The sequence below is a fragment of the Panicum hallii genome, chromosome 4, assembly GCF_002211085.1.
Source record: "Panicum hallii strain FIL2 chromosome 4, PHallii_v3.1, whole genome shotgun sequence".
Taxonomy (NCBI): domain Eukaryota; kingdom Viridiplantae; phylum Streptophyta; class Magnoliopsida; order Poales; family Poaceae; genus Panicum; species Panicum hallii.
The window spans coordinates 43,773,983-43,846,071 of record NC_038045.1 but is presented as its reverse complement, the minus strand read 5'-3'; the positions used below and the strand labels follow the sequence as shown (position 1 = coordinate 43,846,071).

General features: G+C 47.5%; 2 protein-coding genes across 2 annotated transcripts; both read left to right on the top strand.

Annotated features, from left to right (window-relative positions):
- Positions 1–57,947: 57,947 nt before the first annotated feature.
- On the top strand, positions 57,948–59,070 carry LOC112890096 (sphinganine C4-monooxygenase 2-like). The gene is made up of 2 exons (XM_025956951.1): positions 57,948–58,291; positions 58,397–59,070. The coding sequence occupies exons 1-2, from the start codon at positions 58,070–58,072 to the stop codon at positions 58,988–58,990; spliced, it is 816 nt and encodes a 271-aa protein (XP_025812736.1). The 5' UTR covers positions 57,948–58,069; the 3' UTR covers positions 58,991–59,070.
- Positions 59,071–64,440: 5,370 nt separating this feature from the next.
- LOC112890514 lies at positions 64,441–65,043 on the top strand. Its single transcript, XM_025957395.1, has one exon. The coding sequence runs from the start codon at positions 64,441–64,443 to the stop codon at positions 65,041–65,043; it is 603 nt and encodes a 200-aa protein (XP_025813180.1).
- Positions 65,044–72,089: the final 7,046 nt, after the last annotated feature.

Here is a 72,089-nt window from a genome sequence, read left to right as displayed (position 1 = left end):
TCTTCAGTGTTTTTCCAACGAATGTTCAATCACCGTCAGCTCCGACGACTCGGCCTGATTTCCCTCTTTTATATTTTCACGTTCTCGAATAGCCCGTTCCTGTTTAACCAGTTCGGTCAGCGCATTTTCACGTTCGGCCCTTACCTAAACCTGTTTCGCCCCATAACCGAACTCGCTCGGCCATTCTCGTTTCCTCTTTCCGTTACCTCCTCTCTCCTCTCTTTGCTCGTTAAATTGTGGGACCTGCTGGTCAGCCCAATCTCGTCTCCCGTGGGTCATCCGGACTGAAGAACGAGTCCTAGCCCGATGCGCCACTGCGTCCTTATCCTCATCTGAGTTTGAGCCCAGCACGATATCCCCGAGTCTATTTAAACGTGCCCTGCACCTTTCCTTCCCCATAGCCCCTGCCGCATCTCCTCCTCGCATGGCCGGCCCTAGCTTTTCCCTCGCACCCCTTTTGCTGTAGCGAGTACCACCATCGCCGTAGCCCGGCACCCCCTGCCCGAGGCGCCCTTGGCCTTGCGTTTCCTGAGTCGCGCGTTGCCTCCAGGCGCCGTTCCCCGTGCGTTCTACTGCCGTCGCGCCCTTCTCCCCCTGAACCCGTGCGCTGCCGCTAGGATCAGCCACGTCCTCCCTGTTGCCTGCAGCACCGCCGCCACCAGAGCAGGCCGCCGCCAGGACCTTGCGCCGCCTACATCTCGTGCGTCCAGCCGTGCCCAACGCCGCCGCCTGCATCCCGTGTGCCCAGGCCTGCGTCGCCAGCCCGAGCTCCTCGACCTTCTACTCCCGCAGCACGGCCTCCTGCACGCGACCACCAGGAAACAGAAGCACAGACAGCCACCAGAATAGGAACCAGCGCAGGAACACAACAGACCCGCCGCCGCAAATTCCTCCGCGAAATTCGATCGCCATTATGCATCCCTATGGTAAGTAAGGTATGGAATGGAATCCCCCCGTTGTCCTCTTTCATTTGAGGAACAGTACCCACCGCCACCATTGCTGCCTGATTTGAAGCTTTTATGATTTAGTCCCTGAGGAATTTTGAATTATCGCGTAAATTTCTATCTCTTGCGAAATTTGCAGAAAACCCCCTAGATCTATTACATCTTCTCAATCCAGCCCCACTGTGAAAATTTTCAGATCTAACCCTAAACTTTTCTGTATTTGAAGCACTATTTCCTGTATCTTGTAATTCTTTCCTGCTAACCCCCGAAGTCTATAGTTAATTACATATAGATCCCTGCAAGCTTGTTTTATGCATAGTTTCCGCGTTTTAGATCCGTTTCGATCCGTTCTTTTTGCGTTAGTCTTCTAAAACCTTAATCTATCGTTTAGTAGTGTTGTTGTACCATAATTCCTACTTTTAAAATTAGATATCAATTTAATTTGAATAATATCCTCTCATCTAGTTTTCCGAAATAAAATCCAATTAAGTCTTTACTCCGGTTTTCATAATAAATGTTAATTTGATTAATGTCAACTTAAATGTGTTTGTAATTTAATCTATCTAGTTCAACTCGAATCATAAAGTTTGACATTTAGATGCTCTCACCGGTTTCTTTCTAATTAATTGTTTAATTCGGATAATTCGTACATAGACAATTATATATAAAATTTGATTAAGTTGTATCTCGTCTTTATAAATGCAAATATGATATGATTTAATTATAATTAGGTATATTTCTCTTTTATATCTTTTATATTAGTTTTCTAAATTAAAATAATGAAAGCCTATAGTTCTCTTATTTCTTTATAATGTAAATCTCCCGATAGCTATATCTTTTCAACCCTAGCTCTGTTTTTCGTGTTTCTTGCGTTCTTTTGACCATAGCAACGAGCCCTATCCTTTTGTACGCTCTTTTAAAACTTTCTTTTTGTTTGGCGTATCTGTTCTTAGTTGTTCTTGTTTGTTTGCTTGCTTGTATGATTTCAGCCCGATGCTTGTTTGACGTTAGAAGGAGCGTGATCGAAGAGTTTTGAAGATTTAGAGTTTCAAGAACAAGAATTGAAGACTCTGAGCAGCTATTCTCTAAAAGAAAGGCAAGTGTTTCCTTGATCATACTTTTGTCCTAATAATTATAATAAATATAACTTTTTCTTTATATGCATGCATGTGTCCTAATTTTGATGGATCCTAATTAAGGATATGCCTAGTCTTTATGATCATTCCTTGTCAACCTGGGTTTTACCTTTATTGTTGGGTAGCTATTGCTTAGTTGCTATAACAGGTTCTGGTTTGGGAATAATATATAACCATGATGACAACAATGATGATGTTACACTTGTTTTATCCATGTTCATGCTCGTTATGTTGTTAATTACAAGGCAATATGTCTTAATAGGAACATGGAGAACCATCCAGGAAAATAGTGCAACTACAATACTATATGGCTCTGGTAGCCCGGTCCTCTTGAGGTGTAGATATGTTCCTGGTTAAGGCGTCTTCCTCATTAGGGAGGGTTATGACCACTGTGGCCTGAAACCTTAGCGGATTGTCATAAGTTAGGGAATCTTTGTAAAGGCCTCGTAGTGAATCCCTTGCCACTCACCTCGGAAGTGTTTAAGAGGCTAGCTACCTTGGGCAAATCGGGAGACACGAATTGTGGGTAAAGTGTACGACCTCTGCAGAGTGAAAACTGATATATCAGCCGTGCTCACGGTTAAGAGCGGCTTGGACCCTCACATGATTAATTGAACTTGAAGATGAATTAAATTGTGGACCATGGTTATGGTTATGGTTATTGTGGACCGTGTTTATGGTTATTGTTATGTTTATGCTGTATCTCTTCCCTCTCTTTTAATGTGGGTTTTTGGTATGAACTTATACCTTAGTAATCAGGTGCTAATAAAACTTGACCCACTAAAATTGCTTATCGCAGTACGCCAGTCAGCCTTTCCTTACTTCTGTCCTTCATGTCATATAATTCCTAACACTTGCTGAGTACCAACCATAAGTGTACTCACGCTTGTTATAATCGCGGCTCAGAGGAGAAAGTGATGTGAAGTCTTTTGAAGATGATGCTGAGTTCTAGGCCTGCGCAACCCCAGGTCGATTACCTGTGAAGTTTGGAGTCTTCATTTTCAAGATAAGCTGTATAACTTTGATAATCTTTTATAGTCTTTTAATTCTCTTTTCGTGATACTGTTGCTGATTATTCACTAATGAAGTCACTATATGTATGGAACTTGATCCTGGCATACATATAGTTATGCATTCGGTTTTGTCCTTTAAAAACCGGGTGTGACACCACCGGAATGTTTAACCCGTTTGAAGGGCCTAATCATGCAAATATTAAGCTCAATCTTCAATGAACAAAGATTAACCATAACAGATTGGATCTACTAAATAAAAATAGAGCAAGGCGCTACCCTTACACACGAGATCGGGCACGAGGATAGCTAAACGTTTACAGATAACAAACGATGCATGAAAACAGCATGAAACAGCCGATGCTACTCTATAAACGCAAGGATAACTAGTGTTACTCGCCATCAACAACGCTTCAGTACGAGAAACACAAAGGTAGATAGGCAGGAACGATGCTGCCCCGCTACGCGAGGCGTGATCAGGGCTGCACGGCTATTATCGCCATAATTTAGACGGGCCAGAAAGGTGGGCCGCGAAGCAAGATGGGCTCAAAAGATAATCGTAGTGGGCTTGCGAATCGGCCCCTGCGCGGGTGTTTCAAGCCGGGGTTGGCCATGTATCTAGATAGGCATGTGTGTTTAAATAGTTTAGATAGAAATAGCCAAGATTCGGGTCGTGGTTAGTTAGGATTGGTTAGAAAAGGCAAGTCTCCGGACTATAAATATGTACCCTGGATTATGAATAAAAGAATCAATCATTCACCCACAATTCTCGGCGCATCGCCATCCCTGTTCTAGGGTTTCTCGGGTAAGTGCCGTGCAGCCCCGATCACGCCTCGCGTGATCGGGGTGGCATCATTCCTGCTTATCTACCTTTTGTGTTTCTCGTACTGAAACATTATTGATGGCGAGTAACACTAGTTATCTTGGTGTTTATAGAGTAGCATCGGCTCTTCCATGCTTTATTCGTGCATCGTTTGTTACCGGTAAACGTTTAGCTATCCTCGTGTCCGATCTCGGGTATAAGGACAGCACATTACTCTGTTCTTGTTTAGTAGATCTAATCTATTATGGTTAGTCTTCGTTCATCGAAGATTTAGTTTAATATCTGCATGATTAGGCTCTTCAAACGGGTTGAATGTCCCGGCAGTACGTTTGGTGCTTCATATCAACTTAAAGAGGGATTTTAGGCCTCTGTTTAGGTTGTTATTTTGTTACCTTCCATATCTGTTAGGCTCAATTACGTGTAGGATGTTTCAGCTATGTGGTGAAAGCTTTAACCGTCGTAGATTGGATTACCTTAATGGTTACAGAGCAAGTTTTAATTACCATCAGATATGCTTGCTTTATTCATATATATAGATCCGATCTGGTACTGAATAGAGCCGATATCGGGAATCACCCGATGAGCCGATCACGGCTTGGACTAATGTTTATATGTGTTTGTGCATGCAGAAAGCTAACATAGATCACTCCTATACCTTCCTAATCAGGTACAAGGTCAGGTGGCACGCCTAGCAACCCAGACGCCAGGTCGTGTGCCGGATCTCGGGCTGTTGACTGAGGGACCGGGGCCCACCAGTAGTCCCGGGAGCCTCCCGGCTCCTCGTGTTGCCTGTCGCTGCTCGCCAGTCGGTTTTGACCGACAACACATTCTGGCACGCCCGTTGGGACAATCTTCATCAACTACATCAACTTCTGCTGACGGGATGATGAGGGAGGATCTAATCACGTACGAGGAGCTGCCTGCTGAGCACAAGCAGAAATACAATGAGATCAAGGCTCTCTTCAAAGGCGATCTCATCGGCTCTTTCGAGAAGACCTACCATCACAGCGTTAGGTGGAAGGGGTTTTCACCTGAAGGCGCTCTTGACAATGTGGATCTATCCACCCCTTCAGAAGTTTGTACCAGAGCTCTGCACCAGGAAGTAAACTACATGGTGGCCCACTCATGGCACCGACACTCCGAGAGCTTGGTGAATGCCTTCGAGCGTGTTGCGCTGCGCGTGGTCCAGAAGATCATGAAGCATGAATACTCTCCAACGGGACCTACCCTGGGGAGTCATAACGGAGAATTGCCGTTCCAGGCTAAGTCAGATTTAGTGGACAAAGTCCATTACACCCAGAAAAGGAAGTCGTGCCCTCCCAAGAAAGAATGGCGTCCAAGACCAACGAAAGCCGATGTGAAGACATCGACTGATGCACATATGGTGTTTGTAGTCCCCGTGGAGTTCCACGCTCGAGGCCGTGAAGAGTTATCGGTTGCCCAGCTTGATTTGGGGCCGCGGCTAGTTATATTTGAGAAGCCTCAAGCAAAGAACTACAAGCATTTGAAGGCTTTATATCTGAAGGGTTACATAAACGGCCATCCTGTGAACAGGATGTTGGTTGACACAGGAGCGGCAGTTAACATAATGCTGTATTCGGTGCTGCGGCGGTTGGGGTGTTCCACTGGAGATCTGATCAAGACCAACATCACGCTGAGCGATTTCAACGGCCAAACATCAGAAGCACAAGGCGTCCTTGGTGTGGATCTGACCGTTGGAAACAAGACTGTCCCAACCTCTTTCTTCATCGTCAACAGCACGAGTACATATAATGTCCTACTTGACAGGGATTGGATCCATGCCAATTGCTGCATCCCTTCCACAATGCATCAATATCTAATTCAGTGGGATGGAGATGAGGTAGAGGTGGTTCATGTAGATGACTCAATCGAGATCTGGGATGTGAAAGACCAAGAGCTGATCTCAGGGATCAGTTTGGAAGGCTACGACCGCATTGAAGCTAAAAATAACGGGGTGAGGCTGGTCTTATCCAAAGTAGGCAAGTCACAAAGAATGAGCTGCTCTGATGCACTCGGCGAGGCCGATCCCAGCGATCGGCCCCAAAAAATAAAATGTAAACTTTTGTTGACGAGTGTTTTACATGATCATAGCAGTTACAGGGAGGCCCGCTCTAGCAGCCGGCCATACTTCAATTGTAATATTTCAAAGATCAATGAAGAATATAAAGTGGCCGATCTCAATGATCGGCGAAAATCCTTTTTATTATCTTCTCTATCCATCTACAGCGTTGACTTAACAGATAATAGAAAATTAGGATACGGGTTTACATCAGCTGACGAGCTCGAAGAAGTGGATATTGGTCCTGGGGATAAGCCACGACCAACATTTGTCAGCAGAAAGTTACACCCGTGTCTACGAGAGCTGATGATAGCTTTGCTAAAGGAGTACGCAGATTGCTTTGCCTGGGATTATACGAAGATGCCCGGGTTGGACAGGAGCATAGTCGAGCATCGGCTCCCTCTCAAGAAGGGATTTCGGCCATTTTAGCAGCGAGCGCGGCAAATGAAGGCTGAAGTCCTGGTGGAAGTCAAGAAAGAGGTGGAGAAAATGCTAGAAGCAGGATTCATCAGGCCCTGCAGGTATGCCGAGTGGATTTCAAGTGTCGTACGTTTGCAAAAGAAAGATGGCCGATGGTGAGTCTGTGTGGACTTCAGAGACCTCAACAGGGCTACTCCAAAGGATGAATACCCGATGCCTGTCGCAGAGACATTGATCAATGCAGCTGCTGGTCATAAGATCTTGAGTTTCATGGATGGCAACGCCGGCTATAACCAGATTTTCATGGCTTCGGAGGATAGAAACAAGACCGCGTTCAGAGTGCCTGGGGCAGTAGGACTGTTCGAATATGTGGTTATGACTTTCGGGTTGAAGAATGCTGGCGCTACTTATCAGCGAGCCATGAACTACATTTTCCATGACCTGATCGGCAAGTTGGTGGAGATTTATATTGACGACGTCGTGGTGAAGTCTGCGTCGGTCGAAGGGCACTTGGGGGACCTACGGCAAGTTCTGGAACGAACCAGAAAGTTCAGGCTTAGGATGAATCCGAAGAAATGCGCTTTCGACATATCGGCCGGTCAATTCCTGGGTTTCTTGGTTCATGAAAGAGGAATCGAGATCGGCCTAAAGAGTCAAGAAGCTATGAGAACAATGGTGCCACCTACTACGAAGAGCGAGCTCCAGCAGCTCATTGGTAAGATCAACTTTGTCAGGAGGTTTATTTCCAATCTCTCCGGGTGGATTGAGCCTTTTACGGAGTTGGTGAAAATTAAAGCCAATGATGAGTTTCGCTGGGGGGGGCAGAGCAGCAACGGGCGTTTGAAGAAATCAAGGAGTATCTGTCAAAACCACCCGTGTTAGTTCCACCCCAACAAGATAGACCATTCTACGTGTACTTATCAGTAGGTGACACCTCCATCGCTTCAGTAGTCATACAAGTGCATGACGACAAAGAAAGGGTTGTGTTCTACCTCAGCAGAAGAATGCTAGATGCGGAGACAAGGTACCCTGATATTGAAAAGTTATATCTTTGTTTGTTCTTTACATGTACAAAGCTTCGTCATATCCTGCTATCAGCTGAGACAATTGTCATCTGCAAATCGGATGTCATCAAGCATATGCTATCGGCTCTTGTGTTGAAAGGCCAACTTGGAAAGTGGATGTTTGCATTGTCAGAGTTCGATATCCGATACCAACCTGCAAAGGTGGTCAAAGGGCAAGCGTTGGCGGATCTCATTGCAGAAAGGATCAATACTGACATAGCAGCACTTTCCGTACGCGCATGGGCCATGTACTTCGACGGATCGGCTTATGGAGATGGATGTGGCATAGGTATCCTGCTTGTGTCACCTCGGGGGGCAACGTATTCTTTTTCAATCAGATTACCCACTGTTTGCACCAATAATCTCGCGGAATATGAAGCAGTGCATAAGGGTATGGAGTTGCTTCTTGAGGCCGGAGCTGAAGCAGTGGAAATTTTTAGGGATTCGAAATTGGTGATCTCTCAGCTCACAGAGGAATACAGGTGTGAGAGCGAGTCGCTCTTCCCATTATGGGTACAATGTCAAGAGCTGATGGCCCAATTTAGGCACATAAATTTCTATTGGATACCTAGGACACAAAATTCGGAGGCCAATGATTTGGCACAGATGGCTTCGGGATACAAGGCTGTGGCGGACAGAGCCGATCTTTAGGTACACCTACTGGACCAAGGAGATTGGAGAGCCGATATCTTCAATTACTTGAAGGATTCGGCTCGTGGGGCACCCAAGAGGATACGTTACAAGGCCATGAGGTACATCTTGATTGGAGATGACATGTTCTACAGGACTTTAGAAGGTTTGCTGCTCAAATGCTTGGGGCCGATTGAATCGAATCGGCTCTTACACGAAGTCCATGAAGGCACCTGTGGGACTCACCAATCGGCTCATTAGATGAAGTGGCTAATTAGGCGATCGGGGTATTACTGGCCCACCAGGCTTGAAGATTGCTTCAAATATTATAAAGGATGTCAGGCATGTTAGAGGTTTAGGAAGATTTAGATGGTACCAGCATCAGTAATGAATCCTATCGTCAAACCGTGGCCTTTCAGAGGCTGGGGCATGGACATGATCGGTAAAATTAATCCCCCATCCAACAAAGGCCACCAGTTTATTTTGGCCGTCACAGATTACTTTACCAAGTGGGTGGAGGCAGTTCCAATGAAGTTGGTAGCATCCAAGGACGTCATCAATTTTATCAAAGAGCATGTCATTCACAGGTTCGGGATTCCTCATACCATTACAAAAGATGGAGGTTTGGTCTTCATTTCAGAGGAGTTCAAGAAGTTCGCTACTGACATGGGCATCAAGCTGATTAGGTCATCTCCATATTATGCCCAAGCAAATGGACAAGCTAAAGCATCCAATCAGAGCCTTATCAAGTTGATCAAGAGAAAGATCAATGAACATCCTAGGCATTGGCATGAGGTCTTATAAGAGGCATTGTGGGCATACCGTATTTCTTGCCATGGAGCAACAAAAACTTCTCCTTATCACCTAGTGTATGGACAGGAGGCTGTATTACCATGGGAAATTACGGCCGGCTCAAGGCGCATACAGTTCCAAAATGACTTAACAGCGGAAGAGTATGCTACTTTGATGAATGATAATGTTGAGGACCTCATGGAGCATAGGCTTTGGTCATTTGAGAAGATCAAAGAAAATAAGGCCAAAGTAGCCCGCGCGTACAATAAGAATGTCAAGCCAAAAGAATTCCAAGTTGGAGGTCTGGTTTGGAAAGTGGTGCTACCATTGGGGACTAAAGATGCAGCGTATAACAAATGGTCTCCAAACTTGTACGGACCTTATAGGGTTGACCAAGTCCTATCTGGGAACGCATATATGCTTGAGGAGTTAGATGGCGTCAAGTTCCCGGTGGTGGTCAATAGTCAACATCTCAAGAAGTACTTCCCAAGTATGTGGGATGATGAGCAATAAAGCCGATGCTACGCATCAGGCTATGAACCGATATGATCAGTTGGCCCGTACAAGAGAAAGCCAACGCTACGCGGGAGGATATGAGCCGACAGAACCTAATGACTCGTACAGGTGAAAGCTGATGTTACGCGTCAGGCTGGGCATAAGGAAAGAGGGCCGATACATGCAGTCGGCCCATATATATATATATATAAAAGAGAAGTACTTTGTACCCAACGCTTTGAGTTGGTCGAATAGCTGATGTACAACCATCGACTTTAGAATCTTAATATAGATACATGCAGGTTTATCTTACAAAGGGTGACTACAAGAAAGTCTGCTGAAGGAACTCGTCGATGGCGGCGATGGCCTCAAGACGGACGCGATTAGCTTCAGCAATCACCGCTTCATCGTCCTTATCCTCTCCCGACACCACCTGCCTATTCAAAGCACTCAGCTCGGCGAGTTCAATCTTCAGTTGGGCGGTCAAGTTTTCTGCTTCTCGTTCGGAGCTGGCAGTAAGGTTCTTCTCTTCTTGGATGAGCTGCTCGGTTGCCCAGACCTTAGCCTTGAGGTCCTCTAATTCCTTCTCCAGAAGTTGAAGCCTTTGAGAGTGCACAGATGTATCGGCCTTAGCGTCCAGAGTCGCCTTCTTCTCGTTAAGCAATCGGCACCGCTCGGCAATGTTGGCCTTCAAGGGGGCTTGAGAGCGACGAGCTTCAATTTTGTGCCGAGCCTGTTCTACCCTTGCCCGGAAGAAAGGGAGGTGCCCGGTTGGCCAGAGCTTGATCTGAAAGACTTCCGGAAGTTGAGACTTGATCTCCTCAAGAATCTGCCTGAGTGCATCGGAATCCTAGACCAAGGCATCAATCGGAGCTGATAGAAGGCCCTTCACGCGGAGAAGTTGGCTAGAGATGCTGGTCGAATCTTGCTGATGATCATTGACTTCTAGTATGGCCGAGCCGACGGATGCAGGGTCAAATGAAAGTAACTCCGAGAGGTTCAGACCCTGAAAGAGGACATAAGATTAAAGTAGCATAGGGAAAAGAAGATGCAAATGACTCGGTGATAAGACACACCTGTTCTGGAGGAGGAACAATGACAGCTGATGAAGTGACGATCGGCTCCTGAGGACGCATCCTTTCTAGAGGAGGAGTGACAGCTGATGAAGCAATGATCGGCTCTTGCAGGTGCGCTCTTTCTAGAGAAGGACTGATAGCTGATGAGGCGACAATCGGCTCCTGCAGAGGATGACCAACATCCGACGCGGCAACGATCAGCTCCTGCATATCCTGAAGGCCGACCGAAGCATCGACTGGCGTTGTGGGGTTCTCTGGAGTCTTCGGGATGGGGTCCTGAAGGTTGACTAAGGCATTGACCATCGTCAAAGGATCCTCTGGGCCTCCAGAGTTGGGTTTTCTTGGCGTGCGGGCTCTTCCCCACTAGAAATATCTACAACATCGGCCTACAAGAAAGGAAAGAGCAATCAAGTCAAAATATACATGTTTAGAGGATTAATTATAAGAGGAGCGATCCAACCTGGCTAGCGATCGGAGCTTCTTGAGTGGTGGAAGATGGCCCGGCTTCCCTCCGAATTTTCCTGACAATCATCTTCCTCGCCTTAGTTTGGGCTCGGGGGGCAGCAATGTCAGAAGACCGCTTCCTCTTGGGAGTTGATTTTGCAGAGCCAGGTTGGATCCGCATAATGGCCTTTGACGGAGGAGGTGTGTTTCTACCGAAAAGGACCATCGCGGCAATCGGTGAAAAGGACCATCATCGTTCCTGGGCTCCGGACCATCTTCCTGCTGCAGAAAGAGCAAATGGAATCAGAGAAGGAATTAAGCGAAGTCAAGAGGAAAACATTGAATTGAAAGTAATACCTCTTCTTCAGGGGCTTCATACTCAGCGTGAATCTGCTGCAGCATCGGCCCTAGGGCTTTCCGGAAGACATGAGTCTTCCACATCGACCACCAGTTCTCGAAGTCGATGGATGAAGAGGTGAACGACAGGTCAACAGGGATTGGGATTAGAAGATCGGAAAATAGGCTGTAGTATCTTTGGGTGGTCATGACGTCGGGCGGATCGGCTCTGTTTGTTGTCAAATGATGAAGGAAAAATGAGGAGGAACTTGCCCGAGGCCAAACTGTCGAGCTGCTATGACCGGCTGATAGGATTCATATCCTAGCTTGATGATCCGGTTGGAGGTGCTCATGCCAACTGGAAGGAGGCAAGGGCGGATCATGATAGAATATAGATGCCGAGTGCTGTCATCATCGGCAAAATCAGCCAATCTGAAGGTGATTGGGTTCTCAAAAATTTCAGAATCAGTGTAGGGAAGGGAGATAGGGTTGTTCAGGCCCCTATAGGGGATTCTAAACCAGTTTGAAGCTTGTGAGGGATTCAACTTGCTGCCAGGAAGGCTATACAAAGCCTGGCCGAAGCTGGTACATCTGATCCGCCTCCCACTCTGATCTGGAAAAGAGTTATCGGCCAAAACAGGAAAGTTTGGGATAGAGTCCTGAAAGTATAGGTGAGCCCACAATTGGATGAACCACCAGGGACCACCGGTCCTAAGTTTCTTCTGGGAGAGTAGGCTCGAGGACATCAGGTGGAGGTATCTATAGACTTCCCCAAGGAACAACTTGCCAAGGCCAACAGTGTTAGCTTTGGCTAGATCGTATGCTGGAGGGAGATAATTCTTGGTTGGGGCAAGGGAAGGACCGCAAAATAAGAAGTGTTCCAACCAAAGATTCAGGAAGGCTGTGTGTTCCTTTTCAATCACAGGGCCTTTGGTTTTAAGGTGCTGGTTCAGGTATGCACCCCAGTTTGTGCACTCTGTTTTGGAGGACAACTTGAAGGGGACTTCGGATAGTCTGTAGGCAGAGGGGCCAGATGATGAGATGTCCAAACCAGTGATCATCACTACGTCTAGGAGGGTTGGAGTCATCGGTCCATGACCAAAAGTAGCCGATGGTTTTCAGGAGGTTCTCGTTCTTCTCAAGAGGGGATAGAGATAAAGACAGAGCATCAGCTATCCCCATGGTCTCCCATGTGGGCTGGTAGGTCTTTGCTACTCTGTTATACCAGGTCACCCAGCATTCGGGACGATTTGGCCAGGCACGTAGGCTGTCAGCCCAGGAATCTAAATCTATGTTTTGGCTCATGAATGGAATTCGATTGGCCTCGCAAGAAATCAGATCTACGGCTTTCTCGTAAGAACGAGGCCCGAGACAAAAAGAATTGGGGGAAGAAGGATGCGGCAAGAGAATATCTGAAGCCTGAAGAATCCATAAAAGCCAAATAACCGGAGAAGGTTCATTTAATGGTGCAAGGGATCTAGTAATTGTTGTATTAAATTAGCAAAGGTCGGAGTTTTACCTTCAGATCAAGGACACCCGCATCGGCATTCGAAGATCCCGCCATCGGAAACCCCAAAGATCAAGAACCTAGGAACTGGATCTAGGGTTGGAGGCGCAAGTTTGAGTTTGTGCTCTAAAGGCTTTGGTTCGGGTCTTTGTGGTTAGGGTTTATGAGCAAAAGGTTTTGGAGAATAACTTGGATTCGGGGAATCTTCGAAGATCTATTTTGGGAAGGTTCCGGATTTAAGCGAAAAATGAAATGGATTGGAGAATCGACTTAGATCCGGATTGGCACTCTAAGGAAAGGAACCAATGTGTTGCCATCGGCTCCCAAGAGATCGGTTTCTTAACGAATTGTGGTTAAAATAAAGAATTTTATTTATGATGGGGAGTGAGTACAAAAGGGGGAGCTGATTGCTCCTAGAGCCGATCTATTAGCTTAATCCTACAGTCTACCACCAGTAAGTGCTGGAGACTCTGCGGTGCTTGATCGGTGGAGCCGTGCTGGCGTCGCCGTCGTCGTCACCGCCATCGTCTCTGCCATTGTCACTGCTGAAGCCGCTACTTGCTTCGGCTTCTTCATCGTCGTCATCGTCATCGTCATCCTCCGACGATCCGCCAAGGAGGTAGCCTCCTGCCACCGAGTCCTCCTCGGTTGATGAGGAATCGGCTTCTTCTTCCGAGGAGAAGAAGAAGTTTTCTTCCCAGGATGCGTCGTCCTCGTCATCTTCCTCCAGCTTACCGCCGAGGAGGAGGTGGAGGTCTTCGCCATCGGTAAGGGACTCATCATCCTCAGACCAGGTTTGGAAGTGCCATTCCTCTGCATCCCAATGTAGAGGGGCACGGACCTCGTAAGCGGCTATAGGGTCGTACTCTGTAGTGGGTTCTCAGGTGGACTCGGACTCGAAGGAAATGGCGGAGGAAGCAGAGGAGGAAGAAGAAGCCATTATGAGAGAAGGAAAGTTGTATCAGGTGCGGTTGCTAATGGCTGAAGGCAGGGGATGAGAGAAAGAAAACTACCAGGAAAGTTTAATGTGGAGCAGTCACATCCCCTGGAAGTCGAAGAGGCACGCCTGTACGGTCAAAGAGCCGGGTCGATGAAAAAGAGAAATGGTTTCAGAATAATTATTGCTGAAACCAGGGGGGCAAGTGTTATCACCATAATTTAGATGGGCCAGAAAGGTGGGCCGCGAAGCAAGATGGTCTCGAAAGATAATCGTAGTGGGCTTGCGAATCGGCCCCTGCACGGGTGTTTGAGGCCGGGGTTGGCCATGTATCTAGATAGGCATGTGTGTTTAATTAGTTTAGATAGAGATAGCCAAGATTCGTGTCGTGGTTAGTTAGGATTGGTTAGGAAAGTCAAGTCTCCAGAGAATAAATATGTATCCTGGATTATGAATAAAAGAATCAATCATTCACCAACAATTCTCGGCGCATCGCCATCCCTGTTCTAGGGTTTCTCGGGTAAGCGCCGTGCAGCCCCGATCACGCCTCGCGTGATCGGGGTGGCATCGTTCCTGCTTATCTACTTTTTGTGTTTCTCGTACTGAAGCGTTGTTGATGGCGAGTAACACTAGTTATCTTGTCGTTTATAGAGTAGCATCGGCTCTTCCATGCTTTATTCGTGCATCATTTGTTACCTGTAAACGTTCAGCTGTCCTCGTGCCCGATCTCGGGTATAAGGACAGCACCTTGCTCTGTTCTTGTTTAGTAGATCCAATCTGTTATGGTTAGTCTTCGTTCATCGAAGATTTAGTTTAATATCTGCATGATTAGGCCCTTCAAACGGGTTGAATGTTCCGGAGGTACGTTTGGTGCTTCATATCAACTTAAAGAGGGATCGTTCCGGGGATTGGCTCTCTGTTGGTTTTTAGGCCTCTGTTTAGGTTTTTTATTTCGTTACCTTCCGTATCTGTTAGGCTCAATTATGTGTAGGATGTTCCGGCTATGCAGTGAAAGTTTTAACCATCGTAGATTGGATTAGCTTAATGGTTACACAGCAAGTTTTATATTACTATCGGATATGCTTGCCTTATTCATATATATAGATCCGATCTTGTCAGACCCGGGGCCACGGGGCTGTGTACATCAAGGAGTCCGTATTGGGCTAGGGGATAGGACGTGTCCTGTACCTTGTTTATGTTGTATTCTACCCGCATGCGGAGTAGAACTAGTCGATATAGAAGGAAACAACTCGAGTTGTACTTGAGTACGATTCCTAAGCTAGTATCAGGCTAGGATTCATGTAACCCTGTCCTCCCGGATATATAAGGGCGGGCAGGGACCCCCTCAAAACCAAGATTACCATATCAACATCAAGGCAATACAAACCATCATACAGGACGTAGGGCATTACGCATATTGCGGCCTGAACCTGTCTAAATCTTGTGTTGTCAGCACCTTCGAGTTCCTGATCTCGGCGCATCCTAACCCAAAACCTACCACCTTGGGTATACCCCTCGGTGGGCAGCCGGATAAAACCTGATAGCTGGCGCGCTAGGTAGGGGGGTGCCTCAGAGATCCGCTGGAGAACTCAATGGCTCTTTTCAAGTTCCCCAGTCCCGTGCTCCCTGAGGGCACAACCTTTGTTTTTGGCTCGTGGGTCTGCGTTGCCAACGGCGCAGGCGGTTTCCGTCGGCACATCGTCGATGACACCATCAATCTAAAAACACTCGCCTCAAGGTTCGATGACTTTGTCGATAATCTCGACGAGTTGCCGTTTTTTGATTCTACCAGGGAAATCGAGGCAGAGTCTGTACCTACTGTTCCTTTCTCTGCGTTGGAGAAGGACTTGGACTCTCTACTCCAGGCCGGGGGTTCCAATGCCACCACATGTCAGGGGGCGGAGGATCACCTGGCCACTTATGGGCTGATGATCACCACCACCTCCGAAGGACGAATCGTTCATTGGAAGGGGATGGATCTGTCCGATCTACTCGGGCATGAAGACCGCTTGGTAGCCCACCTCGAACCTTTGCCTTTTCAGGAGGGCAGGGCGTTTGCTACCATCACCGAGGGCTCAACTGAACTAGTTGAAGCCCCCTCTGAAGAACTCGCAACCCGCCAGGTGCTGATGGCGGAGGAGGGGGACGATAATGCCCTCATCCCCATCGGTGCGCTTGATGGGATATTAGAAGACGAAGACACTGCCGAGGCTGTAGATGAGAACGACGCCGAACGCGATGCGCGGCGTGCCAGGAATAGAGCTCGTGCGGTTCGTAGAAGGCGGGAAAATGAGTGCATACGTTCTGCACAGCGCGAACTCAATGCTGAATTCACTGCTGCAGATGAGCGAGGCTTCAGGACTCCTGTGGCCAACATCGCTCGGGTAACAGCACTACTCGAGCGAAGTAATGATCCCAACGTTCGACAAGCGCTCCGTTACGCCCAACGGGCATGGATCCAGCTGGACCAGCAGGCCCCGGCATCACTCGTCGGGGACGAGCGCGTCGGAGTCAGCCGGAGCCAGGCCCCAAGTCGAACAACAAGCGATCACCCACGACCCCAACGCAGCAATAACAATGATGGTGCGGGTGGGAGTCAGGCCACTGGAGGGAGGCGGCAGCCACCCCCGAGGCAGCCCAACCACCCACGCCAACAACCGGACCTTCGCCAGAAGATCAATGAGGGGCGCGACGTCCGGTCAGTCCTCGACTCGAGGTGACGGGAACGCGAGGTAGCCGAGCGGGACGATGCTGACTGCAGCGATCGCTTTCCTGCGTTCACTGCGAGATTCAACAGTTACAAGTACCCGGAGGGTTTCAAGCCGATCGGTATTACCAAGTATGATGGTAAGCAGGCCCCCCAACAATGGCTCCGCTGTTACTCCACTGCCATTGAGGTGGCTGGTGGCTCCAACACTACCAAAGTTGTCTACTTTCCGATGGCTTTGGAGCCTGCACCGCTGACCTGGCTGGAAAGCCTCCCCAACGACTCCATCTATTCTGGGGAAGGCCTCAAGAAGGTTTTCATCGACAACTTCCAGGGGGCGATAACCCGAGCAGGAACCTGGCACGACCTCGCCCAGTGCAAGCAAGAGCGTAATGAACTCCTCCGATCCTACACCCGCCGTTTCTTCGATGTGCGGGCCACCATCGCCAACATCTCGGAGGAGGACATCATCGACTGCTTCTACAATAGCCTAAGAGACCCAGGTATATATCGTGATTTTGGGCGTAATAGGCCGAAGACGGTTGCAGGACTACGCGACATGATGCACGACTGGTCCGAACAAGAGGAAAAGATGCGCGAGAGGTTTCCAAGACGCACCGACCTCAACCAGAAGCGCAACAATGACAACCGGGCTGACAAAGGCCAGCGGGACTTTCTGGGTTCTTCCCAGAAACGCAAGCCTGACGATCTCGACGCGGCTGTGGATCATCCTTCGCGGGGCAAGAAGTCGACTACGCAGGAGCAGTTTGAAAAACTTCCGCAGAAGAAATGCCCATGGTGCGTCAACTCCAAACACGCAGCGATCGACTGCTTTCAGCTCAAGCGCACTTTTGGCTCTCCTGGAAATGGCAAGAAGAACAAGTCAACGGGCAAAGAGCCCGAAGACGAGGATCAAGACGATAAATCTGAGACACCCAAGTTCCAGGATGCCTCCAAAACCGTCAATGTCATCTTTGGTGGTGATGAAGATTTTTGCTCCAAGCGGGAACAGAAGTTGCTGCTACGGGAAATTCTATCCATTGAGCCGGCGGTACCACGACCACTCCGATGGTCGGAGGTCCCCAAATCATTTTCCCGTGCTGACCAGTGGACCAGCTTTTCTGAGCCTGGGAAGTTTCCACTGGTGTTGGATCCCGTGGTCGCAGAAGTTAAGCTCACTCGGGTTCTTATCGATGGTGGGAGCAGACTTAATCTTATCTTCGCCGGTACGCTGAAGAAGATGGGTCTGGACCTGACCAACAAGCTTACACCGAGCAAGGCTCCTTTTTACAGTATTTTCCCTGGCAATGCCACGCACCCGCTTGGAACGGTCGTTCTCCCAGTCACTTTTGGGACAAGAGAGAATTACCGAACCGAGTTCATCAAGTTCGAGGTGGCCAACTTCGAATCTTCCTACCATGCTATACTGGGGAGGCCAGCGCTCGCTAAGTTCATGACGGTGCCGCATTACGTCTATTTACTTCTCAAGCTGCCAGGACGCAGCGGCGTGCTCACGCTCCAAGGCGACTTGAAGAAGTCCTATGATTGCAACCAAGAGGCCATCCAGTATGCATCGACTTCCCGCGTGCCAGATGCTTCCGAAGAAGTACTCGCGGCCACACAGCAACTTTCCCAAGCTGAGCTGATCATCCTGACGAAGAAGGCGAGCCAATCAGGCGTCAAGTCGACAGGCGATGTGGCTCTCAAGTCGATCCAGCTCCAAGAGGGCGACTCATCCAAGACAGCCATCATCGGCGCGGGCTTGGGTGACAAATTGGAACTCGCGCTCATCAGCTTCCTGCGGGCTAACCGAGACATATTCGTATGGAAACCATCAGATATGCCAGGGGTGCCCAAGGAGCTGATCGAGCATAGTCTTAATGTGTATCCACAAGCTGTACCAAAGAAGCAACGACTTCGTCGTTTTGCCCCTGATAAATGGGAGGCTATCAAACGGGAAATAGCTAAACTCCTCGCGGCTGGATTTATTAAAGAAGTAATCCACCCAGAGTGGGTAGCTAACCCCGTTCTTGTATTGAAAAAGAATAAAGAATGGAGAATGTGTGTCGATTATACCGATCTCAACAAGCATTGCCCGAAGGATCACTTTGGGCTCCCTCGCATCGATCAGGTAGTCGACTCAACCGCAGGTTGCGTACTGTTATGTTTCCTTGATTGTTATTCAGGGTACCATCAGATCGCACTCAGGGAAGAAGATCAGATCAAGACCGCGTTTATCACCCCGTTTGGAACTTATGCATATAAAACCATGTCCTTCGGGTTGAAGAACGCAGGCGCTACCTATCAGTGCGCAATTCAGATGTGTTTCACTGGTCAGTTACACCGGAACGTGGAGGCCTACGTGGACGACGTGGTCGTGAAGACCAGAAGTCCCGAGGGCCTGATCGCGGATCTGGAGGAAACTTTCGCCAGCCTAAGGAAGTACCGATGGAAGCTCAATCCGACCAAGTGCATTTTCGGTGTTCCATCAGGCAAATTGCTCGGGTTCATAGTCAGCAACCGGGGCATCGAGGCCAACCCTGAAAAGATTACCGCCATCACTGATATGGAGGCACCTGCCACAATCAAAGATGTGCAGAAACTTACAGGGTGCATGGCAGCTCTCAACAGATTCATCTCCCGGCTCGGGGAGAGAGGACTACCTTTTTTCAGACTCTTAAAGCGTCAAGACAAGTTTCACTGGACAGAGGAAGCCGAGCGGGCCCTGCAGGATCTCAAGCAACACCTACAATCGCCCCCGATCCTCACAGCTCCATTGCCGGGTGAGACCCTTTTACTTTACAATGCGGCAACTACCCATGTTATTAGCAGTGCCATTGTTGTCGAACGATCCGAGGAGGGCCATGCTTTTGGCATGCAGAGGCCCGTGTACTTTGTCAGTGAGGTACTCTCGGAGTCTAAGGTGCAGTACCCGGCGGTCCAAAAGCTTCTCTATGGCATACTGATTACTTCAAGGAAATTACGCCACTACTTTGAAGAGTACCAGATCACCGTGATCACAGACTACCCGCTGGCGGATATCCTACACAACCAGGACGCCACTGGTCGTATTTCAAAGTGGGCAGTAGAACTAGGGGCTTTGTCGATCGACTTCAAGCCACGCACCGCAATCAAGTCCCAAGCTCTAGTCGACTTCATGGCAGAGTGGAGGGAAAATCAAGTTCCAAATCCAGTTGACAAGCCAGAGCATTGGACCATGTACTTCGATGGTTCTCTCAAGCTCGATGGCGGCGGCGCTGGAGTTTTATTCATTTCCCCAAGAGGTGAGCAACTCAAGTACGTCCTCCAAATCCTCTGGGAGGTATCCAACAATGAAGCCGAGTATGAAGCCTTGCTTCACGGGCTTCGTTTGGCAATATCACTAGGGATCAAGCGACTACTTGTATATGGCGATTCACTTTTGGTCGTTCAGCAAGTCAACAAGGAGTGGGACTGCAACAAGGAGACCATGGAAGCCTATGTACAAGAGGTACGCAAGCTAGAAAACAAATTTTCTGGCCTAGAAGTTCTTCATGTGCTACGGGAGCACAATGTCGCCGCGGATGCCTTATCTAAGCTGGGATCAACCCGAGCACAAGTCCCATCAGGGGTATTCGTACAAGAGTTGAAGCAACCATCCATCAGCCCTTCACCACAGGTCTCCACCGGCACTGGCTCGAATGGCCAGAACGGGAGGTTATGCTGGTTGGCGAGGACTGGAGAGGACCCTTTATCGACTTCATCCGAGATCTTGTATTACCAGCAGGGGTGGATCCCAAGAGTGCTGCTGCCGCCCGCGTCATGCGACGGAGCAAGGGGTTTGCCCTAGTCGAAGACAAACTTTATCGGGGCGGCGCACGATCTGGAGTGCTCATGAAGTGCGTCACAACAGAAAAAGGCCAGGATATTTTGCGAGAGATACACGAGGGAGTATGCGGTAACCATGCAGCGTCACGCACGCTAGTAGGCAAAGCGTTTCGAGCTGGCTTCTGGTGGCCCACCGCCGTGTCTGATGCCGAGGATCTGGTGCGAAGATGTCAGAACTGCCAGTTCTTTGGCAAGCAAACTCATGTCCCGGCCCACACCCTCATTACTATATCGCCTTCCTGGCCGTTCGCTTGCTGGAGCCTCGACATGATTGGGCCCTTCGCAACGGCGCCAGGAGGTTTTACTCATGTTTTGGTGGCTATCGACAAGTTCACCAAGTGGATCGAGTTCAAACCGATCGCCAAGCTTACTCCAGACAGGGTGGTCGACTTCATCTCCGATATCTTGCATCGGTTCAGCTTCCCCAACACTATTATCACCGATTTGGGTTCAAATTTCACGACCAACCAATTCTGGGAATTCTGTGAAAATTCATCCATCGAGGTCAAGTATGTTTCGGTGGCACACCCAAGGGCAAATGGGCAAGTCGAGCGGGCAAATGGCTTGATCATTGATGGTCTCAAGAAAAGGCTTTATGACGCCAATACCAAAAAGGGCGGGAAGTGGATACACGAGTTGCCACATGTCATCTGGGGGCTCAGGACTCAACCATCCAAAGCTACAGGGCAGACCCCGTTCTTTCTTGTCTACGGCTCTGAGGTGATTCTTCCAGCGGACATCATGTGGAAATCCCCAAGGGTCGAGATGTATAAAGAAGGCGAGGCGGATGAAGCATGACAGCTGGAGCTGGATTTTGTCGAAGAGGCTCACTGCTCTGCTCTCGTTCAGTCAGCCCGTTACCTACAGGGGATCCGGCAATACCATGATCGCAATATTAAGGAACGGTCGTTTAGCATAGGCGACCTCGTCCTTCGTCGTGTTCAGGATGAGTCAGGTTTGCACAAGCTTAACTCACGATGGGAAGGACCGTTCATTGTCACGAGGGGTACAAGACTAGGATCTTATCGACTACAACACCCCGACGGTCAGGATGTACCCAATTCATGGAATATCCAACACCTGCGACGGTTCTACCCCTAAGCAGACTCGTTTTCAATTCCTGTACGCACCAAGGGCACATTCTTCTTTTCTGGGTCAATATGGTGGCTTTGTGCCACACGACCCGAAATGTAAATTCTTGAATACAATGCGGAGGCTTTGGCCACGTTCAAGTGTTATACAAATCGACTACTTGCTACAGGCATATGGGTCGACGCGATAACAATCGTGTTTCTTTCAAACTAGTTAGGCCCGTCTGGCTTGGGTTTTATCTAACTTGTCTGACATGTCCACATGATGGGCCATATCGACTACTCCTGAAGTCGTCGCACTCAGGGTAGTTCTCGACTGTTTGCTATGAGGCATCCTAGTCGTCGCGCCACAAACCGCGCGTTCCGGGCATGTTGGGTCCCCTCGGTCGGATCTTATCTAGCCTACCCGATGAGCTCACGAGCTATATCGACTACTTTCTGAGTCGCTACACTCAGAGGTAGCATGTCCCCACTACAGAGCAGAAGCTGTGCCCCCTGCGAGTACTTCTAGCCGAGCCTTTGGCCAGAAGGACTTCACAAGGCCTAAAGCATGACCCACGTATGTTGTGGCGGCCTCGGTGACGAAGTTGAGGATCTTTTGCGGTGCCCCGCGAAGTCGATCCAGCAGCGGTGGCTCATTTTCAGCGCCGTCTTCCCGAGGGTCCACCATCTCCATGAGTTCCTGGGCTGCTACCTTTAAGTCGTCGAGTTCCTTCTGGCGCCGCTCCTTCTCCTCGCCTAGAGTCTTGATCTGCTGAAGGCAGTCGACGAACTGTTTCTCTGTGTCGGCCATCACCTTCCGCAGACTCTCGACTTCATCTGCACGGCGATTCAGCATGTTCTTCAAATCAGTAAGCAACCCCTCTTTATAATTTAAGAGTTTTTTAAGTTCTGCGGTGATAAGCAGGTTCAGACCATGGAGTTATTAACTATGGGTACACTTTCAAGAATGAAACTCAACGTACCTCGATGGGCTTTTCGCTGCTCCTTGAGTCGGCCTTGGAGCTCGGTGATGGTCTGCTCGAAGCCGGCCCGCTCCTGCATTAGCTTGTCAATATGCTTGGCGGACTCTTCCAGCTTCACAGCCCGCTCATCAGCTTTCTGGCTCATATCCTGCATGTTTCCGGACGTCAGAGACAGACAACTCGACCATACAGCCACCAATGGTTTCGTCAAGATTTACCAGGGCAAACTTATCGATCGCCTTGATCATCTGCCGCACGCAGCTTAGGTCGTCCCTCGGGAGGCGCATCACTTGGAGTGCGTCGTTGATCTCTCCTCCAGGGGTTGGCAGCAGGGTTGCTTCGCCAGGAGTACCCGCACCCTCCAAGACTGATGGCTGCGTGGTCTCTGCAACAAACAAGTGTTTAACACAGCGACAATTATGGCAGAAGGCAGCTGGATCATCTACCTGCAACCTCGACGGGTACGGTAACGGCGGTTTTGACTTGCTCATCGCCAGTGGTTTTGAGTTCCGCGAGCTGGAGCTCGGGCGGCGGTGAGTCAGGCAGGGCCACATCTGCTCCCTCTGCTGGTTCCGGTGCGTTGGCTTGCTCGGGCAAGGGCTCGGGGGCTGGAGGAGCCAACTCGAGTTCTGGCTCGTCCAGCGTCACCGCTGCTGCTGATCTATTCAAGACAGCAGTAAAGCATCATTACTGTGATTACCACACATGGCAAATGGCAAGATCCAGAGCATTACTTACACTTGGGATCGGATTATCGTTGGTTTCCTCAACTCCAGTTTCAATGACCTCTTCACCACGGCGCTTGCGGCTGGAGGTGCAGGTATACAAGTCGAGGGGCTGGCAGCGCTGGCGTGGTGATGGCCACGGAACTCACTGCTGGCGGCGGAGCTGCTTCAATCGAGGGCGCGAGCTGCCCCGATGCAGCGCCCGCCACGGCGATGGTTATGTCGTTTGCAGGAGAGGATGACGGGTCCGCCTCAGCAGCTCTCGCAGACACGACTGCTGGTGCATCATCCTCGGTTGAGGGTATCTCGACTACCTTCCGTCGCTGGGGGCTGGGCAAAGAAGACGAAGGACTACAAAAACAGTGTTATCAGTATTCAGCAGAACAACTCGATAACTTCACAGCTTGATAGGCACTTACCTGGCAAGGTCAGTGGCGCCGGCTTTACGTTTCTGCATCTCCCGACGCCCCCGAGGGATCAGAGGCGCGTCGTCGGACCACTCCACGGATGATCCGGAGGAGTTGTCTGCTTGCGCCCTTCTCTCGTTTGGCCTGCTGCTCTCAGTCGACTCGTTGCCAGCGCTCTTCATTTTTTTTGCTTCGGCCGCGGCGCTGGGCAACAAGTGATATGGTCGGGGCAGATCAGGCTGCGGCGGGTAATTCCGGTATAACGCTGTTCGATCCTGTAACAAGTTTATCAGTCAGTTATACTTCACAACATCACAAAGGAAGTCGAGAAGTCGATTACTTACTGATGGTGGCCGGTTCTGGGCTGAAAATCCTGCGGGAATGTATGGAACGGTTTCCACATCCAGTAGAATTCGCTTGACGTGAACAAGCGCTGCGTCGTCTCCGAGTTCCTCTGCGCACATACGAGATGGGTCTTCAGTTCCCATGTACTCGAATCCTAATGTGTGGCGCTGTTGGATGGGTTGGATTCGGCGTTTGAAGAATGACATCATTACGGATGCCCCGGTTACCCCGGCCTCCTTGTGCGCGGTGATCAACTCTAGCAGCTCCTTCACCTGGTCCATCTCTGCCTGAGCAGGCTCCAGGGTCCACTCGGGGCTCTGAACGGGAGATCTGCCTGAACGCGCAGGGAGTTGGGGGGCGTGGTTTGCAATATAGAACCATTGCTGCTTCCACCCGGGGACATTGGACAGGAATTTGTAAGATATGTATTTTTCACTGGCATGTTGCCTAAGCTGGATGCCAGCGCCCCCTATCGCAGATGGATCTTTTGAGGTGGGCTGCGGCTTCATGCGGAAAAGATAACAGAAAAGAGCCCAATGGGGCTCAATTCCGAGGAAGGCTTCACAGAAGTGGATGAAAATGGAGATGTGGCAAATTGAGTTAGGGTTGAGGTGTTGCAGCTCAATCCCGTAGAAATAAAGGAGGCCACGGAAGAACGAACAAGTGGGGAGGGCCAGTCCCCGTTCAGAAAAAGAACAAAAAGAGACAATTTCGTCGACATTTTCCATGGGAAAGGGGTCGCGAAAGGGAAGGCGCCAATTGATGAGATCCCTTTCTTGCAGAAGGCCCCCCAACACCAAATTTGCGAGATTGTGGCAAGAACACTTACTAATTGTCCACTCGCCGGTTGCCACTTGCGCTTCTTTCAAGTCCTTTTGGTTGGTTTTCTTCGGCGCCATTTCGAGTTTGTTAAGCCACGAGCTGTTCACACAATGCTCGGGGGCTACGGTCGCAGGCCCGAAGGATTTCGACTACGCAGGGTGGTGGAGGGGTGACGGCAAGGTGAGATCCAATCGGGGTTTTGTTTGGCGGCGATGTAAGATCTGAAGGCATGGGAAAAACCCTAACTGACTGCGAGGTTAAATAACCAGCGGTTAGGCAGTGGTTTACTGTGCAAAAGATGAAGCGTCGCATAAGAGGAATACTTGGAATACGAGCGGTTTTTGGTGAATTTCTTGGGCAGTTATTTGATTAACCATTTTTTCAGGGTTAATTGTCCCGAAAAAAGAGGTTTTTCGAATTTCGAGTTCAATTTCTGCCAATTACATCATCCTGAACTATATTTTCTCAACAGGGAATATGTTTGCCACGACCTTTGGGATCCTTTTTTCCAAAATTTGAGAGATTTGGATTCAAGGCTCGGGGCTGCGAGACACGTGGCATCGATTACTTATTTTTCGAAAGTACTCGAAGGATAAGAAGAAAAGATTCAAGACTAGTTTGACCCTCAGCTTGATTCTTTGATTCAACCTAAGGCTCGAGGGCTACTCCATATGGAGTGCGATTATTCATCGCACCCCATACAGAAGAAAGAATTCGGGGCATGAGCACCTCATAGCTTCAATGTAGTCAGAAGAGTACTCGAAGAGAAATTTCAAGACGGAGCTTCGAAAGAAGTCGAAGATTGCTTCAGAAGTACTCGAAGAGCCTGCAGTACTCAGCTACGAAGAGCTCGGGGGCTTGTCAGACCCGGGGCCACGGGGCTGTGTACATCAAGGAGTCCGTATTGGGCTAGGGGATAGGACGTGTCCTGTACCTTGTTTATTTTGTATTCTACCCGCATGCGGAGTAGAACTAGTCGATATAGAAGGAAACAACTCGAGTTGTACTTGAGTATGATTCCTAAGCTAGTATCATGCTAGGATTCATGTAACCCTATCCTCCCGGATATATAAGGGCGGGCAGGGACCTCCTCAAAACCAAGATCACCAGATCAACATCAAGGCAATACAAACCATCATACAGGACGTAGGGCATTATGCATATTGTGGCCTGAACCTGTCTAAATCTTGTGTTGTCGGCACCTCCGAGTTCCTGATCTTGGCGCATCCTAACCCAAAACCTACCACCTTGGGTATACCCCTCGGTGGGCAGCCGGATAAAACCCGACAGATCTGGTACTGAATACAATCGGCTCTTTACAGCCGATATTGGGAATCACCCGATGAGTCGATCACAGCTCGGGCTAATGTTTGTACGTGTTTGTGCATGCAGAAAACTAACATAGATCACTCCTATACCTTCCTGATCAGGTACAAGGTCAGGTGGCACGCCTAGGAACCCAGACGCCAGGTCGTGTGCCGGATCTCGGGCCGTTGACCGAGGGACCGGGGCCCACCAGCAGTCTCGGGAGCCTCTCGGCTCCTCGTGTTGCCTGTCACTGCTCGCCGAGAGTTGTTGTGAATGATTGATTGTTCGTTTTTTATTCATAATCCAAGGTACATATTTATAGTCCAGAGACTTGCCTTGCCTAACCAATCCTAACTGACCATGACGCGAATCCTAGCTACCTCTATCTAAACTATTTTAAACGCACACACCTATCTGGATACATGGCCAATCCTTGCCTCAAATGCCCGCGCAGGGTCCGATTCGCAAGCCCACTACAATTATCTTTCGAGCCCATCTTACTTCGCGGCCCACCTCCTGGCCTAGCTAAATTATGGCGATAACACATGCCCCCTTGTTTTGGCAATAATTATTCCAAAACCATTTCTCTTTTTCATCGCCCCGCCTCTTCGACTTCCAAAATCCGTACAGGCGTGCCTCTTCAACCTCCAGGGGATGTGACTGCTCCGCATCAAACTCCTTGGAAATCGTCACGGTGCTGATTCATATTCCACTCCATCTTTATAAACCTGGCCCCGGTAGTTTTTTTTCTCTTATCCCCTTCTTTCAGCCATTAGCAACCGCACCTAAAACAACTTTCCTTTCTTGTAGGCTGATGTCGTAGATATTTCTAGTGGGGAAGAGCCCACATGCCAAGAAGACCCAACTCCAGAGGCCCCAGAGGATCCTTTGTCAATGGTCAATGCCTTAGTCTACCTTCATGATCCCATCCCGAAGACTCCAGAGAACCCCGTGTCAGGGATAGATCCCCTAGGTACCGCAAGGAAGCTACACGTGAGGAAAAAGAAGTCTGATTCCTACTAGGATTCCACTGTAATCCTATTAGGACTCATACCTTGTAATCCTACTAGGACTCCTACCTTGTAATCCTACTAGGAACCCCGTCCCCTAGGATATATAAAGGAGGGCAGGGATACCTAGATAGTCAGAGAATCAACAGAGAGCAGCTAACAGGCAAGTCAACACCCAAGCGCCGGGCGCAATATACAACACCTCAATACAAGACGTAGGGTATTACGCTACACTAGCGGCCTGAACCTGTCTAAATTTGTATCTTGTGTCCTTGCGTTCACCTTCAAGTTCCAAATCCGACGATCCCTTACCAAATAATCACCTACCTTAGGGTATCCCTAGGTAGGCCGACGATAAAAACACCGATAGCTGGCGCCCATCGTGGGGCCGATTGTCGCGATCATTGGGTGAATTTGAAGGACCTCTGGATCAACATCAATCCACTCAAGGTGGCGGATTGCTACTTCATACATACGCATCGGTGAATCGATTCATCGAGTTCGAGATCGGATCCTTCAGCGAACGGCTACATCGACCTCGACTACTCGGCTCGACTTCACCTCGCGCTGCAACGTCGATGCACCGCGGCCGCTGACCTCGACGACCCAGTTCAACTTCAGCTTGTGCCGCAATGTCCACGCGCAGCAGCGATGAGTTCGACTACTTCGACTTCGCATGGAGGCTCGGCAGCCCACCAGCGACTACTTCGACTTCACGAGAAGGCTCAGTGGCCCGCCGCCGATCACTTCGACTTCACGAGGATGATCGGCGGCCCACCGATGACTACTTCGACTACTCGTCTTGACTAGAAACTAGTTGAGGGCGAGCCTCACAGCAACGACTACATCAACTACTCATCTCGAATAGAAAACTAGTCGGAATCGACTCCGACTAGTCGAGCTTCATCAATAAACCATCGCAGCTCCATCTACGAGCTCCACGGCTTTGTCGACATTAGTCCATGAATCAAGCTAAGTGACTTATACCTTTTCCGACTTGTTCTTCACAAGATTGGCTACCTTTTTGCGTACGCCTCTCGACGGGCATGAAACCCTCGGGGGCTACACCATGATCGACTACCTATCTGTTTACATCTCTCTACGGTCATTGAAACCCTCCAGAGCTACACTTCACTGACTACTTATCCGTGTACATCTCTCAATGGGCATGAAACCCTCCATTGCTTCACTTTGCCGACTACTTATCCGTGTACGACTCTCGATGGGCATTGAAACCCTCCAGAGCTAAACTTTGTCGACTACTTTATGCGCAACGCACATTCATTCTGTCGTAGTGTCGACTACTTTTGCGCACTGCGCATCCTCTTTGTCGTATGACGACTACTTTCTGCTCATTGTCTCCTCTTAACGGTCACTAATCTACTCGAGTAGCAAATGCCTTAATCCGTGAAACCTCGAGTCTCCAGTCATGACCTAAGCAACCCGTCCTGTATGAGCGAAGGCTAGGGACCTAACCAACTTGTACATGCTATGGGGGAAGGCTAAACTGGGACCGGGTGAACGTAAATGGTGGACTACTCAGAAGATTTAAATGGCCTAAAAAAGAGCTCGACACAGCAATTTTTACACCGAATAAATTTTGGTGTCTTCACATTATTACTGAGTACTACTCGGTATCTTCGCATTATGCTACATAATGTATGCATTGTCTTTTTTTTAGATCAAGCTTCAGCAACAACCCTCCAGGCAGCACGGTGTGCCATCACAGTTCTGCTAGTTCCCAGGCTCAGGGGCTGGACGATGCACACTACTCGACATGGCTCCTTCGGCTCTCCTGGCTCGTAAGCTCGGGGCCTGGACGCCGTAAAATGACTCGAAGACGACTCGTATGAAGACTGAGAGTGTAGAAGAAACCCTAAGTCACCGCGCGGTTAAATAAACCAGCGGGAGGTTCAATTTCACAGTGCAGAAGGCGAAGAGTTTTTCTCTAGATTTCAGAGTAACACCAATGCCACAATTCTTGGATCATTTTTCCGAACCTAAGGGTTTTGGATTAAAGGTTCGGGGGCTGCAGGATACGTTTCATCAACTATTTATTTTTTGAATATATTTGAAGAGTAAGCAAGGTAGATTCAAGACTACTGTGACCCTCAGCCTGATTTTTCGATTCAACCTAAGGCTCGGGGGCTACTCCATATGGAGTGCGATTTTCCATTGCACCCCATACAAAAGAAGACTTGAAGCTATTCGAGGCATGAGCACCTCATAGCTTTGATGTAGCCAAGGAAGTACTCGAAGAAGACCTTCAAGACGGAGTTTCAGAAGAAGCCGAAGACTAATTCAAAAGTACTCGAAATGCTTGCAGTACTCGGCTATGAAGAGCTCAGGGGCTTGTCAGGGATAGATCCCCTGCGTACCGCAAGGAAGCTACCCATGAGGAAAAAGAAGTCTGATTTCTACTAGGATTCCATTGTAATCCTATTAGGACTCATACCTTGTAATCCTACTAGGACTCCTACCTTGTAATCCTACTAGGAACCCCGTCCCCTGGGATATATAAAGTAGGCAGGGATACCTAGATAGGCAGAGAATCAACAGAGAGCAGCCAACAGGCAAGTCAACACCCAAGCGCGGGGCGCAATATACAACACCCCAATACAAGACGTAGGGTATTAGGCTACTCTAGCGGCCCGAACCTGTTTAAATTTGTGTCTTGTGTCCTTGTGTTCACCTTCAAGTTCCAAATCTGACGATCTCTTACAAAATAATCACCTACCTTAGGGTATCCCTAGGTAGGCCGACGGTCACCGACACCCCGCAACGCCAGTCGATGCTTCGGTCGGCCTTCAGGGTCTGCAGGAGCCGATCGTTGCCACATCGGATGTTGGTCCTTCTCAACAGGAGCCGATTGTGACCTCGTCGGCTATCAGTCCTCCTCCAGAAAGGGCGCGCCTACAAGAGCCGATCGCTGCTTCATCAGCTATCACTCCTCCTCCAGAAGGAGTGCGTCCTCAGGAGCCGATCATCACTTCATTGGATGTCACTCCTCCTCCAGAGAGGGTGCATCTGCAAGAGCTGATTGTTACTTCACTAGTCATTACTCCTCCTCCAGAACAGGTATATTTTATCACCGAGCCGTTTGCATCTTCTTTTCCCTGCGCCGTACTAATCTTGTGTCTTCTTTCAGGGTCTGAACCTCTCGGAATTGCTCTCATTTGACGCTGCATCCGTCGGCTCGGCCATACTAGAAGTTGATGATCATTAGCCAGACCCGATTGGCATCGCCAGCCAACTTCTCCGCGTGAAGGGCCTTCTGTCAGCTCCGATTAATGCCTTGGTCCAGGATTCCGACGCAGTGAGGCAGATTCTTGAAGAACTCAAGTCTCAACTTCTGAAAGTCCTTCAGATCAAGCTCTGGCCAACCGGGCACCTCCCTTTCTTTCAGGCAAAGGTAGAACAAGCTCGGCACAGGATTGAAACTCGTCGCTCTCAAGCCCCCTTGAAGGCCGACATTGCCGAGAGGTGCCCATTGCTTAATGAGAAGAAGGTGACTCTGGATGCCAAATCTGATAGATCTGTGCACTCTGAAAGGCTTCAACTTCTGGAGAACGAGTTACAGGACCTCAAGGCTAAAGTCTGGACAACCGAGCAGCGCATCCAGGAAGAGAAGGACCTTATTGCCAGCTCCAAACGGGAAGCAGAAGACTTGACTGTCCAACTGAAGATAGAACTCGCAGAGCTGAGCGCTTTGAGTAGGCAGGTCGTGTCAGGAGAAGACAAGGATGATGAAGCAGTGATTGCTGAAGCTGATCGCATCCGCCTTGAGGCCATCGCCGCCATTGTCGAGTTCCTTCGGTAGACTTCCTTGTAATCATCCCTTGTAAGATAAACCTGCATGTATCCGAATTAAGATTCTAAAGTCGATGGTTGTACATCGGCTATTCGACCAACTCAAAATGTTGGGTATAAAGTACTTCTCTTTTTTTATATATATATGGGCCGAGTACAAAGTTTTTTTATATATATGTGGGCTGCCTGCACGTATCGGCCCTCTTTTGTTGTGTCCAGCCTGATGTGTAACATCGACTTTCACCTGTACGAGTCATTAGGTCTTGTCGGCTCATATCTTAACGCGTAGTGTCGGCTTTCTCTTGTACGGGCCAACTGATCGTATCGGTTCATAGAATGATGCGTAGCATCGGCTATATTGCTCATCATCCCACATACTTGGGAAGTACTTCTTGAGATGTTGACCGTTGACCGCCACTAGGAACTTGACACCATCTAACTCCTCAAGCATATATGCGTTCCCAGATAGGACTTGGTCAACCCTATAAGGCCCGTGCCAGTAAAAAGACCATTTGCCATACACTGCATCTTTAGTCCCCAATGGTAGCACTGCTTCCCAAACCAGATCTCCAACTTGGAATTCTTTTGGCTTGACTTTCTTATTGTACGCGCGGGCTACTTTGGCCTTATTTTCTTTGATCTTCTCAAGTGACCAAAGTCTGAGCTCCGTGGGATCCTCAATATTATCATTCATCAGAGCAGCATACTCTTCAGTTGTTAAGTCATTTTGGAACTCTATGAGCCTCGAGCCGGCCATAATTTCCCATAGTAATACAGCCTCCTGTCCGTACACTAGGTGATAAGGAGAAGTTTTTGTTGCTTCATAGCATGAAATACGGTATGCCCACAATACCTTTGATAAGACCTCATGCCAATGCCTAGGATGTTCATCTATCTTTCTCTTGATCAACTTGATAAGGCTCTGATTGGACGCTTCAGCTTGTCCATTTGCTTGGGCATAATATGGAGATAACCTAATCAGCTTGATGCCCATGTCAGTAGCGAACTTCTTGAACTCCTCTGAAATGAGGACCGAACCTCCATCTGTTGTAACGGTCTGAGGAATCCTGAACCTGTGAATGACATTCTCTTTAACAAAATTAATGACATCCTTAGATGCTACCGACTTCATAGGAACTGCCTCCACCCACTTGGTAAAGTAATCTGTGATGGCCAAAATAAACTGGTGGCCTTTGCTGGATGGAGGATTAATTTTGCCGATCATGTCCATGCCCCAGCCTCTGAACGGCCATGGTTTGATGATAGGGTTCATAACTGATGCTGGCACCATCTGAATCTTCCCGAATCTCTGACATGCCTAACATCCTTTATAATATTTGAAGCAATCTTCAAGCATGGTGGGCCAGTAATACCCCGATCGCCTAATTAGCCATTTCATCTTATGAGCTTATTGGTCCACTAGGTGTACCTGAAGATCGGCTCTGTCCGCCACAACCTTGTATCTCGAAGCCATCAGTGCTAGATCATTGGCCTCGGAATTTTGTGTCCTAGGTATCCAATAGAAATTTATGTACCTAAATTGGGCCATCAGCTCTTGACATTGTACCCATAACGGGAAGAGCAACTCGCTCTCACACCTGTATTCCTCTGTGAGCTGAGAGATCACTAATTTTGAATCCCCAAAAATTTCCACTGCTTCAGCTCCGGCCTCAAGAAGCAACTCCATACCCTTACGCACTGCTTCATATTCCACCAGATTATTGGTGCAAGCGGTAGGTAATCTTATTGAAAAAGAATATGTTGCCCCCCGAGGCGACACGAGTAGGATACTTATGCCACATCCATCTCCACAAGCCGATCCGTCGAAGTACATGGCCCATGCGCGTACGGAGAGTGCTGCTATGTCGGTATTGATCCTTTCAGCAATGAGATCTGCCAACGCTTGCCCTTTGACCGCCTTTGCAGGTTGGTATCGGATATCGAACTCTGACAATGCAAACATCCACTTCCAAGTCGGCCTTTCAACACAAGAGCCGATAGCATATGCTTGATGACATCCGATTTGCAGATGACAATTGTCTCAGCTGATAGCAGGATATGACGAAGCTTTGTACATGTAAAGAACAGACAAAGATATAACTTTTCAATATCAGGGTACCTTGTCTCCGCATCTAGCATTCTTCTGCTGAGGTAGAACACAACCCTTTCTTTGTCGTCATGCACTTGTATGACTACTGAAGCGATGGAGGTGTCACCTACTGATAAGTACACGTAGAATGGTCTATCTTGTTGGGGTGGAACTAACACAGGTAGTTTTGACAGATACTCCTTGATTTCTTCAAACGCCCGTTGCTGCTCTGCCCTCCAGCGAAACTCATCATTGGCTTTAATTTTCACCAACTCCGTAAAAGGCTCAATCCGCCCGGAGAGATTGGAAATAAACCTCCTGACAAAGTTGATCTTACCAATGAGCTGCTGGAGCTCCCTCTTCGTAGTAGGTGGCACCATTGTTCTCACAGCATCTTGACTCTTTAGGCCGATCTTGATTCCTCTTTCATTAACCAAGAAACCCAGGAATTGACCGGCCCATACGCCGAAAGCGCATTTCTTCGGATTCAACCTAAGCCCGAACCTTCTGGTTCATTCTAGAACTTGCCGTAGGTCCCCCAAGTGCCCTTCGACCGACGCAGATTTCACCACGACGTCATCAATATAAATCTCCACCAACTTGCTGATCCGGTCGTGAAAAATGTAGTTCATGGCACGCTGATAAGTAGCGCCGGCATTCTTCAACCCGAAGGTCATAACCACATATTCGAACAGTCCTATTGCCCCAGGCACTCTGAACGCGGTCTTGTTTATATCCTCCAAAGCAATGAAGATCTGGTTATAGCCGGCATTGCCATCTATGAAACTCAAGATCTTATGACCAGCAGCTGCGTTGATCAATGTCTTCGCAACAGGTATTGGGTATTCGTCCTTTGGAGTAGCCCTGTTGAGGTCTCTGAAGTCCACACAGACTCGCCATCGGCCATCTTTCCTTTGCACATGTACGACACTTGAAATCCACTCAGCATACCTGCAGGGCCTGATGAGTCCTGCTTTTAGCATTTTCTCCACCTCTTTCTTGACTTCCACCAGAAGTTCAGCCTTCATTTGCCGCGCTCGCTGCTGAAATGGCCTAAATCCCTTCTTGAGAGGGAGCCGATGCTCGACTATGCTCCTGTCCAACCCAGGCATCTCCGTATAATCCCAGGCGAAGCAATCTGCGTACTCCTTTAGCAAAGCTATCACCAGCTCTCGAAGACACGGGCATAACTTTTTGCTGATAAATGTTGGTCGTGGCTTATCTCCAGGACCAATATCCACTTCTTCAAGTTTGTCAGCCGATGTAAACCCGTATCCTAATTTTCTATCATCTGTTAAGTCAACGCTGTAGATGGACAGAGAAGATAATAAAAAGAATTTCAGCCGATCGTTGAGATCGGCCACTTTATAACCTTCATTGATCTTTGAAATTTTATAATTGAAGTATGGCCGGCTGCTAGAGCGGGCCTCCCTGTAACTGCAATGATCATGTAAAACACTTGCCATCAAAAGTTTACATTTTATTTTTTGAGGAGGATAGCAGGGATCGGCCTTGCCGAGTGCGTCAGAGCAGCTCACTCTTTGTGAATTGTCTACTCTGTAAGGCCAGTGGATAATACCAGCCTCACCCCATTTTTTGTAGCTTCAACGCGGTCGCAGCCTTCCAAACTGATCCCTAAGATCGGCTCTTGGTCTTCTGCGTCCCATATGCTCTTGGCGGCATGTGAGATCTCAATCGAGTCATCTGCATGAACCACCTCTACCTCATCTCCATCCCATTGAATTAGACATTGATGCATTGTGGAAGGGATGCAGCAATTGGCATGAATCCAATCCCTGCCAAGTAGGACATTGTATGTACTCTTGCTGTTGACGATGAAGAAAGAGGTTGGGATAGTCTCGTTTCCAACGGTCAGATCCATGCTAAGGACGCCTTGTGCCTCTGATGTCTAGCCGTTGAAATCGCTCAGGGTGACGTTGGTCTTGATCAGATCTCCAGTGGACCACCCCAACCGACGCAGCACTGAGTACGGCATTATGTTAACTGCGGCTCCCGTGTCGACCAACATCTTGTTGACAGGCTGGCCGTTTATGTAACCCTTGAGATATAAAGCCTTCAAATGCTTGTAGTTCTTTGCTCAGGGCTTCTCAAATACAACGGGCCGCGGCCCCAAGTCAAGCTGGGCTACCGATAACTCTTCACGGCCTCGAGCGTGGAACTCCGCGGAGAGTACAAACACCATATGTGCATCAGCCGATGTCTTCGCATCGGCTCTTGTTAATTTTGGACGCCACTCCTTGGGAGGGCATGACTCATTTTTCTAGGTGAAATGGACTTTATCTGCCAAATCCAGGCGTGCCTTCCTCAGTGTCTCAAGATATCAGGCCACGGCTTCCTCCAGACTGCACAGCCGCTGTACCCTGCGTTTCTGGGAGCGGTTAAGTCCATCAGGGCACCAGCGCCACCGGTGATACTTATCCTCCTCCTCTTCAAAGTCCACCCTTCTTCACGGTGGCTGATTCTGTTCATGCTGGGATGGCACAGGTCCCAAACGTCAGAAAAACGAGACCCCTTCTGCATCTCGCTTCCAGGATCCGCGCTTCGGGCAATCCTTAGTAGTAGGCAATCGGTTCATGCCAGAGTCCCAGCAATACTTGAAGAACAGGCAATGCCAATCATCACACGTGTCTTTCCGCTTCTTCAAACTTTTCCCAGTACGGTGTTCATACTCTTCCTCCTCCGACTCGCGTTGGAGACGTTGCTGGTACTGGTACTCATACTTTTTGAGAGATCAGAAGAAGCTGGCCGCTGATTCCTGACATGCCTTATTTGTTCTTCCGTGATATATCCCTTTTTCCCTTTTTGGGGCCGATCGCAGGGATCAGACTCTTCATTCCTGGTGTGGCGACGTAACGCGGACCCTGCCATATTAATACCGAGTGCGAAATCTAATTGTCGCCTCATAGACCGGTCATAACCCTCCACCATATTCACACTTGGGAAAGGCTGGGTATCGACCTTCATGGCAATTTGACCCAGGATCAATCGGCCTTGCTCGATAGCCGATTGGATCATGGCAATGATGCGACTTGCAATATGACCTCCCGTGCAGCTCTTGTGCTATAGGAAGTTTGAAGCCTTCAGATAACTTCAACTGTTTCTCCTTCAATAACAGATCAAATATCTGTTCAACTTTGCTCACATCAAAGTCAAAACCTTTTGTGGGTCCCTGCTGTTTCACCCACTTACAGGACACGGAATTTGCCCCCCGAGTCCATTCTGCAACTGCTACTTCTTGGTCATCCCCAGAATCCTCAGCGTCTTCTATGTCGATCAAAGTTACTTGACGCTTGAACCTGTCCTAGTATAGTTCTGGGTGGCGCTGCTCATATTTTGTTAACTTTTGCACCAAATGCGCCAAAGAATTGAACTCCAATTGGAAAGCCAGATCCTTGATCGGCTTTAGTAGTCCCAAGGATGCTAACTCGACCGCCTCCTTCTCTGAAATACGGGTCGAGTAGCATCGGTTCTTTACTCTCTAAAGCGTTGGATGTATTCCGCCATGGTTTCCCCACGCTTCTACTGTACTTGTGCCAAGTTGGCAATTTCTACCTCTGTAGCTTCCGAGTGATATTGAATATGAAACTGCTCCTCCAGCTGCTTCCAGGTGCGGATCGAAACAGGGCCTAATGATGTGTACCATCCAAAGGCCGGCCCTATGAGAGACTACGAGAAAAACCTTACTTGCAAGGGATCTGACATCAAGATCATTCCTAATTACCACTACCATCTGATTAATGCTGCGCGAAGTCTCCACGGGGAAGCTGCCAGACACATCACCCAGGTGGATCGACTTCGAGCGGTGGTAATTGAGAAGGATGGGATTATTGCTACTCAAAACGAGACCATCCACCATCGGGAAGATCAGATTAATGAGAGTGATCATATAATCACTCAGCGGGATACTGTTATCGAATTTCTACAGACACAAGTCCAAGATCTGATCCTTGCGGTGGATGACGCTCAAGCTCAGATTGAGGAATTACAGCAGCCCCCGATTCCTCCCGTTGCACCAGCAGCACCTGAGGCTGAAGAGGAAGACCCAGAGGAAATTGAAGGAGTCTCAGAACTTGATTCTGAGCATGGAGATCCTGTCATCAGTCCCCATCATTCCTCTTCTGGTAGTCAGTCATCAGTAGGAAACTTTGATGACTTTTAGTTGCCGCTGAGTGAGTGAAGGTTTAGATGTAACTAGCGTATAAAGATGTAACATAAGTGGTGTGTAGTTTATCTAGTTATAGAGCCACTTGTTGTATGTGTGGCATGTGTTCTTAGGCAAAGGTTTGTAATAGCTTGAGTGTGTTACGAAATGTAAGGATATTAGTATCTGTATAGTAAATCTAAATCCTATGTTTGGTTACCCGGTTCAATATCCTTGTGTCTGCTATAAGTGGTTTGAATGGAACATATGCATTACATTTCCGTCTGATAATTACATATTATCTGAAATTGGAGCAAGATTATGGGTGATAATGGATATGTCCTCTATTTCAGATGGTTGGAGCTACTCGTGGAACCCCGGAAGGATTCCGGGCAGGTCAGCCTGGTAGTTCTCAGCAACCACCACCGCCACCTCCAAACCTGGCCGAGGTTATGGCCCGGCAGACTGAGCTTCTTAATCAACTTGTGCAAGCTCAAATGGGCCACTTCCAGCAGCAACCTCGAGGCCGAGGTGAACCCTTGTCGGCCAGTTACCAGGACTTTCTCAGCACCCAGCCTCCATTATTCCATAAGGCCGATGAACCTTTGGACGCAGATGCTTGGTTGCGAACTATCGAGTCCAAATTCGCCTTATTACCAGCTCCATGTTTAGAGGAGAACAAGGTGCTCTTTGCAGCTCAGCAACTCCGAAGCTCTGCTCGTCTTTGGTGGGACCAGTTTTATGCTATGCAACCTGCTGATCACGTTATTACCTGGGACGAGTTTCGGACTGCGTTCCGAGCACACCATATACCAGCCGGACTCATTGAGCGGAAGCTCAATGAATTTTTGAGCTTAACCCAAGGTACCCGTACTGTTACACAGTATGCACAGGTTTTCAATCACCTGTGCCAGTATGCGGGATCTCATGCGAACACTGATGCCCGCAAATGTGATCGCTTTCGCCGAGGCCTAAACACCAAACTTAAGGAATGGCTGAATTTGGTGAAGGCCAAAAATTTTAATGAGTTGGTCAATATGGCCATTACTCAGGAGGATTGCATTGCCGCCCACCGAGCAGAAAAGAAACAGAAAGCACCTACGGGGCCTGCAACTTCACAGTCGCTAAGGTATCGGTTGGTCCCGAGTAATGCCCCTCGAGCTCCGCCTCGAGGCAATTTACCTGGCAGATGGGTAGCTCGACCCCCCCAACAAGCACAATTCAACCGACCACCACTGCCACAAAATCAGCAACAACCCCAACAAAGTCTGCGGCCGAGCTTTCCGCCAGCTACTCCAGGAAGCAACAATTATCGTTGTTTCAATTGCGGAAGCCCGTCCCACTTCATTAAGGATTGCCCTCAACCTAGGAAATCTTTCCAAGGGCAAATGTCTAATCCAAACAACAAGGGCAAGGGCAAGAGGCAAGTGGTGCAGGTCCGTCAAGGGAGGGTGAATCTTACTACGCTCTCCGAACTTCCTGAGGGGACACCGATAATGACGGGTACATTTTCTATCAACCATCATCCCGTTATTGTTCTATTTGATTCCGGTGCTACCCATAGTTTTATCAGTAAAGAATGTGGAAGTAAAGTAGGTTTGGATATTTACCCTACTAAAGAAGATTATAAGATAATCACTCCTGGTGGGAAAACCCTATCAAATCAAATCTGTATGAAAGTACCACTTCTCTTGGGTAGTCAGGTGATAAAAGCAAACTTACTTCTGTTAGACCTAAAGGGAATGGATGTCCTTTTAGGAATGAACTGGATGGCGCAGCACCATGTGTCTTTGGATATCTCTTCTCGCACTGTGGAGATAGATTCACTTGAACACGAACCTACCATCCTTTATCTTCCACAACCAAAGTCCTTTAACTCTTGCACCTATGCTGCATCTAAGGTCAAGCTTGAGGATATTCCAGTCGTCTGTGAATATCCAGATGTTTTTCCAGATGACTTACCTGGTATGCCCCCAGACAGAGATATCAAGTTCATCATAGAACTCCAACCTGGTACAGCCCCTATCTCTAAGAGACCTTACCGTATGCCTCCTAATGAGTTGGCCGAGTTAAAAACCCAACTCCAAGATCTCTTAGACAAAGGCTTCATTCATCCGAGTGCATCACCATGGGGTTGTCCAGCTTTATTTGTAAAAAAGAAAGACAATAGCTTGAGGCTATGTGTGGATTATCGTCCTCTCAATGCGGTGACTATCAAAAATAAGTATCCTTTACCCCGCATTGATATTCTGTTCGATCAACTCGCCGGAGCCAAGGTATTCTCCGAGATTGATCTTCGTTCCGGCTATCATCAAATTAAGATTCGGCCCAGCGATATTCCCAAAATAGCTTTCTCTACCAGATATGGTCTCTATGAGTATCTGGTTATGTCGTTTGGTCTCACCAATGCTCCAGCATATTTCATGTACCTCATGAATTCCGTTTTCATGCAAGAACTCGACAAGTTTGTTGTGGTCTTTATTGATGACATCTTGATCTATTCTAAAACTCCAGAAGATCATGCCAAGCATCTTCATGTCATCCTTCAACAATTAAGAGACCACCACCTATACGCCAAATTCTCCAAGTGTGAATTTTGGTTAGATACAGTAAAATTCCTGGGCCATACCATTTCTGGTGATGGAATATCTGTCGATCCCAGTAAAGTACAAGAAGTGATGGATTGGAAACCTCCGACCTCCGTCCATCAGATTCGTAGTTTTCTCGGTCTAGCTGGCTATTATCGTCGTTTTATTCCTGACTTTTCCAGAATAGCCAAACCTATGACCGAACTACTGAAGAAAGGTGTGAAATTCTCCTGGGATCAAAAATGCGAAGATGCATTTCATCTTCTTAGAAATCGTCTTACGACTGCTCCAGTCTTAGCTCAACCAGATGCCTCAAAACCTTTTGACATCTACTGTGATGCATCGGGGACTGGACTTGGTTGTGTACTTATGCAAGACAACCGAGTAATTGCATATGCATCACGAGCACTTAGGGTCCATGAACAGAATTACCCCACCCATGATCTCGAGCTTGCAGCTGTTATTCATGCCCTAAAGATCTGGAGACACCATCTGATGGGTACGAAATGTCATATTTACACTGATCATAAAAGCCTCAAGTATATCTTTACCCAGGCAGATCTGAATATGAGGCAAAGGCGCTGGCTAGAACTTATCAAAGATTATGATTTGGAAGTCCATTATCATCCAGGCAAGGCCAATGTCGTTGCAGATGCCCTTAGTCGCAAAGCGCATTGTTCTTGCCTATCCGTTGAAGCATTCAATGAGACTCTCTGTTGGGAAATGAGAAAGCTCAACCTAGAGATCATTTCCCAAGGTGACTTAAACCATCTCTCGGTTGAAGCCACACTTAGAGATAGTATTGTTCTAGCGCAACAGCGTAATAAAGGGGTCAGAATCATTAAACAGAAGATAACACAAGGAGAAGGGAAGTATAAATGCTTCCGAGTTGATCCTAAAGGAGTTTTATGGTTCAACGAACGTATTGTTGTACCCAAGGACCATAGGCTCCGCAGGCAAATAATGGATGAGGCCCACTTGTCCAAATTCTCTATACACCCTGGCAGTACGAAGATGTATCAAGATCTGAAACAGAACTTTTGGTGGACTCGTATGAGACGAGAAATTGCCAAGTATGTCTCAGAGTGCGATATCTGCCAAAGAGTCAAAGCCAGTCATTTGAAAACTGCTGGTATCCTTCAACCTCTACCCATTCCCTCGTGGAAGTGGGAGGATATCAGTATGGACTTTATTGTTGGCCTGCCCAACACTTCTCGGAGGCATGGCTCTATTTGGGTAATCGTTGATCGATTAACCAAGACTGCACATTTTCTTCCCGTGCATACTACGTATATTGCCAAGAAGTATGCCGAGATCTATTTAGATCAAATTGTTCGTCTTCATGGAGTACCTAAAACGATCATTTCTGATCGTGGAGCACAATTTGTTGCTAGGTTCTAGGAGCAGCTCCATGATGCTCTTGGAACTAAATTAATTCGAAGCTCCGCCTATCATCCTCAAACAGATAGGCAAACTGAACGGGTAAACCAGATTCTAGAAGATATGCTCAGAGCTTGTGTACTTCAATTTGACAAAAATTGGGATAAATACTTGTCACTGGCAGAATTCTCTTACAATAATAGCTATCAGACAAGTATTAAGATGGCCCCCTTTGAAGCATTATACGTGATCGGATCCTCCCTCGTCCTCCCGTCAGCAGAAGTTGATGTAGTTGATGAAGATGGTCCCACCGGGCGTGCCAGAATGTGTTGTCGGTCAAAACCCACCGGCGAGCAGCGACAGGCAACACGAGAAGCCGGGAGGCTCTCGGGACTGCTGGTGGGCCCCGGTCCCTCAGTCAACAGCCCGAGATCCGGCACACGACCTGGCGTCTGGGTTGCTAGGTGTGCCACCTGACCTTGTACCTGATCAGGAAGGTGTAGAAGTGGTTTATGTTAGTTTCCTGCATGCACAGACATGTATAAACATTAGTCCGAGCCGTAATCGGCTCATCGGTGATCCCCGATATCGGGTGTAAAGAGCCGATTGTGTCCAGTATCAGATCGGATCTAAGTATTTGAATAAAATGCGCATATCCGATAGTAAAATAAAACTTGCTCTGTAACTAATAAGCTAATCCGATCTATGACGGTTAAAGCCTTCACTGCATAACCGGAACATCCTACACGTGATTAAACCTAACAGATACGAAAGGTAACAGAATAACAACTTAAACAGAGGCCTAAAAAACCAACAGAGAGTCGATTCCCGGAACAATCCCTCTTTAGGTTGATACAAAGCATCAAGCGTACCGCCGGAACGTTCAACCCGTTTGAAGGGCCTAATCATGCAGATATTAAGCTAAATCTTCGATGAACAAAGATTAACCATAACAGATTGGATCTACTAAACAAAAACAGAGCAAGGCGCTGCCCTTACACCCGAGATCGGGCACGAGGACAGCTAAACGTTTACAGATAACAAACGATACATGAAAAAAGCATGAAAGAGCCGATGCTACTTTATAAACATCAGGATAACTAGTGTTACTCGCCATCAATAATGCTTCAGTATGAGAAACACAAAGGTAGATAGGTCGTGTGTCGGATCTCGGGCTGTTGACCGAGGGACCGGGGCTCACCAACAGTCCCGGGAGCCTCCCGGCTCCTCGTGTTGCCTGTCGCTGCTCGCCGATGGGTTTTTGTGACACTCAGGTAAATAGTATGGTCACACCTTAGAGTTTTAGTGTGTTGTTATGTACAAAGTGTAGAAAAAAAAATATGCCTAACAATTGTAATGCCTTGAGCAAGTGCTTGTCTGCATAACTACTTTTTAGTGGAGGTCCTTTCATGCAAAATGGGTGGATATAGAGGGAAAAATTTAAAAGCATAAAGGTTGTTTTGCAAAAGATGATATCTGTGGTTAAATTACAAAAATATGTGAAATTACCCTTGGGCATATATGTAAAAGTATTTTTATCCATAGGACTTACATAAAATGTGAAAATTTTACTAAGTCTAAAATATCTTCAAAACTGTTGCTCAACTGTAGATGAACTTTAAAGAGAAGTTGTAGAGTTTGAAAAACTATGCACTTTTGCTTTTTGGACCATCTCCATTTGAGCACTGGTTTGAAAGTTGCAAGTTCTTTACAGTCAGATCCCTGTTTTTCTCTCATATTGCAAAATAGTCCCTGGCTCTATTCCTCCCCCTTTCTTCTTCCTGGCGCCCCTGCTCCCTCTGCTCTGCTTCTGGTTCCTCCTGATGCCGACGCAGTACACCACCCCTGGCCGCTGTCATCCACCTTCTGCTCTTTCCCGCCCACGCGTCACTTCCCTGCCCACCCACCGCTCTAGCCTCCCTTCGCTGGCGTCTTGCCTGCGCGCCACGCCGCCTTGCGGTACTGCAACGCCGCCGCCAGCGCCTCTGTCGCCGCCGCACTTCGGTGGTTCACCCCCCCCCCGTAGCAACCTTAAACCGAAGCCCTGCTCGCCGTGCCTCCCCTTCTTCACTCCTTTTGCCTATAAAAGGATGCCCCGGACCCCTCGCGCACGTACAGGACTTCGCCGTCGCCTCCATTAACGCCGCCGAGCTTCGGTCATCGTGGAGCCTCCTCCTCCACCCTCCCCTTCCCAAACCAGCAGTGCCACCAGCTTCCCCATCCCCCACCGCACATCCCCAGCCCGGTCCTTTTCTTCCCCGCACGCCGGAGCCCCACCGCCGCCGCACATCTCCGGCCGCCGGTTCGGCCTCCCGTGGGCAGCTCGTCTCCGGCCACCTCGAGCCCCTCCAAGACCACCAATAGGAAGCCCGAGGTCTCCTCGTGCTCTTCCTCCCCTTCCCCCTCACCGCCGGCAACCCCCACGGCCGGAATTTGGCCGGACCCGAGCTCCTCCCCGCCGGCCATGGCCGTGGATCCAATTGCTCTGTGTAATTTCTTTCCAGGGGGTTATCTGCTAAATGTAGGGGCTGCTTTGTAAAAGAGTGACTGTTATTTCATGTGAGTATGTTTCCTGTCTTGTAAAATTCATAGTAATTCATGGAAAAATCCAAAAATGGCAAAACTAGTTTTGTTAAAAACTAGATTTCAAACTCTATAACTTTTGTTAATAGAGTTTAGTTTGAAACAAAATATTTTTACCTCTATTTTAAACCTAAGATTAAGGGGTAATTTATGCTTAACCTTGACACTTCATGCTTTGTTGTTTATAAAGTTTGGCATGAATGTTCTATAAGCCCTAGGTAACTTTATGCAAGTTTCAAACTCAAATTTGATTTAAACTTAACTTCTTTTAATTGAACTTTCAAATTTGAAATATTAAACCTATTGTATAACCTTTTCTAATTGAAGTCTATTGCCATTCTCTAATGTGATATTATTTAATGTTGGATATATAATCAAATTTCTAAAACCTATGATCTTTTATTTAAAAGTTTTAAATTTAAATTTTGGTTCGTTTCAAATTTAATTTAAATGTTTTAATTCTTGTTTGCAACAAACTCCACCATATCTTTGTGATTCCTTTATAAATAGTGTTTCAAACCTAAACCTCTTTATTTTGTAAATTCATGTGTGTTAATTGGATGAGTTACAATATTTGAAATGTGAAATCTTAAATTTAAATTTCACCTTATTTAATTTATTGCATCTCATATAGAATCAACGACGCTCGACGACGGGGACTACGAATTGGTCTTAGGACAAGACCAAGGCTTTTCAGAAGACCCAGCGCAAGTCGTCGAGGGACTAACTGAAGCCCCGAACCCGAGTTCGAAAACCTCTGACACTCCTGCCCCCAACCCCACTCAAGAAGGCAAGCCCCAGACATATCCCACTACTTTATTTACACTGCAATCTATGTCTATCTATATTATATCTTGCATTAAGTCTAGGAATTGAAGTGAAACCCTAGATGCATGAATCCTAGAAATCCAATGTAATGCTCCCGAGTCCTTATCGGATAGTTGCTCCGCTAATAGGACCGGTAGAAGTCGAGTGATTTCCTGTCACTCGCGCGATATAGGAGTTGCATGTTTACATTCCTGCAACCACTATAAGGATGACGGACAGGGTCATGTGTTGTATCATGACCTGGAAGTTTACCCTGTCTGTTTTGATAAAAGCTTTAAGGTCGAAATGTGTGGTAGTGGTGGCTAAGTTTTTGAAAGTACTAGCCACATGCCGTGAAATATGGTAAGCGGTAAGCCTAGTAACCAATCGGCCCGGCAAGTGGACATACCTCCCACCACTCGATTTTATGTTATGTTCACACGCACCGACGTGTGGGAGTACGTTCTGCAAGGCAGACAGGAATACGGGTTTTGTAGTCGCGCTACAGACGTATGTCCTGCACACATTGGGTGTGCGTACGGTCCTACAGTCGCTTGTGGTGGACCTGATCCACGACCCGGAATGAAAGGCAAACGGTTGCTTCGGAACGATCGTTGGATCTTCCAAGCGTGTGTGTTAGGTTTACCTTGCAAGGTTAAATTCGATTCGAATCGTCCGCCTCTCACGAGGATTGAGACTACTTATCCCTTTTACCACATCGAGTAAAAAGTGTAATTGTTGAAGAAATAATCTTGATGGATGATAATATCTACATTGCTTGTTTAGTATAGGTGCTTACCTAGAATGGCTAATCAAACTAGAATCTGAAAGCTAAAACTTGAAAATAGGTTATATTCTTAGTTGCTTTTCAGCTAAAACTAAACCTGGAACCATTACAGGCTTTCATGAGTCTAGTTATGGGCTAAAGTATACCCAATCCCGGGTAAGCCTTGCTGAGTATTAGTATACTCAGCCTTGCTAGCTATATGTTTTGCAGGTAATGTCTGGAAAACCCTATTCTTCCCTTGCCTTGGTCCTGTGCTCTTTCAAAAGGTTGGTCCGTGGGATGGGATCCGTCCCCGGCCAACATTGGTGAGCTCAAGCGGTGTCGTGTTAGGGCTTAACATAACATCCGTCAGGACGACGTGCTGTAAATCGTCGCGTATGTTTTCCGCTGCCTAAAACCATAGCTTTAATGGTTTGTAATCTTTTCTCTAGATTTGAAACTTCATACTTCGTTTGGAAACTCTTGTAATATAATTCCTTGTGATGTAAAAATGTGATGGTGATTGTATCTCTGGACTCACCTTCGTGTGAGGTAACCTTATTTGATCCTAAGTATCGGTGGTTTATCGGGACGTTACCCGACAGGCCAAGGGATTATACCGTTTGAAGCACGTTGGAGCCCTCGGAAGTGGACTCGCGTACTTGAGCCGGTATAATTCAGGTTGGTTCTGCCTCAGTTTTGACCGACAACAACGGCACTTACCCGAGAAACCCCAGAACACGGGTGGCGATGCGCCGAGAGTTGTTGTGAACGATTGATTGTTTGTTTTTTATTCATAATCCAAGGTACATATTTTTAGTCCGGAGACTTGCCTTCCCTAACCAATCCTAACTGACCACGACACGAATCCTGGCTATCTCTATCTAAACTATTTTAAATGCACACACCTATCTAGATACATGGCCAATCGTGGCCTCAAACGCCCGCGCAGAGTTCGATTCGCAAGCCCACTACAATTATCTTTCGAGCCCATCTTGCTTCGCGGCCCCCCTCCTGGCCTAGCTAAATTATGGCGATAACAGTATGTGATAGCGCTTGATCCAGAGACTATCACAATGATACAGGGAGTCGGATTACTCGATTTGTAAATCTGGTTCGTTTCAACGTTCATCCCGCCGGAGCCAGCAATGTGGATGTATGGTGGAAGTTGCTCAAAACTTTTGCAAGTGGTGTCTTATGGGCAATGACATCATTATTGCTAATTAATACTCGTTTTCTTCCCAATATGTTTTAGCTCTCAATCTAAGAAAAATATGATAGGATAGCCAACTAGACCTAGACTATATCTTAGTTTATAAAGAACCTCACTTTAATTGGTGAAAACCTTAATGATTAGTTGTATAGGTTATAGTTGGAGTTCATGGGTTTTTATAAGATGATCAATGTTTGTAATTGAAAGTTTAAAATTTTACTCTCATATGTATCCTTGTGATGGTTGCTATGATGTACAAACATTATGCGAGTTATTCTGGGCCATGCTCAATGCGCATACCGGGGACTACCCGGATTATTTTGTTTAAGTTGGAATTGATCAATGGACGATAACCCGATTTAATCGAGATAATTTGAGTGGTTGCTCACACCGCTCATTCAGTAGATTGATCAGCGCCCTCCAGGATGGAAAGGGCACCTATTGAACCGTGCGGGACGACATACGCTTGTCACATCGGTGCTCTCATCCATACCAACTTACTTCCTGGTTGTCTTCCACCTAGCATCCTGGTGAGAAAGCAAATCGGCAAATTCTGTCGTTCGTTCCTTTGGCAAGGTGATGATAATTCTAATGGCGGATACTGTTCGGTAAATTGGCCAACTGTGAGCAGACCAATTGTAATTTCCTAGGATCTTCGTGAGTTTGAGCCCTTTTACGAAACCCCCTAAGAACCTTATCCCTTCAACTTAGTCCGAGCCGTATACTTTCTCCAGCCTAACCCTAACCTCTATGGTGGGCTCTACTCTTGCAAATCTTCTCAACGGCTATCCTTCCAAGTCCATGGTTAATTATGTTTAGGTCCTTGCAACTCTGTTTAGCCCATACAATCATCGTTTAAACTCCGTTTCAGCTCGTTCCTGTTCCGTTAGTGTCGAGGATACATGCCACAGGCAAGATCACCAACGTGATAGCCACCTAACTCGGATAAGTTGGGCCAAGCCCAACCCAGCCCAACATCCCTTCTCACCTCACAATGATGCGTGGGACCACAACATCAGTCATACACTCACCCAGTCATCCCTCTCTCCCCGTCTCTCATTACCTCGCCGTTGCCTCACACGACCGCTTGTGGGCCAGCCGGGCGGTCGTTCGCTGCTAAGTGGTCGCAACGAATGCGTGTTGCTGGTTGCTCGCAGCCCGTGCATACGTACTTCCTAGCGGTTAGCGCGTATCTGCAGCATCCTACTCCTACCGACGAGCACGCGCGAAGCAAGCTGCTGGCTTAACTAATAATTACTGCTTTTCCACCTATTCAAAGTTCCCATGTCTAGCTTCCAAGCATTTTGGCGTTAAGTAATTATACCCTCGGCTGTTAAACTGTGAATAGATACATGTCTGAACTGAATAGACACAACGAGCGATATTTGAAAGGGAAATATGTTGGAGTTACGGGCTTGGCCCATTTCATTCTAATCAATACATTAAAAAAAATTTAAGCCCACTATTAAATGCTAGGGAATCAATACCTTAATTCCGTACCGGGAATTGAGAAGGATCTCGACCGACTTAGAGGGTGGGCTTTGTGTACACCACTTGTGAAGCCGGTAAGAGCAGGACGGTGAACCACACGCGCGCGCGCTCGCTCGCCTCGCCGGGCCAGGCCGAGGCCGGACGGGACGTGCAGGTGCAGTGCGACGTGATGTCCAGATTCGTTGAATCTGAGGCACAATGACTGCCGCTCATCAAAGTCATTTATGACGTCCAGATTCGTTAAACCTGAGGCACCTCCACGCCTATATAAGCCACCACCCCCTCCTCCCATCTTCACTCACCTCAGCACTTGATCCAGGTACTCCTGCTAAGGAGACCTCTCCCTTCTCCCTCAGCTGCTTTCTGCCATTCCCATGAACCTCTACTCGCTGAAGGTCTTGCACTGGACGCGGGCAATCAGGTTTTTGGGGAGCGTCTTGACGCGACTGCTCGCTCCCTGAACGACTACTTCGTCTACTTCCCGACGTGACCGTTCGTGGGACTGCACTGCGAACTTCTTTCTGCATCGACATAGTTCGGCTACTTCGAGCAAGGCCAGTCGAATAGCATGTCTATTCCAGCTGGTAACGGCGCAACCGGTGCCCCAGGCACTGGTCCCGCCTTGGGGTACTTACTAAACCTATTCTGATTTAACTCTTTGTTCATGCTTACTAGTAAGAATAACATGAACACATGCACATATCTTATTCACACATTATCACTCATTTATATCATGAAATTGCTAGTAATATTTGGAATTAAAATATACCAAAAATTGCCTAGTTTTCTAATAATCCAAAAACCTGATTTTGTTAATAGGCTTTCGGTATCTAGCTTTGCTGCATCAATCAAACCACCACCTTTTGATGGTTCAAATTACAAACGTTGGCAAGAGCGGCTTATACTATGGTAAACACTATCGAGAGTGATCCATGAAAAAGAGGGTAAGCCTGAATAGTTCACTCCAGAGGAAGGGAGTGCGTTCGATGAGGCTGATATCCTCTTTCGAGGCTTGATCATTAGTGTTCTCGGTGAAAACCTGGTGGATTCTTATATCCGGCTGCCAACTAGCAAAGCGTTGTGGGATGCTCTTGAGGCTCAATATGGAGTATCTGATGCCGGCAGTGAGTTGTATATCATGGAGCAGTTCCTTGAATATAGGATGGTCGAAGACCGTTCTGTGGTGGAACAGGCTCATGAACTACATACTCTGGCAAAAGATCTCAAAAATTGCAGCAAAGAGTCCCCATGTGTGTTACCCAATAAGTTTGTGGCCGGAGGTATAATCTCTAAGCTGCCACCTTCTTGGAGGGACTTTGCTACTTCTCTAAAACACAAGAGATAGGAGTTCACCATAGATGGACTCATAGGGACTCTTGATGTTGAGGAGAAGGCGAGAGCAAAGGACATACGTGGGAAAGGAGTTGTTGGTGCTTCTAGCGCCAATCTTGTTCAGAAGAACAACTCCCACAAGAACAAGAAAAAGCCACCGCAGAACCAACCAAAGACTAAGCAGAAAACCACTTTTAAGAAGAAAAAGAAGAAGGGAGCTTGCTATGTGTGCGCTAGTACGGAACACTTTGCTGCAAAGTGTCCAAACCGCAAAGGCAACGACTCCGCCAACATGGTCATTAGCGAGCCTGGAGGAACATCGGGATACGGTAATTTATTACCTACTGTTCTTTCAGTCTTTGGTTCACCCGAATGGTGGGTTGACACTGGTGCTAATATTTATGTTTGTGCTGATGCTTCTTTGTTCTCTTCTTACCAGATCGGCGGGACTTCCTCCTTGCTGATGGAGAACGGATCGTATGCGCGTGTTCTTGGTGTTGGTACGGTAAATCTGAAGTTTACTTCGGGGAAGACCGTGCAGCTGAAGAACGTGCAACATGTCCCCACCATCAAGAAGAATCTAGTCAGCAGCTCTCTATTGTGTAGAGATGGTTTTAAATTAGTCTTTGAGTCTAATAAATGTATCTTGTCTAAGTTTGGTACTTTTGTTGGAAAGGGTTATGAAAGCAGAGGCTTGTACCGTCTTTCTTTGTCAGATATTTGTAATAAAGTTGCATACAATGTTATTAGCGTTGATGAAACAAATATTTAGCATTCGAGGATTTGTCACGTTAATTTTGGTTGTATGATGCGCTTAGCTAATTTGAGCTTAATTCTAAAGTTTACTTTTGTCAAAAATTCTAAGTGTCATGTATGTGTTGAATCAAAACAAACTCGTAAGCCTCATAAGACCACGGAGGCAAGGAGTTTGGCACCCTTAGAATTAATTCATTCTGATTTGTGCGAAATGAATGGAGTGTTGACAAAAGGTGGTAAAAAATATTTCATGACTTTGATTGATGATAGTCCTAGATTTTGTTACATCTATTTGTTGAAGTAAAAAAATGAAGCTTTACACTACTTTAAAATCTATAAAGCTGAAGTAGAAAACCAACTTGAAAGAAAGATCAAAAGAGTTAGGTCAGATCGTGGTGGCGAGTATTTCTCAAATTTATTTACTTTATTCTGCGAGGAACATGGTATTATTCATGAAAGGACGCCTCCCTATTCACCTCAGTCAAATGGGGTTGCCGAAAGAAAGAACCGCACTCTAACGGATTTGGTTAATGCCATGTTAGATATAGCGGGACTTTCCAAGGAATGGTGAGGTGAGGCTATATTGACTGCATGTCATATCCTAAACCGTGTTCCTACAAAGAATAAAGAGATAACTCCATTCGAGGAATGGGAGAAGAAAAAGGCCAACTCTGTCATACTTACGTACATGGGGTTGTTTGGCAAAAATGAGTATGCCAATAACCAAGAAACGTAAGCTTGGACCTAAAACTGTGGATTGTATCTTTCTAGATTATGCTATTCACAGCGTTGGGTATAGATTTTTAATAGTGAAATCTGGAGTACCTGACATGCATGTTGGTACTATAATGGAGTCCAGAGATGCTACACTTTTTGAAAACATTTTTCCCATGAGAGATGAAACAAGTTCATCTAGGCAAGAGTTCATCGAGGATGATGGCTCTGCTGAGCCGATAGAACACAATGAACATACACTTGTGAAAAATCCTGAGGAGGATAACAATGATGCTCCGAGAAAGAGCAAGAGACAAAGGACTGTAAAGTCTTTTGGTGATGATTTCATTGTATACCTCATAGATGATACACCCAGAACCATTGAAGAGGCATATTCATCTCCTGATGCTGACTATTGGAAGGAAGCAGTGAGGAGTGAGATGGATTCTATTATGTCTAATGGAACCTAAGAGGTCATTGAATGTCCTTATGGATGTAAACCGGTTGGATGCAAGTGGGTGTTCAAGAAAAAGCTTAGGCCAGATGGTACTATTGAAAAGTACAAGGCTAGGCTTGTGGCCAAGGGTTATACCCAAAAAGAAGGAGAAGATTTCTTTAACACTTATTCACCAGTTGCCCGATTGACCACAATTCGAGTATTACTTTACCTGGCAGCCTCTTATGGTTTTCTCGTTCATCAGATGGACGTTAAGACGGCTTTCCTCAATGGAGAGTTAGAAGAGGAGATCTATATGGATCAGCCGGATGGGTTTGTATCAAAGGGTCAAGAAGGAATAGTTTGTAAGTTGTTAAAATCTTTATATGGTCTCAAGCAAGCGCCTAAGCAGTGGCATGAAAAGTTTGATAGAACTTTGACCTCTGCTGGCTTTGTTGTGAACGAAGCTGACAAATGTGTGTACTATTGTTACGGTGGTTCTGAAGGAGTGATTTTGTGCTTGTATGTGGATGACATACTGATCTTTGGCACTAGCCTTAATGTGATTAAGGAAGTCAAAGAGTTTTTATCTTAAAATTTTGAGATGAAGGATCTGGGAGAAGCTAATGTTATCCTTAATATAAAACTGGTAAAAGAGAGCAATGGTAGGGTGATTCTTACACAATCTCACTATGTGGAGAAGGTGTTAAGTCGCTTTGGTTGCAGCGACTATAAACCTGTCTCAACACCATATGATGCCAGTTTAATTCTTAGAAAGAACAAAAGGATAATGCGAGATCAACTGAGATATTCTTAGATCATTGGTTCATTAATGTATTTAGCGAGCGCTACAAGACCTGACATCTCGTTTGCTGTAAGCAAACTGAACCGGTTTGTTTCAAACCCGGGAGATGATCATTGGAAGGCTCTTGAAAGAGTAATGCGCTATTTGAAGGGGACAATGAACCATGGAATTCACTGCACCGGGTACCCAAGGGTACTAGAAGGGTATAGTGATTCAAATTGGATCTCAGATGCTGATGAGATAAAGGCCACAAGTGGATATGTGCTTACACTTGGTGGTGGAGCTGTTTCCTAGAAATCTTGCAAGCAGACCATCTTAACGAGGTCAACTATGGAAGCAGAACTCATAGCATTAGATACCGCCACTGTTGAGGCTAAGTGGCTTCGTGAGCTCCTTATGAACTTGCCGATAGTTGAAAAAACTTTACCGGCAATTCTAATGAACTGTGACAATCAAACGGTAATTGTCAAGGTGAATAGTTCAAAGGATAACACGAAGTCATCTAGACATGTGAAAAGGCGGTTGAAATCTGTTAGAAAATTGAGAAACTCCGGAGTTATAGCACTGGACTATGTTCAGACGGCTAAAAATCTGGCAGATCAATTTACAAAGGGTCTTTCATGAAATATGATAGACAATGCATCTATGGAATTGGGCCTGCGACCCACGTGAGTCATTCTATAGTGGAAACCTGTCCTATGTGATCGGAGATCCCGTGAATTAGGATGGTGAAACAAACTAAAGTCTGACTGTGAGAGGAGAACCTTTGTGAAAAGGGCTCATTCCGTGTATAAAGTTCATTTCTCTTCTAATCTGTATGGCAGGTTGGTCTATACCTTAATGTGTTTCAGGTGGTTTCTTTAAAACAAATGAGTTGTTTTCTTGAAATAAAGATGTTGTCCTACAGAACATTTAAAAGGAATACACCTATATGAGTCTGACTACTTGTCATGGTCTATGAGAACTGGGTATTCTCTAGAAACTCATGAAGGGCCTGGAGTATAACTTATAAGCTTCAAACCGCGGGGATGCTTTTGCAGCCCAGTACCAGTGTAGGACTCTGGTCAATCTTGTTTGCACAAAACTGGCAATTCAAGGCATAGTCCATTGCACAGTTGTGAATAAGTGTAGCTTTTGTCCTAGATGGAAGTTCAAATTAACAGTCTCTGTCAAATACTGGTATATCAATGAGAGAATGAGGGTATTTCTAGTGTGGCTTGAATTTCTTGGTGGGGATTGTTGGAGTTATGGGCTTGGCCCAATTAATTCTAATCAATACATTAAAAGAATTTTCAGCCCACTATTAAATGCTAGGGAATCAATAGCTTAATTCCATACCGGGAATTGAGGAGGATCTCAACCGACTTAAATGGTGGACTTCGTATACACCACTTGTGAAGCCGGTAAGAGGAGGACGGTGAACCACACGCGCGCGCGCGCTCGCTCGCCTTGTCGAGCCGGGCCAAGGCCGAGGCCGTGGCCGAGGCGAGGCGAGGCGCGGCGCGGCGCGGCCTGCCGGACGGGCGGTGCGGTGCGGTGCGCGTGCGCGGCCGGCCGGACGTGACGTGCAGGTGCGGTGCGACGGGATGTGCTGAGATGAGAAGGACGTTTTGCTGTAAAGAGCATTAAAACAGAGAATTAATGTCGACAGTAATGACTAGACAATCAAGGCTCTTTATGACGTCCAGATTCGTTGAACCTGAGGCACAATAACTGCCGCTCATCAAAGTTATTTATGACGTCCAGATTCGTTGAACCTGGTGCACCTCCACGCCTATATAAGCCACCACCCCCTCCTCCCATCTTCACTCACCTCAGCACTTGATCCAGGTACTCTTGCTAAGGAGACCTCTCCCTTCTCCCTCAGCTGCTTTCTGTCATTCCCATTGCTAGTGCTGCGCGCACAGCTCTAGCGAGAGCAGGTCTCCGGAACCTCTGCTCGCTGAAGGTCCTGCACGGGACACGGGCAATCAGGTTTTTGGGGAGCGTCTTGACGCGACGGCTCGCTCCCTGAACGACTACTTCGTCTACTTCCCGGCGTGACCGTTCGTGGGAACGACTACTTCGTCTACTTCCCGGCGTGACCGTTCGCGGGACTGCACTCCGAACTTCTTCCTGCATCGACATAGTTCGGGTACTTCGAGCAAGGCCAGTCGAATAGCATGTCTATTCCAGCTGTTAACGGCGCAACCGGTGCCCCCGGCACTGGTCCCGCCTTGGGGACTTACTAAACCTATTCTGGTTTAACTCTTTATTCATGCTTATTAGTAAGATTAACATGAACATATGCACATATCTTATTCACAAATTATCACTCATTTATATCATGAAATTGTTAGTAATATTTGGAATTAAAATATACCGAAAATTGTCTAAATTTCTAACAAAATATACGTGGAAACTCTAAGTGAGCCAGTTTGCACGCCCACAAAAATATTTGCCGTCGTTTCAGAATGGTAGTCCCGATGAAATAAATGATAAAATTGCGCCTCGAGAAGAAGAAAGAAAGAAAGAAAGAAAAAAGGTCGGAGGGAACAGACGACCGACCAAGTGCCCATGAGTCGGTGCCGGCGAGAGGTGATGGATCCGGACGTAGAGCGTAGGCCACATGCACGAGCGGCAGCTAGCGTTGAGAACTAGACTCAGTCTCCCCGGTGCTACGCGCGCACGTTCTAGGTTTTATTTGTTTTATACAAGTGAGCCAGCAAAGAGCCGGCCGATATGAATGTTTTCGTTGCCGTCCCACCCATTTGATTATTCCGTTCACTGCAGTTAGCTAATAACCTTCCTCTCTCTTTCCGAAGAATTGGTACGCGGCTGGACGACTGGGAAGCCGGAAATGACTTCACCGGAATCTGCAGAGAAGTGCACCCAATGACCCAACAGTTGAAAGAAAGTGAAAAAAAATCTGAGAATTAATTGTTTGTTAGTCGGTACATATTATGAGAAGCTAAAAACCAATCTATCATCATGTGCTCCATATATAGTAACATTATCATCATGTCACAAACACCAATTTCTAATATTATTTATGTGCATCCAATACAAATATTAAAAGGACACTAAAAGTTTTACCAATCGACTTCTTGAATACAAGATGTATAATTATTTCTGATTTGAGCACAAAGAGCTAATAACAAGTTTATTATGTGGCCAGTGAAAATATATAGATTAACTTTCCAAGCATTCACAACACCACTATTTCTCAAGAAAACATTTCCCGATCCTGGAGCTATGACCTCGCCTTACTTGCTGTTGGGTAGAAAATGTGTTTAGCAGTCCCTATGCGTACAGTACAGCTGAGCATAGCTACGGGATAAGGAATAGGCCATACCGAAGCGGGAAAGTAAAAACGAGATACTAATAATGAAAGTAAGGTGTTAGGAAGGGTTTCTTCCAAAACAACTTTATTGGTGAAGTTAGTGCCAATGAAGCAAATAAAAACCACATTCATCTAGCTTGTAGTTCATTTTTGCTTTGGTTTGTGAAATGACTTCATGCTACAAGCATGCCTCGGTCTGCGCAAAATTGGTGAAGAGCTGAAGTCGGTATTAGGTCACCAAACATGCCCTAAATATACGATGATAAAGAGATAATCTTTGCCAATTGCTTAACTCAAACAGTGTCATTGCACAACCGTGTTTACACTACTTTACACCTTGTCTCGAGCTTTGGCCTTAGCGCGATTCCTCCTTTGTTGGTTCTTGGCTTCACACGCTCCTTCTCTGGGCGTCTCTTCGCAGGATAAATTCTGCCTAGCGCGCTTCGGTCTCAGTAAATACTGGCTCTTGCATTGGGCTGATCTTGAGCACGGTCCAAGACACTTTACACTCTTTCCGTTGCTTTGCTCTTGTCGTTGCCTCCAGTTGCTTCTTTCACCTCTTTGATGGCGGTCATTGATTTGACGATCTATCCAAATCCAAAACAAATAAAATCCCAGCCGTCAGAAAGGATTTTCATTCCAAATAAAACATTTCGTAATTCAAATATTATTGGTAGCCGTTGGAAAGGCGACCCGAGGCTGAATCTCCAATATTTACGACTTACCAACCGATAGCACATGCATCGTACCGCGAAAATTAATTAGGGTCATGTCGAATGTTTGGATGCTAATTAGGGGGATTAAATATGAACTAACTATAAAACTAATTGCATAAATGGAGACTAATTCAGGAGACGAATCTATTAAGCCTAATTAATCCATCATTAGCACATGTTTACTTAGCACAACATTATCAAATCATGGACTAATGAGGCTTAATGGATTCGTCTCGCGAATTAGCCTCCATTTATGCAATTGGTTTTATAATTAACCTATATTTAATACTCTAAATTAGTGTCCAAACATTCTATGTGATGGAGACTAAAATTTAGTCCAGATCCAAACGGCCCCTCAGTATTCTACCGCACATCAATACGTGCTTGTTCAAAGTTGATTAATTAGCTATTACTTGCAGCACTTCCTTGAATAATTCTAAACACGTCGAATCTTGACAGTTATTGGCATGTGCGTAAATAAACATGATGCCTGCCAACTAGCTCCATATAAATTACAAGATCAATTCTAGTGTAAGATTCAACCAGGCACTAGTAGCATGCAGAGCTGCAGTCTATCTAGCTGTGGCAAGATTCATCAGATATGATGTTTAGGTGGAATGGTAAGAAAGCTACACACGAGACCGAAGGTTATGGATTTGAATCCTCGTGGCCGCGCACGAGCATTTACGCGTGAAAAATGAGCATGTACGGGCCTCCCGACGGTTCGTAATATTTTTTTCATTTTTTTGAATGGCGCCTTTAGTACCGGTTACTGCAACCGGTACTAAATGGATACTAAATGGTTTTGCATTTAGTACCGGGAGCGCGATACCGGTCAGCTCAACCGGTACTAAACGCGCTGTATGACCGGTACTAATACTAAGTTTTCTAGCGGTGTAATAGCAGCACTTAACCATCGCATGATTTCTTCTCAGACAAAGGGTTGGCTATCATGTTGCATCGAATAATACAAACGCTGAAGAGATATTGAAACCCGAAGTTTTGCAAATTTGACTTCTCGAGTAAAAAGATATTTATTTCTAATTTATTGCAGAGAAATAATGACAAGTTGATGTAGACAATGTAGCCGGTTTCACTTATACCTATTAAAGTTGCAAGGTGGAGTCTGGGTATTCCCAATCCTCCATATAGGATGTACTACCAGATTCACCACTTTTAGTGAGTGTTTTACGCTAAGTGGCTGACGGTGATTCGTTGTTTTATTCTCTGTCGTCGGTAAAAGTTGGTCGGTGATTGCTTCTCTGGAAATCATCTGCACTCTCGGAGATCAGTTACGTAACACTCAAACACTCTCGGCCATTAGAGCAAACAAATAATAAACAAGTCATTCCTCTCGACCATTCATATGCAAACTCTCAGCAAAGGTGCTGAATCTGGTAGGTGGTGTCCATAACATTAGTCAAGTCGCTACATAGGACTTTTAGCTTATGTGGCACTATAATAAATGAGAGAGGGAATTGATAGGGGAAGAAACCGGATCTTATGCAAGATACGGTTTTAAAATGAAATCTAACACTAGACAATGTTAAATTGGTATTGGGAGGTTCATGGTAGATGGAGAACAAATGTAATAGGTGGGGAGGAGAGAGAATAAATTCATTAGATGCCACACTAAAAAATTATGAATTGTAGAGTGTAGTTTTTAAAGGAGATGTGTTGCTTATATGATAGTATAGACATCATCTATGGGCTAGAATTGGCCTTATTACTTACGACTTAATAACAATAGATAGCACATCATCGTACCCTGTAAATGAACGGTTGAGAGAGTAGCAGCTGCAACTGCACCTGATCTCGGTGCATCAAAATAATATATTCTACCGCGCAGGTGGATGCGGGCTTGTTCAAAGTTGATTAGCTACTAATAGCAGCACTTTGTTGAATGCTAAACACGTCGAATCTTGACCGTAATGTCGTCACATGCTGTCTGTGAAAAAGATGCCCCCCCCCCCCCCCCCAGCTAGCTCTATATAAACATGCAAGATTCTAGTGTCAGATGCAACCAGGCACAATAGTACCTTGAAGAGCTGTAATCTAGCTAGCTAGCTGCAGGTAAGGTTCATCAGACAGCAAGTGCTTTCTAGTTTCTATCCCTCGCAAAAAAATAGAAGTGCTTTCGCAACCGGAACACGATCGCATGGAGTTCTTCTCCGACGAGGCGTTAGCCATCGTCGTGCCCATCTTGGTGTACTGGGTGTACTCAGGTATGTATATGGCACTTGGCCAGTCCATGGATAAGTACAGGCTGCATCCCAGGAGGGAGGAGGACAGCAAGAACCTGGTGTCCAAACGCGAAGTCGTCATGGGCGTGCTCCTGCAGCAGCTGGTTCAGGCTGCCGTCGCTGCCGTCGTCTTCGCCGTAAGTTTAAGATACCACTCCTCGTCCATCCATGCATGGTTGTCATGAATTCTTTGGCAATTATTAGTAGTAAGATTCTGAAATTTTTTTTGTACGCAACACCAGCTAACGGGAGATAGCAGTAGCTCGTCGACGACGGCGCAAGACATGAGAGGCGGCTCGCCGTCGTCGTTCCTGAAGCTGGCACGGCAGTTCGCGGTGGCCATGGCCGTGCTGGACGGGTGGCAGTACGCATGGCACCGGTACATGCACCTGAACCGGTTCCTGTACCGGCACGTCCACTCGTGGCACCACCGCCTCGTCGTGCCCTACGCGTTCGGCGCGCAGTACAACCACCCCGCCGAGGGCCTCCTCCTCGACACGCTCGGCGGCGCGCTCGCCTTCCTCGCCTCCGGCATGTCGCCGCGCGCCTCCATCTTCTTTTTCTCGCTCTGCACGGTGAAGGGCGTGGACGACCACTGCGGCCTGTGGCTGCCGGGGAACGTGTTCCACCTCTGCTTCTGGAACAACACGGCGTACCACGACGTGCACCACCAGCTGCGTGGCAGCAGGTTCAACTTCTCGCTGCCGTTCTTCGTGACGTGGGACAAGGTCTTCGGGACGCACATGCCTTACGTCCTGGAGGAGAGGCCAGCTGGTGGGCTGCAAGCACGTCCCCTCATGGCGAGAGCCGCCAGAAGCAATGGCCATGAAAACTAGCTAGCGAGGATACACGCATGCATATGCACACGTAAATCAGATAATATATATAGCCATAAATAAATAAACGTATATATGCAGATGATGGCTCGAGCTCCTCTAGTGCTCTATATATCCGCTAGTATCAAAATGCATTTGTGGAAGTTTCAGCAATGTTTCATCCTTTTCTGCAGATTTTGTAAAACAAAATTTACATCGAAATATCAAGATTCAAAGATTTCATGATATTTTCTATTGATACAAGCAAGAGTTTACAATGGGTCAACGGCTGGTATAGTATTGGGGATTTTTACCAATGGTGTTGCGGAAGAAAGCGAAGGTATTAAAATGCGTTTTGCAAGTTACATGCTACATTTTCAAGTGGCTCATTCCATGTGTGAATGTAGGTCCAAATATGTTCACCACCGATTCGTAAACCCCTATCACTAAGCATCCGCTAGATGTATGTCGACAGTGATAATATAGCATGTAACTGTCGGCATTGGAACCGGAGGTGAAACTATAACAGACCGGAGGTGTTTCTTTCACCGCTGATTTGTCTATTAACTTGGTAGTGACAATGTCTATTTCATCGCCGGTTTGAACACCATGCCAGCAATGATAATGTTCGTGTCATTGCTGGTGTCCAACACGGCAGTTATAACGCTGTGAAGTCCAATTTCACATGCAAGCTTTATTTATATGTAGCACAGTTTTGGTAGCAAAATAACTAATAGCAATGGAAGCACAAATATAGATCTCACACACCATGAAACATGTCACAAGCACAATGCATCAAAATATATAACAAGTCCATACATGAAATCTAAACCACAAGTTCATAGATCAAATACGTGCCACGTGTCCATACATAAAACATATTACAAGTTTGATAAGAACAATCCAAGCTATCCTTACCCTGATGAACCTAGCTAGTTGTTCTTGAAGTGCCAATAGCTCAGTTAGTAGCAACTTGAAAGTACCTAGCTTGGCATTCTGGAACACTGTGGGAAAAGCAAAAACATATCATTACTACACAAACCTTATCACCACCCGTTCCGTTCTCGCTTGGCATTTTCCCTCTCGCATAGTACTATCACTACACAAGGGTAATAATCAACCACCTCTCTCTCACATACACTATATCAAAGCATCCACATAGTTAAGCTAATTAAAACAATTACCACAAACCCAACAAAGAACACATGTTGATCTCGCATATGTAAATAAGCATTGCAAAGACATAGACCATGAAGCATTGATAAGCATAAAGTATATGAAGCATTTACATATCAAGGATTCAACTAACCCTAGGAAAGAACATAAGCTTTACCCTATTATTTTGTAGATCATGATGCACAAAGGGATTTTGAAGACTCTAAAGAATGTTGTGACCGAAGATGGCGGCGATCCGACTCCAGAAGAGGCCAGGCCGTTCGGCCTGGCCACCACTAGTACAGAACGGGCCTTTAGTCTCGGTCCACAACTCCTTTTAATCCCAGTTTCCAAACCGGGACTAAAGGGTCCGCAGGGCTAAAAAAATAATTATCGCAAGCCAAACCTAACTCTGCAGTCCGCGGGATTCGAACATGAAACCTCTCGCCTCGCGCCTAGCTTTCTTGCCACCCCACCTACACATGACATGCAACTCTAGTTGGGATGTTTTTCTTTTAAACTAACTCGTGGATGACCCTTTAGTATTGGTTGGTAACACCATCCCGGACTAAAGTATCTTTAGTCCCGGTTGGAGGCTCTAACCGGAACTAAAAGTTCCTCCCACCGCCTAGCCATTGGAGCCGGGACTAATGTTAGTCCTGGGCCCAACATCGGCTGGGATAAATATCAAAGATGGAATACGTTTTCTGTAGTAGTGCACCGATCGGCCTAGGGCGTTACTTCGCCTTCTCGTCATCTCCTTTGAACCATGGTGCCATGGTCTGATCTAATCTTGGTTCTTCTAATTGTGGTGGTGGTAAAATGTGATCTATTCACGAAACCCTAACCCTCTCTTCGTCGAGTCCTTGGGTATTTATACTACTTTCTAGAGTTGGTTGGGGTGCCTTCAAGGCAAAGTATCTGCAGGGAAACTCTAGGGTTGTCAAGACCTTCCATCTGGCAAAACGGGAGGTCGGTCGGAACTGATTAGGTCCTCGGCCGATCAGCCTAGCCCCCCCCCTCCCCCCGGGCTGATCCTCCTAACCTCAAGTGGCCATGTTATCCACATAAAAGTTGTAGGTCTTCGAGCTGCTAAGTTTAGATACCAAATCCATCCCAATCAGAGTTCAGATGAAGGAGATATGGCCCATAAAAGTTCTGGTGGTCTTGTGGAACTGCGGGCCTAATGTTCATGTTTGCTCCTTTCTTTATCCAAAGTCCTGATATAAATGCAACTTGTATAAAGATTCTTCGTTTTATGTCATATTTCCTGTGATTTTGGAACATAGTTCAAAATACAACACACATGTGAATATAGGGTTATTTCAAGCGCCAAGTGGTGGGTTAGTATAAGAATTAGTCTAATTATGCCACTAAAATGGTACCAAAAAGGTGTCGTAATCGATTGCCAACAGACGCATGAGGAGTTCCCCCAACCCTAAAAATATTATCGTATTTTTTATTATGAACTACATAAAATTTATTTAAAACATATAAAATAGCAAATCAGTTCAAAAATTATTCAAACTCCTACATGACAACTTTTATGTAGTAAATTACATGTAAAACATGTGTTTGGTATATAGGAGAAGAAATATAGTTCTAGTGTGTATAAACTTAAAAAGTTTCCCTTAAGTGATAGGAATGAGTGCGAGAGATGTACTCATTTGTGAACCATGTATAGTCTAGTCTTTGTAAAATATTTTGAAATTTTTATGACAAGGTTATGCACATATAAAAGAAATCCATGTCAATTTACAAATTTTTAGGCTATGTTAGTTATTGTTAGTATTATTTTTGATAGAGATGTAATTTTAAGTTTAAATGATATGTAACAAAAAATGGAACCATTCATCTATTACGTAACTAGGAACGTAAAAAATTCATGTATATAATAGAAAATAGTAAATCTATTTAAAAATATTGAAACTTGTACACCACATCTTTTATGTAGTATATTACATGCAAAAAATATATTTGGGGTATATGAGAAAAATATTTGGTACTTTAAATAAGAATATAGAAAATAAAAAATCTTGTTTTTCATGGGCGAATCAATTTCCAGGTGCGGTCGATCCGAGCCGCCTCTGAAAATCCTTGTACTAGGGGCGGTTTGTGTTTTAGTCCGCCCCTATAAATCATGGTACTTCGGGGGCGGTTGGGGGCGGTTGCTCGTGCATCTGCCCCTAGAATCCCATTTCCAGGCGCGATCTGCTCGTAGAATCCCATTTGGTGCAGGGTGGGGGGGGGAGGGGGGGCCTCCATAACCACCTCTAAAGAAAGACAATGCGCTTCTACAAAACATTTATATTGTAGTTAGATAGGACAACCTATCCTATAATTGATGAGGACATCACTCTTTTGGTTAAAAAACACTCCTTATATGGATATATAATGACCGATCACTAGAGCTCATGCAAGACAGCTAAATTAGTAGGTGAGCTCATTATTCTGTACAATTAATAATTGTGAGAATGGCATGCTAGATGTCATTGTACTTGAAACAATGGAGAGGATGAGGAAGTTTTTGGAATGAGGCTTGGAGGAGAAGAAGACGAGCCCAGGCATCCAAGCCAATACGGAGGCCCACAACATCCTGAATTTGAGTCAACCTCGGAGTCCAGGAGCAGTCCGCACTAAAATCAACGACCAGGCCACATACGGACTCCATTTTCACGGTTCTACATATGTATCGTGTTAGAGTCCATTAGGGACGCATCTAGGATCATTTGGCCGACCCTAAACCTTTATGTTTAGTAGTTATCATCCATGTTTAGGTTAGGTTTTGCTTAGATTAATATGTCAAGAATAGTTTCGCTATCATCGGTTTGGAAGACCCTAATTCGAGTGCTCAATCTATTTTCAGCAATCTTGTTGCATGCTTCTTTGTTCTTTCCTGTGTTCTTCGGTTTGTAGCAAGGATTAGCCTTCGTGGTGATGTCAACCGGCAGCGCAAATTGATAACCAAGAGACAACATCGTGCTTCGATTATGGATTCGGATCTTCTTGATTGGAAGCCGGATCGCCTGTGTTGGGTCGTCAACAATCGATATTTATCCCTCCAGACGGAAGATCGAGCACCTCATGTTCCCATCAATAGTACCCAATGTCTTATCCTCCATAGCAGCCCCGAGCATTTCATGGCTGAGCAGCAACATTTTTGTCAAAGTCCTTCTACTCCTCCCCAGTGATTTTGGCCTGAGTGCTTTGACTTTTGGTCATGGTGATGCTATGGAGAGCTCTACCATAGTCTTCATCTTGTATCACCGCAAGGTGAACTATAAATACTTGTCCCCTAAACCATGATTGGAATAATTCAAAAAAAAAAGAAGGCTTGAGTGTGCACCAACCGATGCACCCATAGGGTATATCCCCCGAGCCTCGATCCAAAAATGTTGCCTAGGTATATCTTGAAGATTTCATGTTTGCATCGAATAGGTGCATCAAAGGGTGTAGCCCTCGATCCTTATTCATATGGTTCAAGGGTCAAGCTAAGTAGCATGAACAATAAAACTAGAAGAATTCAAAAGTCCGAGTGCTTTGAACACGAGCCCTGTTGAGCCCAGTTGTTTTGGAACCAAATGCCGAGGTTGAGTACTTTGAAGCCGAGTTCTGGAGGCGATCTCCTTGGGTCATTTTCCATAGTTTCTCAAAACTATAGCATCATTTGCCAACTATCCCTTTAAATAAATAACCTCACATCATGCTCCCTGTTTTAGTTCTTGGGTACATTGATTCTTGTTAGATAGTCTTCCATATGTGATGAGAAATCAGATCTATCATTTATGATCATACCTCATTTATACACAATGCCGTTGTTGAATCATCCTCACTAGATACATCTTTTAATAAATCACCAAGGTACACTTCATTCGAAGATCGGACATATCATAACAATCCAAGTTAGATACCATGTTCACTTCGAGGCAGTATCTTATAGATTGTGTTCATTATTTCTTTTATTGGTGGGTGTGTATCTCCATGATTTCCATCCATAAATTCATTCCAACGCCATATCTTTATATTCGGAAGTAATTAATATATCTTGATATTTGAGGTGAACTGTCCCCTGAGAGATAATGAGTATATATAGAAAAGTTATTAAACTAGCCAGAAAATAATAGAAAATATTACATATATTAATATCCGTGAAGATACGAAGTCTGGCTAAATCTTTCTTTGCACATTAATGTTTTATTCTATATAGCTGCACTGATCCCCGTTCTATAAGAACCCACCATCCTGCTACCAGCGGAAGCACAAATCCTATAGATTGTGGCATTTTCCTTTGTGTTTTCTTAGCTGGTCTTCCGACCATGGAGGATCAAACATGGGAGGCCTACTTCACCGATACACCTCCTCCTGAACCTAGCCTAACCAAAATCATCACAGATCTACGGAAGAGAGTACTAGTGAGCCCCATTTTTGTCTGCCTGGTATGCACCAAAGAGTCCAGCTCCCAGCAGCACATGGCTGTGCATTGCAAGAAACATGTCCAGGCAGGCATGGCTAAGGGGACTGTTAAGCACATCAAGTATTATCCAGACCACACTACATGTCATTTTTTCGGCATTAATCCGCAGCCAACGACTCCTCAAGATTCTGGATCTGCAAATCGGGTTAAGCAAGTACCCATGCCAAGTTACAAAACTGTTCTTTATTATGCTGGCGATGCTTTCGTGTCACACCTAGCAAGTATGCTTCCTGAGAACCCTAACGGAGTTGGTCCAATCATAGCCCCCATTGGAAACAGGTCCAACATTGACCTGACACTTCGACTGGGTTCTACTCGTGGTACCATAGCTGGTGACTCGGAGGGGATGACATTCCCGTTACCTGGCTCATCAAGCAGTGCCAACAACATTCCCTCTGGTGACGACCCCAAAGGGAAAAAGGTGATCTCAGGGACACAGAGTTGAATGAAGCGAGAAGTTAGAGATTCCGTCTTAAAAATTTAGACTTTTGTTGCATCATTTATCTGTTTTATGTTTCTAAAGTTCTATTGTGGCACTAATTTGTTGTGTCAGATGTATCAATAGTTCGGCTACTTCGAGCAAGGCCAGTCGAATAGCATGTCTATTCCAGCTGGTAACGGCGCAACCGGTGCCCCCGACACTGGTCCCGCCTTGGGTACTTACTAAACCTATTCTGGTTTAACTCTTTGTTCATGCTTATTAGTAAGAATAACATGAACACATGCACATATCTTATTCACACATTATCATTCATTTATATCATGAAATTGCTAGTAATATTTGGAATTAAAATATACCAAAAATTGCCTAGTTTTCTAACAATCCAAAAACCTGATTTTGTTAATAGGCTCTCGGTATCTAGCTTTGCTGCATCAATCAAACCACCACCTTTTGATGGTTCAAATTATAAACGTTGGCAAGAGCGGCTTATACTATGGTTAACACTATCGAGAGTGATCCATGTAAAAGAGGGTAAGCCTGAACAGTTCACTCCAAAGGAAGGGAGTGCGTTCGATGAGGCTGATATCCTCTTTCGAGGCTTGATCATTAGTGTTCTCGGTAAAAATCTGGTGGATTCTTATATCCGGCTGCCAACTGGCAAAGCGTTGTGGGATGCTCTTGAGGCTCAATATGGAGTATCTGACGCTGGCAGTGAGTTGTATATCATAGAGCAGTTCCTTGAATATAGGATGGTCGAAGACCGTTCTGTGGTGGAACAGGCTCATGAAATACATACTCTGGCAAAAGATCTCAAAAATTGCAGCAAAGAGTCCCCATGTGTGTTACCCAATAAGTTTATGGCCGGAGGTATAATCTCTAAGCTGCCACCTTCTTGGAGGGACTTTGCTACTTCTCTAAAACACAAGAGACAGGAGTTCACCGTAGATGGACTCATAGAGACTCTTGATGTTGAGGAGAAGGCGAGAGCAAAGGACATACGTGGGAAAGGAGTTGTTGGTGCTTCTAGCGCCAATCTTGTTCAGAAGAACAACTCCCACAAGAACAAGAAAAAGCCACCGCAGAACCAACCAAAGACTAAGCAGACAACCACTTTTAAGAAGAAGAAGAAGAAGAAGAAGGGAGCTTGCTATGTGTGCGCTAGTACGGAACACTTTGCTGCCAGACCGCTCCGACCGGCCTCGGGGGCCCGGACCTCTCTCCCCCAGGGAAGGGGTCCGGTGCCCCCACGTGCCACCCCTGCTGGGGGAGCGGGGCTCGCCTTGCCGCGTGCCTGCATCTGGAGGCCCTTCGGGGGTCACCTCCCCACCTACCAGCATTTAATGCGGTAGCTGGGCCGGGCGCGCCCAAGTCAAAAAGCACGGCCTGCCACTGACACACGGGGCAGGTATGCTGACACCACGGTAAGCCTGCCTAATCTGAAGGTGGCGCGTCGTATCACCGTGCACAGTGCGCAGACTGTGTACAGTCCCGTCACGGTGCTGCGCGCGTGATGATGGCCTGTAATAGCCGAGCCAAGGCGTGCACTGTAACAGTGCGCACGCAACGGGTCAGCGTTGTTTCACCGCCTGACAGGAGGTTCCATCCCAACAATGACAGCACGGCTTCACTGTTGGGCAACGCTGACACCGGACACTGTGCAAGACAAGGCTGTACACGGCCGTATCCTGGCTGTGGATATGCACATCAACTTCCCGATCGAGAGGACTGCGGAGAGGAGCTCGAGGAGAAGACCTCCATATCTCTCGTAGAACAGGCTCCTGTTGGCCGGGCCCACCTATCGGGGCCCGGCTCAGTATAAGCACTCCCCTTGGACTATAAAAGGGAGAGTGCACTCGTTAGAACACACGGTCGCATACACAAGCACAGGTCCAAGCTAAGTTCCATCCAGGGCTTACATAGTCAATACAACACCAAAGTGGACGTAGGGTATTACGCTCCGGCGGCCCGAACCACTCTAAATCGTTGTGTCTTTCCTACGTTCATCTGTTCACCGATCTAGCGCTCCTAAGTCTCCTCCAAACCCATCCTTAACTAGGATTAGGCGGGTGCTTTCCGCCACCCGGCTGGAGATTTCCTCCGACATCTGGCGCGCCAGGTAGGGGCCTTAGGTTTGGTGTGCGCTAGGTCGAAGCTCAAGGCTGCGATGGCACAGGAAAATGGTCATCACGACCTCCTGATTGGAGAAGAAGTGGCATCCACGATGCCACACACTTCGCGCCGTCCTGCCTCCAGGGCGGCTCCGTGTGCTGCTCCACAGTGTGCAGCGGAGCGGGCCTCTGTGGCCCAATCGGTGCCCGCACCGAACGGGCCCCTCATGGCAGCCAGGGAGTTGCTCCGCAACCCTCCTAGTGAGGCGGCGTCGCCAGACACGCATAGAGAGTGGCGTGACGATGTCGACCGCCTCCTCAACCTGGCACAGGCTTCCCCAGGATCAGCGGGGGGATCTGTGTCCAGTCTGCGCCGTCGTCAGGGCGGCGCATCCGGTTCGGTGCACTCACCATCAGTGAGGAGTGCACGGAACGAAGACCTCCGGGCAGAGCTCAACCGCAGGCATGCGGGAGAGGACGCCAGGATCTCCATCGAGCAAGCGCGCAACCGACGGCTCAACATTGAGGGTCGGGTTCTTGCGCCCGAGCTCGATGCGGCTGCGGCCAGGCCGCAGGAACCCGCTCAGGCACCGGTGTCGGGCGTGGGCTGTGCAGCACTCGCAGACCACCTTCGCGCGGTCGCCTGGCCGTCCAAGTTTCGGCCTCACCTGCCGGAAAAGTATGTTGGGTCCTCCAACCCGTCGGAATTTTTGCAGGTCTACATCACTGCCATCACGGCGGCTGGAGGTAATGAAGCCGTCATGGCTAGTTACTTTCATGTAGCCTTGACCGGACCGGCCCGGACTTGGCTCATGAACCTCACCCTAGGGACCATCCAATCCTGGGGAGAGCTCTACTCACAGTTCACGGCGAACTTCGCCAGTGCGTACCAGCAGCACGGTGTGGAGGCCCACCTTCACGCCGTGAGGCAACAGCCCGGAGAAACCCTCCGGACCTTCATCTCCCGCTTCACCAAGGTACGTGGAACCATACCACAAATCTCCGATGCATCTATCATCACGGCTTTCCGCCAGGGCATCCGAGACGAGAAGATGCTAGAGAAGCTGGCAACCCACCAGGTGGAGACCGTCACCACCTTGTTCGCTTTGGCGGACAAATGTGCCAGGGCTGCAGAAGGCCGTGCATGGCACTCTGCAACCCAAGCAAGACCCGCTCAGACGAGTGGGCCCAGTGTCGCTGCTCCTGGCAGCGGCAAGAAGAAGAACAAGAAGAACCGTGGCTTCGACAAGTCATGGATCGGAGGTCTAGCCGTTGCAGCTGCGATGACCGGGGGCCAGAACTCCCGTGGCAAGCGCCCACGGCAACAACGCACCGACCCCGGGTCGTGCCCTGTCCATACTGGGGCTCACCACAGCGCCACTGAGTGCCGCGAGATCCAGAAGCTCGCGGAGCACCTCAGCAAGAGGCGTGACCAAGCCTCAAGGGAAGGCACCTCCCCTCCACGACGGTCCGGCAAGGAGAAGGTCTCCGACGCCGATGCGGCCGCGATGGAGAGGGAATTGGGGTATCAAACCCCCAACAAAGACCTCAAGGGTCTCTTCCACCAGTCCGACTCCGAGTCCGGGGGTGACGAGCGCCGCAAGAAGCTGTACGTCATGTACGGCAGCAGCTCTGACCTCGTCTCCCGGCGGGACGTCAAAACCCTTCATCGAGAGGTCCTCTCGGTGAAGCCGGCGACGCCAAAGGCGGCGCCCCATCAGCGGTGGAAGAACATCACCATCTCCTTCGGGCCGTCGGATTGCCCGGAGAACATGGCGGGTGCTGGTGTGCTGCCGCTCGTCACAGCGCCCACCATCACCAACGTCCGCCTCCACCACGTGCTGATCGACGGAGGTGCAGGCCTCAGCGTCATCAGCTATGCAGCGTTCAAGCACCTGCAGATCCTGGAGTCCAAGCTGACTCCTTCACGCCCATTATCTGGAGTGGGCCCGGACCCAGTGTACCCGGTGGGGACCATCTCCCTACCGGTTACATTCGGGACGGAGGTCAATTTCCGTACCGAGAACGTGCAGTTTGAGGTGGCGGATGTTAATCTCCCTTTCAACGCCATCATTGGCAGACCGGCCCTGTACCGGTTCATGGCCATTGCCCATTACGGGTATCTGGTCCTGAAGATGCCTTCTCCGGCAGGCGTGCTCACCGTCCAGAGTGACCAGGCCGCTGCCGTCGTGGTGGTCGAAAAGCTCCATGCGCTGGCAACAGGGCTTGCCCCTGCAGCTGGCACCCAGGGGTCCGACCCCTCCACCTCGCGTGCCAAGGCTCTGGCCAAGGCACCCAAGGTCCGTTCGTCTAATACGGACGATGTTCCCATGAAGACCGTCCAGGTCAGAGCGGAGGCCTCCTAGACCACCCGCATCGGTGGCAATCTAGGAGAGAAATAGGAAAGCGCGCTCATCGCCTTCCTCCGGGCAAATGTTGACGTGTTCGCCTGGGAACCATCACAGATGCCCGGGATCCCTAGGGAGGTGATTGAGCATCATCTGAAGATCCATCTCGACGCCAGGCCGGTCCGGCAGAAGCCACGCAAGCAGTCCATCGAGCGGCAAAACTTCATCCGTGAAGAGGTCCGCAAACTGCTACAGGCTGGCTTCATCGAGGAGGTCTACCACCCAGTGTGGTTGGCCAACCCTGTCGTGGTCTCGAAGGCAAACGGGAAGCTTCAGATGTGCATTGACTACACCAATCTTAATAAGGCATGTCCAAAAGACCCTTATCCACTTCCGCGTATAGATCAGATTGTAGACTCCACCTCCGGGTGTGATTTGCTGTCCTTCATAGATGCCTATTCTGGTTTTCACCAAATCAAAATAGCTAGTGATGATAGGAAGCACACATCTTTTGTAACAGTGGATGGTCTTTATTGTTATATAGTGATGCCTTATGGATTGCTTAATGCTCTACCCACCTTTGCTCGCGCAATGAACATCACTTTAGGTGATTTGGTTAGAGATATAGTTGAGGTGTATGTTGATAACATCGTTGTCAAGAATAGAGAGTCAAATTCCCTCTTAGAAAATTTAGCTCAAGTCTTCGACAAGCTACGAGAGACCTCCACCAAGCTTAACCCCGAGAAATGCGTCTTCGGCGTATCGGCGGGGAAGCTCCTTGGTTTCCTGGTCTCCCACCGAGGGATCGAGGCCAACCCGGATAAGGTCCGGGCGATTGAGGCAATGAGGCCCCCTGCGCGCCTCAAGGATGTACAGAGGTTAACGGGGTCCCTTGCAGCCTTCAGCCGTTTCTTTTCAAGGCTGGCGGAGAGGGCACTCCCCTTCTTCAAGTTGATGAGGGGGTCCGGTCCATTCACATGGACTGAAGAGGCAGAACGTGCCTTCCAGGAGATGAAGCAGTACCTCACCTCCTTGTCGGTCTTGGTTGCATCGGACCCAGGTGAGACACTGTTTCTTTATCTTGCAGCGACGGCCGAAGTGATCAGCATGGTGCTGGTCACCGAGAGGTCCGAGCATCTCCCGCAGGGGGCCCCCGCGGACCCTCCTGCAAGAGGTGGAGGTCCGGCCTCCACCACTCCAACAACCGGCCCTACTTCGGAGGGTCCGGCCGGCTCCCCATCCGGGGAGACACCAAGTGACCTGGGGTCCAGCGAGACCCCAGCTCAAGCTGAGGGAGGATCCAGTCCACCTGGCAGAGTCAGGACCGTCCAGAGGCCGGTCTACTATGTCAGTGAGGTCCTTCATGAAGCTAAGGCCAGGTATCCTGAGACACATAAACTCCTTTATGCTATACTCATTGCGTCCAGGAAACTCCGTCATTATTTCCAGGCCCACAAGATTGTGGTGATGACCTCCTATCCTTTGAGGGCCATCCTTCACAACTCCAACGCCACAGGCAATATCGCCGAGTGGGCAGCTGAGCTCGCTGGATTTCAACTCGACTTCTAGCCGCGCCACGCCGTCAAGAGTCAGGTCCTTGCTGACTTCGTGGCGGATTGGACACCACCTCCAAGCATCCCAGGGCGTCTGGACCATGGGTCGGACCCACCACGACTGGAGGTCAGGGCCCCGGTGTTCACCGGACCCCACTGGACCCTCTTCTTTGACGGGTCCGCCCGCAGCAAGAGGGCGGGGGCCGGCGTGGTCCTCATCGACCCACGTGGCGAGCAATTGAAGTACATGGTGCACCTCAATTTTGAGGCCACCAACAACATGGCGGAGTATGAGGCCTTAATCTTTGGGCTCACTGCGGCTCTGTCCCTGGGGGTCCGGGAGCTCCTGGTTAAGGGGGACTCCCAACTCGTCATCAGGCAAGTCCGGGGGGAGTGTTGCTGCAACAACCCCTAGCTCGCAGCCTACCTCATTCATGTGAAGAGGCTGGAGAAGGACTTCGATGTGCTGGAACTGCAACATGTTCCACGCGAAGGCAATTCAGCAGCTGATGCACTCTCCGCGAGCGCATCGACTCAGGCACCCGTGCCTGAGAGCGTCTTCCAGAGATGTCTGCTGAAGCCTTCCGCCCAGCCTGCCGACCTGGGCGAAGGGGGTCGGACTAGCACCTCGAAGCTAGCGGTCCCGGCGGTGCTCCATCCGTGGAGCCCGCCAACGGTCGTGTGCTCCCTTGAGGGTCCTGAAGACCTCAGGGAGCCAAGCCCAATTTCTCAGGAAGGTCCCGATGCACGGATCTCTAAGGTCCGAGACTACCTGAAAGATAATTACCTTCCTGAAGACCAAGCATCTGCTGAGCGCATTGTCCGGATGGCTAAGCGGTACACAGTGGTAGAAGGGGATCTCTACCGCCGTGGCGCCAACGGCGTCCTTATGCAGTGCATCACCCAGGAAGAGGGCCACGACTTGCTTGCGGAGATCCATGGAGGCAAGTGCGGAAGTCATTCTTCATCCCGCACGCTGGTTGGTAAAGCCTTCCGGCATGACTTTTACTGGCCGACAGCACTCCAGGATGCATCTGAGT

Bases quoted from the DNA above. Each gene is read 5' to 3' on its own strand.
- LOC112890514 (XM_025957395.1), top strand. From the start codon at position 64,441: ATGGAGGATCAAACATGGGAGGCCTACTTCACCGATACACCTCCTCCT.
- LOC112890096 (XM_025956951.1), top strand. From the start codon at position 58,070: ATGGAGTTCTTCTCCGACGAGGCGTTAGCCATCGTCGTGCCCATCTTG. The intron at 58,292-58,396 runs GTAAGTTTAAGA...ACGCAACACCAG, and splicing joins TCGCTGCCGTCGTCTTCGCC to CTAACGGGAGATAGCAGTAG.